This window comes from Adiantum capillus-veneris, chromosome 4 (genome assembly GCF_014529385.1).
Source record: "Adiantum capillus-veneris isolate H3 chromosome 4, ASM1452938v2, whole genome shotgun sequence".
Taxonomy (NCBI): domain Eukaryota; kingdom Viridiplantae; phylum Streptophyta; class Polypodiopsida; order Polypodiales; family Pteridaceae; genus Adiantum; species Adiantum capillus-veneris.
Genome location: NC_140934.1, coordinates 174,200,299 through 174,272,387, shown reverse-complemented (window position 1 = coordinate 174,272,387; position 72,089 = coordinate 174,200,299). Strand labels below are relative to the sequence as shown.

General features: G+C 44.2%; 1 protein-coding gene across 1 annotated transcript; it reads left to right on the top strand.

The window, feature by feature from the left end:
* The first annotated feature begins 31,745 nt into the window (after nucleotides 1-31,745).
* LOC147460377 (uncharacterized) lies at nucleotides 31,746-52,910 on the top strand. Its single transcript, XM_086511464.1, has 7 exons — nucleotides 31,746-32,075; nucleotides 32,320-32,485; nucleotides 32,612-32,705; nucleotides 51,613-51,671; nucleotides 51,750-51,824; nucleotides 52,564-52,623; nucleotides 52,747-52,910. Exons 2-7 carry the CDS (start codon nucleotides 32,467-32,469, stop codon nucleotides 52,908-52,910), a joined length of 471 nt encoding a protein of 156 aa, XP_086367590.1. The 5' UTR covers nucleotides 31,746-32,075; nucleotides 32,320-32,466.
* The last annotated feature ends 19,179 nt before the right edge of the window (nucleotides 52,911-72,089 follow it).

The window sequence follows — 72,089 nt, the reverse complement described above, 5'->3', positions numbered from 1 at the left end:
CTATACAAGGGTGAAAAATGGCACCCATTCCTTATTTATATAACCGTGGTGGAAAAAGTCTTCACCCAAAATCCGGGTGCCCATACGCCAAAACCAGTTGCCCATACAACCGGGCGGTTCCTCTAGGATAAACTTAAAAGTACTATCCATAAACATAAACAAGCACGGGGTAAAGACTCCACACGTGCAGAGGTAACCGACTCCTCCATGATGGTATCTCCATCGTTACTCATTACCTGGAGTAAAAATATTTCCAAGGAATCAGAGGTGTCTTGAGACAAGTTGTCTTAAGGATGGTCAAACATTTCCTTCCTATTTCAACCAGTAATAACCCAATCATTTCTTTCCTAATTACAATCATTGATCGTGGGTTTCGTGGAAGTTACCTTCCTTTTTCAGCCAGTGTTTTCCTTCCTAACCCTTCGTATGCAGTACTTAACTTAAAATGAAATCTAAAAGCTTATTAATGGCATAATTGAAAACCACCTGGGACTGGTCGTCCATCTGTTGTGGGGCAGGTGCCCGTAAACTCTCCTCTGTTGGCCTATGGCTAGGCCCTGTTTCATGGTCGTTAGTTGCTTTGTTGCGTTTGTTACTAGCATCTTCATCTTCCGTCAAAGGGTTTCCCCTGGTTCTCTTGGGGGCCATTTCGGCAGCCTTATAAAAAGACTTAATCCATTAGAGTATTTATTGTAAAACTTTTATTTTTCCTTGTTACCCAAAAATAAGGGTTTTAGACCTTGGTTAATTCTTTGGTATTTAGATAATTTTATTTCTTAATTTTTCTTATCCATTATATACAAAAATTGGTTACTTTTGACCAAAGTACGTCCCTAAACTATTTATCTAAGGTTAGGATAATTATAATAGATTCCCCAAAGTATATTCCTTCTCTGGTATTGATATCAAAGGGTTTCTATTTACTTTACTATATTCCCTTTTTTATTTTTCCCAAAAATTGTAGTAATTTTACTGGGATATATAGTTAAACTAATTTTCTAGTGGTAGCATAATTACCACAGGTTCCTTAAGGTCTAATAAACCTTTGATAAAGATGTCAATTGAATTTAAGTCTATTTACTAATTTCCCCTATTTAAATTCCTCAAAAAATAGAGTATTTTAGCTAGAGTAATTAGCTAGATTAATTTTCTGGATTTCTCCTAGTTATCACGGGTTTCTGAACACCTGATTTACCCCTGATAATTATATTTACTAATTTCCCCTATTAAAATTTCTCAAAAAACAGGGTATTTTAGCTAAGATAATTAGCTAAATTATCTTTCTGAACTTCTCCTAATTATCATGGATTATTGAACACCTGGTTAACCACTGATAATTATATGGAAGCATTTGAATTCCATTTACTAATTTCCCCTATTGAAATTTCTCAAAAAACAGGGTATTTTACCTAAGATAATTAGCTAAATTAACTTTCTGAACTTCTCCCAATTATCACTGGTCACTGAACACCTAATTAACCACTGATAATTATATAGAAGCATTTGAATTCCATTTACTAATTTCCCATATTAAAATTGTTCAAAAAACAGAGTAATTTAGCTAAAGTAATTAGCTAAATTGACTTTCTGAATTTCTCCTAATTATCACAAGTACTTAAACAATCAATTAATCATTGATAATTATATGGAAGTATTTGAATTCCATTTACTAATTTCCCCTATTAACATTTCTCAAAAAACAGGGTATTTTAGCTAAAATAATTAGCTAAATTAACTTTCGGAACTTATCCTAATTATCACGGGTTATTGAACACCTAATTAACCACTGATAATTATATGAAAGCATTCTAATTCCATTTACTTATTTCCCCTATTAAAATTTCTCAAAAAACAGGGTATTTTAGCTAAGATAATTAGCTAAATTAAGTTTCCGACCTTATCCTAATTATCACCGGTTATTGAACACCTGATTAACCACTGATAATTATATGAAAGCATTATAATTCCATTTACTAATTTCCCCTATTAAAATTTCTCAAAAAATAGGGTATTTTAGCTAAGATAATTAGCTAAATTAACTTTCTAAACTTATCCTAATTATCACAAGTTATTGAACACCTGATTAATGACTGATAATTATATGAAAGCATTCTAATTCCATTTACTAATTTCCCCTATTAAAATTTCTCAAAAAACAGGGTATTTTAGCTAAGATAATTAGCTAAATTAACTTTCTGAACTTTCCTAATTATCATGGGTCATTGAACATCTAATTAACCACTGATAATTATATGGAAGCATTTGAATTCTATTTACTAATTTCCCCTATGAAAATTGTTCAAAAAACAGAGTAATTTGGTCTAATTAATTAGGAAAACTTCTCATAAAATTATAGGATAATTTTTCTATATTAATAACTGTCTAATGTATCTCTGATAAATAATTCAACTTAATCTAATCCTAATTAATATTTTTACCATTAATTCATGGCTAAATTGGCTAATTCCAACCCTAATATGAGAGAATAAATAATTAGCTTAGTATTACTAAGCTTAATTATAATAATCAGCAGAGGTTTATTAATTTAAAGAGGTTTAAGAAGCTTATATAGGCCTAATCTTTGATTAATTAATCATTTATCTTAATCTAACCTTACTAATTGAGAGGGATTAGGTTAATTACCTGTTAGGCTAATCAATTAGAGATTTAACTCTAATGATTTCTGCGTAGTGTTTCTCCCTAGATGAGAGAGAAATTCTCAAGGCTCCGAGTCTAACAAAATATGAAGAGAATGGTCCTATTTATAGCTTTTCCTGGGCATCTGGCAGCTGTTGGCAGCTTTCCCCTAGTCCAAGCAACTCCCCAGGCTGAAATTTGTGCATTTTTTTGCCATCACTGCCCCTGGCAAGTTTCCACAGCTTCCACACTCACCCCATACCTTCCAGAATTTGCCTGTTTGATTTTTACAAATTTTCCATGATGAAATTTGGAACTTCCTATTTAACTCTAGAACCTTAGTGTAAAGAAGTCTTTGCTAATGATTAAAATGAACCCATCCAATTTTTGTTATTAATTAAATTTCTATGGTAATTTTCCAGGTCCCGTAACTGTTCCCGTTTTTATCGGAATCAGATTCTGAAAATTTCTAGACATAGTAAAGCTCTGCTTATAATTCCAAAAATACCAAAATTAATAGTGTTTGGAGTCCTGTAATAATATTTTCCATTAAGTTTTTCAAGCTTAGTACAGTTTTGAAGGTTTCGTAAAGTGGAAACCTTACAGTTTTCTTAGTGCGTCTCAGTAGGCTTCCTTTGGTAGTGATTGTCTTAGAAGGTCCAGTAGGTGATTGAAAACCACCTATTTGTTTTCATGCACCTACTTGTCAAGCTTTGTCCTTGGTTGACATCTTGTTCTTTAGCCTAGTTCTCACTTTGCTAGCGATTGCGAGCAGTGTGTCTGCCCGACAACAGGGGACCAAGAGCCCACATGTGAAGTTGGAGCTTAGGGGTCCATGCTATAAGAGACACGCCATGAGCCCTTTGTGGAGTAGATGGACCAAGTATGCATTGAAAATGAAGCTTATTGGGGATCTGATGATCCAATGGTTGCTATGGATGAAGGTATGTAGGTGCTTGTTGACAGAGCTATGACCAAGATACGAGTGATGCAAGGGTTTTACCCTCCACAAGTGGATTTTCCTTTGGGTGAGCAATTGTCTACTACTATGGTTGGGCATGCGGAGGGAGCTATGGAGGAGTATGTGTATCAACCTCAATTCCCTTTAGAGTGAGATTTCTTGTATGGAGATCATCGCTTTACATGGTTGGGAGGGGGGTCATGTAGTTTTGTGTGAAAATTTTCTTGATGACGCTTGTATGGAAGTGGGCAATATGAAAATGGTTGCTTGGAGTAGTGAAGGTAGGCCATGGGTGATCTATGAGCATGATGGGTTATGTGCTAGGGTGCACCATCATGGTAAGCGATTATAGGTGGATGGAAGATATCATAGCTGGGTATTTGACCCAGGTGGAAGCTATGCTATGGTACAGGGGGTGGGGCAACCCACTTAAGGTTTGGCAGTAGGAACAGGAATAATACATTGTATATATGTTTTTGGTTTTCTCACGAGTTTGTCAATGTGTGCAGTTGGTAGAATAATAAAGCAATTTTGTGGTTGAACATAAATGTTCAACAAGGGGGTTGGGCAATGATGGTGCAGCTAAAGTGTGTTGATTATAGTAGCATGCACAAGCAAGTATGTACGGGCTAGTAGGTGTAGAATGAATGTCTAAAACAAGTACAAAGATCTAGGGGGGGGGGGAGTAGATGTGTAGATCTTGAGATGTGGAGCGTGTTCGTCTTTACGGATAAACAATCGAAGTCTAGCTTGCCAAGACACAGGGCTTTGAAGTTTTGCCGGGGTTAATTTTAAGCCAGTTTGGTCACATTGGGAAATGTGCCATCTGAGGTTTTTTGAATTCCAATAGGGTTCTAGAGTGTAGTACCCATCATAGGGGGTCAGCAAGAACTGACAATACATCAATCGGAGTCGTGGAGGAAAAGATATGCAGGTTAGAAGCTGGTGCCAGTTTCCATCGTGTGACATCAAATGAGTTTTCATTGTTTTTTGTGGCCTGAGTTTGTGAGCTCGGATTGTCAAGGTTTGAAGTTAACCTGGTGGAGTTTTAGTCGCGTTTTACAGCCCGAGCATTGGATCACTGAGTTGGAAGTTGTTGCCAACTTAGAAGGGCAGTATGGGGAGAATTTTGGAAGCAAAGTTAGTGAGGTTGTTTTAGCAATTGGGGGCCAAGGTGTTGGAAGCATGCCACATGGCAAGGGGCCAAGAGCCCACATGCAAAGGTGGAGTCCAGGGGTCCATGGTATAAGAGCCAACCCATGAGCCCTTGTGGAGTAGAGACTCCCTGTCGTGATCCATGGTTGCAAGAGCAGGCGGCTCTGCAGGGCCACATGGTGACAAATTTTGACGAGGGAGCTAGCAACGACGACGGTCAATCATGTAGTTGATGGACAATGGTGTTGTGAAGTCAGGTGATGTGGCAGTAGGGGTGGTGTCCCACGGCCTTGGGCCCATATTTTTGAAGGCAAAGTGGCCCTCCCACCTCAAGTGGCACTAGTGCTTTGGGGGGAGGCTTCCCGTGGTGCACAAAGACAATGAGAGAGAGAGGAAGTCGACCCAAGGCCTAGAAGAGGTAGATTCACATGCAAATATTTCCAAATCAAGGAGGCACTTGTTCGACTCTCATCCACTTGCTAAAAATAGCCGATGGAGCTCTATAAAATCACATTTTGCACCAATTTTTGGGTTCTTTTTTTGCAGACTAGGGGACTTCTTTGCACAAGGTGAATCTGCAAGAGCCAAATTGAGACCGAGCGGTTGTATTTTTTGTGAGAACTCGCCGTTTTGGTGGGTCTTTGGTTGTAAGGAGGTGTAAAGAAAGATTGTACCGATTCCCCCTTTCTTTGTGTTGGTTTTCCCCTACCCCTCTCTCTCTTTCTCTTGCTCTGAGTGTGTGTTGTTGGTGTCGATGGACGTGTGTGCATGCGAACCATTGTGTGGCATGAAGAGTGTGAAATTGAGGTGTTGTGTGTTTTGGGAGTGGTGAAACAAGTTGTCGGGGTGAAATTGTGTTGTGTGATAGTCTTGTCGAGCATGTGTGTGTAGCTTTGCATTCAAACAGTGATCTATTTGTGCAAATTGGTTGTCTTGAAGGTGTTTTCTGAGAGGATAGGGGTGATGTAAATACTCTGGGCTATAGAGAGGAAATCTGTTTGTGTGCTGGGTGTGTTCCCCGTTCCCCCTCTCCAACATGATTGAGAGAGTCGTAGGCAAGGAAGCTATAGCAATAACAAACTTTAAAGCTCTACTATGTTACTCCATGTCTCATTGTTCTTTGACCTAAGCAACCAAAAATTATTCCAGTAAAGTGGTGCCAAGATGAGAGAAGACGGTAAGCACACGGCTCAAAAGAGACGATCATTTCAAGGCATCTAGAGTCGGCATCTTTCATGCCTTGTAGAGCTGATCAAACATGAAGTCAACACCTCATGTCACGGTACTTTAACATTGAGTCTCTCTCTCTCTCTCTCTCTCTCTCTCTCTCTCTCTCTCTCTCTCTCTCTCTCTCTCTCTCTCTCTCTCTCTCTCTCTCTCTCACACACACACACACACACACACACACACACACACACACAGCACCCACTTGAGCTGAGGGTGACTTAGGGGGGCGGAGAGAGGCGGATAGAGAGAGAGAGAGAGAGAGAGAGAGAGAGAGAGGAAAATTTCAAGCTCAAAACGGATGATAGTTTCAAGGATTCTAGAGTTGGTATCTCTCTCACCTTCTTTAGCTCAAACATGAGGTCAACCTCATGTCACGGGACTACAGCATTGAGCCTCTCTCTCTCTCTCTCTCTCTAAAAGTCACCCTTAGCTTAGTTAGAGAGAGAGAGAGAGAGGTTGAAGATGGCATTGATGAAAGTTGTTGGTGGGTTGTGAAGGTGAGGGGAGGAAGTGGGGGAGAATGAAGTTGAAGGAGTACGAGCGGAAGTGCGACGCGAGAGAGAGTGCGAGAAGAAGAGCACGACGATATGGTGAACTCGCTCTACTGTAATGTGTAGAGCATAGTGAGTTCTTATAAGGTTTTTACAAAAGAATATGTGTACATACCTGGCGGCCCGCCCACTTACCTGGGCGACCACATTGGGCTTTATACCCCAACAACCTCCCACTTAAATTCCAATGTGGTACTTTAAGTGTGAGAGAAGCTACTATACAAGCTAATATACAAGAGATGTAGAGAAGTGATGTACTACCCTACACCTAACTGCTTGCGAAAATGCGCAAAGCTCTCTGAGGGAAGTCCTTTTGTAAGTAGATCAGCAGGATTTTCTGTGGTGTGAACTTTGACAAGCTGAAGTTGCTTATCCTCGAGCATTTCCTTGATGAAATGATACTTCACATCCACATGCTTTGTCTTTGAGTGATAAACTAGATTGCGAGCCAATTGTATAGCACTTTGACTATCACAATATAACACAGGCATCTCTTCTTTGATTCCCAAATCTGTTACTAGTCGATTAAGCCAAATTGATTCTTTGCATGCCTCTGATGCTGCAACATATTCATCCTCTGTAGTAGACTGAGTAACACAATCTTGTAATCTAGAACGCCATGATACTGCTCCACCAGCCAATGTAAAGACATACCTTGACGTAGACCTTCGGTTGTCTAAGTCACCTGCATAATCTGAGTCTGTAAAACCCTTTACACTTAGCTCCTGACTCCCATAGCATATACGCATGCTCTTTGTAGCTTTCAGGTATCTCAATATTCCTTTCACTGCCTCCCAATGTTTCTTGCCTGGGTTTGACATGTATCGACTTACTACTCCCACTGCAAATGCAATGTATGGGCCAGTAGCAATCATTGCATACATCAAACTACCCACTGCAGACGCATATGGAATCTTATCCATTTCAGCCTGTTCTTCCTCAGACACAGGACAATCTTGTTTGCTAAGTTTCACATATGGTGGCAATGGAACACTCAATGCCTTTCCCTTCTCCATATTGAAACGTTGCAAAACCTTGTCAATATACTCTGTTTGAGATAACCAAATCAACTTCTTTGATCTGTCTCTCTCAATGCGTATACCAAGTATACGACTTGCCTCACCCATGTCTTTCATGTCAAACGATTTTGCCATCTTTGACTTCATAGCTGAAATTTCTTCCAAGTGCTTGCCAGCAATCAACATGTCATCCACATACAAAATAAGGATCAGCCAACTGCCATCCTTAGCCTTCTTTGTATATAGACAGTGATCGAACTCACTACGTTTGTAGCCTTGAGAAAGCATAAACTTGTGGAATTTATGGTACCATGCCCTCGGTGATTGTTTTAAGCCATAAAGACTCTTTAACAACTGGCATACCCAATCTTCCTTGCCTTTCTCAACAAACCCTTCTGGCTGCTACATGTAAATTTCCACATCTAAATCACCATGCAAGAACGCTGTCTTGACATCCATTTGGTGCAACACCAAATCTAATATGGCAACCAATGCAAGAAAGCATCTCAATGTAGTCATCTTGACCACCGGAGAGAAGACTTCATCAAATTCAATGCCTTGTTTCTTGCTTAAAGCCCTTGGCAACAAGCCTTGCTTTGTACTTTGGCTGACTATCACGAGCGGTGATCTTATACCTGTAAACCCATTTACAAGGTAGAGCCTTTTTGCCCTGTGGTAATTTAACTAGCTTCCATGTCTTGTTTTTATGCAGAGCTGTCATCTCTGACTGCATGGCCAATTGCCAATTCTCGGAGTCCTTCATTTGCACTGCTTCCTTGTAACATGAAGGCTCATTGCAATCAGTCAACATGACATAGTTTATAGATGGAACAAACCTATCAGGAGGTTGCGTCATACGTCCAGATGTACGCACAATAGGTGGCTCAGGCTCAGCCACAACCTGTGGTTCCACTCTATCCTGTCCTTGCTCCTCTTGAGCCCTGACATTTTGTCTTGCACGTGCAGGTCCATCTTCTTGGAAGACAACTCTTCTAATCTCCTCAACCCTCTCTGGTTTAGAATGATATTTGGATTCATTAAAGTGAACATCATTACTGCGGACAACCTTTCTGGATTCGGGATCCCAAAGTCTGTACCCCATCTCACCAGAATTACCATAGCCTAGAAAGATGCACTTTCTACTCTTTGGCTCAAGTTTGTTCCTAAATTCCTTTGGAACGTGAGTATATGCCTCACAGCCAAAGACTCTAAGATGCTTGTATGAGGGCATTTGTCCTAACCATACCATCTCTGGCACTGAATCCTTCTGCAAAACCTTGCTAGGAGATCTATTTACAAGATGAACAGTTGTTGATACAGCTTCAGCCCAAAACCCATTTGGCAGCTGTGCATTAGACAACATACTTCTGACCTTCTCTTGTATGGTCCTATTCATCCTCTCAGCAACACCATTTTGAGGAGGATTGTAAGGAGCAGTAAGTTCACGTTTTATACCTTTTGACTACAAAAGTCCTGAAAGGCCTTTGAAACATACTCTCCACCATTGTCAATGCGTAAGCATTTAAGCTTCTTGCCACTCTGATTCTCCACAAGTGTCACAAACGTTTTGAAAACACTAAACGCTTCATCCTTGTGCTTGAGAAAGTAAACCCATACTTTCCTCGAGTAATCATCTATAAAAGTCATAAAGTAAGAAGCTCCCCCTAGAGATAGGTTAGGCATAGGTCCACACAAATCACTATGAACAAGTGCCAATTGTGTATCTCTTCTACTGCTTCTATGCTTATGTGGCTACTGTGTTTGCTTACCATACAGAAAATGTTCACAGAATTCAAAATCATTAAATGAAAAGCCAGGCAAATAACCAGAACGAGACAAGATTTCCATTCCCTTCTTGGACATATGTCCTAACCGGCTATGCCACAAAGAAACGTTCGGCTGCTCGGTTACATTGATTACATTTTTAGAGACATTTGATACATAAATCATGTAAAGTCCTCCAGACTTTACTCCATGTGCTACTGTCATAGAACCCTTGGATATCTTCCACATGTTCTGTCCAAAAGTGGTGACGTAGCCAGCATCATCAAGTAAATCTGCGCTGATCAAGCTCTTTGTAATTGCGGGAACATGTCTCACATTCTTCAGCGTGAAACTTAGATGGACACGAGTCTATGATCGAGGTACCCATTAACGAATTAGGGCAGTATTTTGAAGGCGACGAGTCTAATGCGACACCCATCACTACCAAGGGATTAACTATAAAGGGAATTCTTGATGGTGGTACGGGAGTTAGCATCGTTACAAAAGATTGTTGGGAATCCATGGGAAAACCCCGCCTCAGTGTTACTAACATTGTGGTAAAGATGGCAAATGGTACCATAGCCAAACCTATGGGGATGCTCAAGGATCTTAAGATCAAAGTTCTAGGACACAAGGTACGACATACGTTCATTGTAATGGATTTCTCTAAACACCTTATGTCATATGAAATGATTTTAGGACGACCATTCATGAGGGAAGCACAAATGGTTCATGATTGGTCTAAAATTCATGTCTATTTGCAATTCCAAGACTCTGTCCTTAGAGTGGATTTGGTGACTGGTAAGGTACACCCCTTAGGGATTAAAACCATTATTGATCATCGCTCTGACACCACAGGTCACTCGGCCCCACTACAATATTGTTACACTTGTAAGAAGGATACAGACATTGGCCAAGATTCTCCTTACATGGATGTGTTACCGGGTATGACGGAATCAGACAACGTAGACTGGTGGGTACACCTAGCTGCAACCATAGATACCTGGGGAAATAGAGGGACCACTTGGGTCACACCAGAGGGGAAAGAGGTACCACAAATTGCACCTCTGAACATGATAAGTGCCATACATGCATCTTCTAAGGGCAAGGCAATTGTGGACCAATCTGATAGTGACATCGATAGCTCAATAGAAGACTTTAACCAACACGACTCAGACACTGACTTCCACAGTGAAACGGATTCTGAATCTCATGAATTAAAGAGTGGAGCAAGTTCAGAGTCAAAACATTTGGAAGGACCGAGCACATCAACCCATGATAGCTCCTCCGAGAGTGAAGAGGACACCAACGAGGGCTCCTTTAGTGAGCCAGATCTAAATGCAAATCAAAAGCAGGTCTCAAATAAGAAAAAGAAAAACTTTAAGAGGCGTCGATATCGAGCCAATGTACGTGCTAGGATAAAAGAGAAGAGATCCTTAGCAGAATGGCTCAGTTATATAGGAGCATGTGATGCTCATCGAAAATTGGTAGACGATTGGGGTGAATATCTCCAAAATGTTATGTGGTGTAGACCACGACCCCATGACATAGCCCAATTAGAGATCATAGACAAGCCAAAGTTGAGCCGCACTGCAAGGAGGCGTCAAAACCAAGAGTTAGCTCGACAACACAAGAAAGCAGAAATGGAAGCACAAACCAAAGCACAACCAGAATCCACAGACTTGCATCCTGCACCAGAATATTTCAAATCTTACACCACAGGGGAACCAAAGTTTGTGTACACAAAAGCCCAAAGAATACCTATCGATGGGAATAATGGAATCTATGATGGTCCGGCAATAGTTAAAGAAATAGAATTAGCTGACCCCGGTGAAGAATCAAAACCTGTTTTTATTGCCCAAGACCTCACAGAAGTTGAAGAGGCGGTCCTCAAAGAGCTTCTAAAGGAATTCAAGGACGTATTCGCTTGGACATACCATGATATGAAAGGTGTTCCACCTTCTGTGGTCCAACATACAATCCCTATGATTAGCACTGCGAAGCCCGTACAACAAAGACCCTACCCGATGAATCTTAAGTACGCAAAGATCATTCAAGAAGAACTAGAAAAGCTTATCAAATGTGGGTTCATATATCCTATTGAACACTCTGAATGGGTGTCTCCAATAGTTATCGTGCCAAAAAAGAATGGGAAACTCAGGGTGTGCGTGGACCTCAAAAAAGTTAATGCAGCTACTAGAAGAGACCATTACCCCCTACCATATTCCGAACATGTACTCGAGAGAGTTGCAGGCAAGGAAGCTTATAGCTTTCTAGATGGGTACTCAGGCTACAACCAAATCACGATAGCGCTAGAGGACCAAGCTAAAACTGCCTTCATCACAGAATTTGGCGTGTTTGCATTTCGTGTGATGGCTTTTGGCTTAACAAATGCCCCTGCTACATTCCAACGATTAATAAACACTGCTTTTAAAGAATATTTGAGAGAGTTTTGTGAAGCTTTCTTAGACGACCTTTGTGTTTACTCTTCTTGGAAAGAACATCTATCATGTTTGCGGAAGGTGTTTGAAAAGTGTAGGTTATATCGTATCTCATTGAACCCGTTCAAATGCCAATTTTGGGTCAAGCATGGAGTTATTTTAGGGCATATAGTATCTAAGAATGGTATCTCAACCGATGAGAGCAAAATTAAAGTGATTCTAGAGTTACCACCACCAACCAATTACAAGGGAGTTCAAAGGTTCATGGGACACGTGGGTTATTATCGACGGTTTATTTTATTTTTCGCTGAGATAGCACGTCCTTTGTACAAGCTTCTCATTGAATTTAAATGGACTAAAGAGTGTGACCAGGCCTATGAACAATTGAAGAAAACACTAGCAAGTGCTCCGATTTTAAGGACACCTAACTGGGATGTCATTTTCCATGTGCATATTGATGCATCAAAACTTTGCTATTGGGTGTGTTCTCACTCAACCAGGAGAACATAAATTGGACTATCCCATTAGCTTTGCAAGCCGTCAATTGAACGATGCTGAAAGGAACTACACCACTACAGAGCGAGAAGGTTTAGCAATGGTTTATGCAGTAAAGAAATTTCGCTACTACCTTCTGGCAAACAAGTTTGTATTTTATGTGGATCATCAAGCGTTGCTGTATCTGGTGAGCAAGCCATGCTCCACAGGAAGAATCACACGATGGTTGTTAATTCTTCTGGAGTTTGATTTCACGATTGTAGTGAGACCCGGTAAAAGGCACGTCATGGCTGATCATTTGTCTCGCATACCCAATGGTGAAGCCCCTACAGGAGTTGATGATGAATTACCCGATACTTCCCTATTCATAGTTGAGACTATGCCTGAATGGAGTGAGAACATTGTTAACTTTTTAGTTAATGGTTTTCCACCCAAGGAACTTCGTAAGGATATCACTCGAAGGCTAGTAAAAGAATGTGAACCCTATCATTTGATTGCCGGAACTCTGTATAGACTAGGCAAGGACGATATTCTTAGGCGTTGTGCCCGCGAGGATGAATATTTGTATATCTTGCAAGAAGCACATATGGGCATAGCACGAGGACATTTTTCAGGAGACCTGACTGCTAGAAAGGTGCTGCAATCAGGCTATTGGTGGCCAACTTTATTTAAGGATGCATCACTTTTTACAAAAGGGTGTGATGAGTGCCAACGTTACAAGACCACACAGCGCAAAGACAGAATGCCCTTACATCCTATTAAAGTAACCCAACCATTTGAAAAATGGGGCTTAGACTTTGTAGGTCCAATTAGTCCCGCAGCTCGCAACACTCAATCTCGATATATTCTAGTTGCTACGGACTATGTAACAAAGTGGGCTGAAGCTAAGGCTTCAGAAAAAGCTGACGCGAGGACAACAGCTAAGTTTCTTTTTGAGAACATTATCACAAGATTTGGTTGCCCTTTTGAAATTGTTAGTAATAATGGTACCCATTTTATAAATGAGGTAATAAGAGAGCTTACCACGACCTTTATGATATCCCACCATAAGTCTACACCTTATTACCCGCAAGCTAATGGACAAGCCGAGAGCACCAACAAGACTCTAATCTCTATTTTAACCAAGACTGTAGAAGCTCATCGCACTGATTGGGATTTGAAGTTGACATCTGCTCTATGGGCTTATCGTACTGCTTATAAAGTGGCTATTAATTGTACGCCATTCAAAATGGTATACGGCCAAGAAGCGGTTATGCCTTGGGAATTTGTCATTCCTAGTCTTAGGGTAGCTTCGCAAGAAGGATGGAATGGTAACCCCTTAACCGAGCGTTTGTATATCTTAGAAAAACTAGACGAAGAGAGACAGTTGGCTGTGCAAAATGCTCTTGTGGAAAAGGATAGGAGAAAGAAGTGGTTTGATCGCCATGTGAAGGATAAGGACATCAAAGTTGGTGATAAAGTCCTTATGTATGGAGTACGTAAAGAGAAGAAAAAGTTGAAATATGCTGGTAAAGGACCATATAGAGTATGTGAAATTACCCCACAAGGTACCCTTCGTGTGGAAACTCTTGATGGAGTTGAAACCATTGGATTCCTCAATGGGAGTAAATTCAAAAGATATTATGATCCTTTAAGCCAAGAAGAACTACGGGCCATTCATCAAAAGAAGGCCGCCAAAGCACAAACCGAGTTAAACAAGATACAAGCTCAAGCGGAGGCTAAGGAGCGACAACAACGTATAAGACAAAAACGAGAGGCTAACCTTGGAGTCACAAATGCATTCCACGTGGAAATCGAAGAGGATGGGTTGGACTCTGACACACCTCTACGATACCCTATTGAGTTAAGTAGTGCCTATGGAAAAGTGCTATATAACGCCTTATTGGACACGGGTGCTAAATATAATCTGCTATCCTATGGGGTGTGGTGTCAGTTAGGGAAGCCACCTCTATCTGAGAGTATTATCCAAGTCAAGGGTGTCAACAAGAAAAAAACTACGGTTTTTGGAATCTGGCACACTTCTGTCAGTTATGACAATGGAATTGTAGCTCAAGACTTTTTGGTCATGCCTACTGGAACTATGGAGGGTAATATAAACCTAGGCCGCACGTGGATGATAGCCACCAAATGCACTATTGATTGGGGGACTAGGGGTGTTACAACGCAAAAACCAACTCTTAGCCCGACCACTCAAGCCATAGTCCCTGAGATATTGCCTAAGGAAATAAAACCCAAGACATTGCATGTCCAGGAGGTTGAACCATACGTCCCCATAGCCCAACTCTCTAGAGCTTCAACTGATGTAGTTGAAAGAAAGCTTGAGACACACAAGAACCATCCTAATATAACAGAGAAAACATACAAGTGGGTCCCTAAAGCTTCTGTAGTGAGCATGGTTGATGCAAAAAAACGGAAACCTCGTAAGAACCGTCCCACTCACTCCAAGAAATGTAAAGGAACGTTGCGTTGGATTCCTAAACGGCTATTGGAAGCCCAAGGATACTATGAAGGAAATGATCAAATCTGGGTGCCCAAACGTAAAGTGTACTCTTACCTGTCACCTAGCCCATGTAAACCCAATCATGTGGCTCCAAAACAAATTGAAAATCGCGGAAAGGAAAAAATCATGGAATGTTACACACCCGCTCTAGAGCTAGTTTGGGTACCAAAGAAAGAACGATTTCTTCCACCTAGCTCAGGAACAGGGAAATCAAATGAAGCTTCTTGCTCTTCATGTAGTTCCTATACGCAAATAGAAGCTTCAACACAACCTCCACCTACCACTGTACATATCTATACAAGCACGAAAGAGTTTGCACCTCCCGGGGTAAGTTCACCACCTACAACAATGTTGCAAATAAAATCATGGGAGAGTACCTTACCACCCTTACAACTAGATGAAACGCATAGGGCGGTCGAAAACTATTGGTTAAAGCCTTCACCCATAACACTTGGAACAATTGGTTTCAAAAGGTGACGACCTCATTCCAAAAGGTATGATCTACCCAAGGAAGGGGGGAGTGTTTGCTAACATCAATCATTCACTCGCTCCCCTCTCAACCTTCCTCCCTGACCTCTCAATTCCAATCTTAGGGAATGTATATATATAGCCTTATACTCACAAAAAACAAAAATAGTAAAGAGCAAGAGCGACTAGCAACGAGAGAGCACCCTATCAGATCTTACATATAAGTCCAAATTCACCATGTCAATTCAAGCAACACACAAAAACAACTCTTATGTTTTAAAGGCCTAACCAAATCTATCTGTATTGTCAGAAATGGCTACTTCACCAAAGGCATGCACTTCTATTTTTGATGAAAGGTACCCTTTGTCTTTTCCTCAAGTGTTCTACGTATGCTACCCTATACTTTCTTGCGAATGGGATTTGATAGAGAGCCTTGCATGTGAGAGAAATTTTGAGGAGTTAGAATGGATGATACGTCTATGGCTAACTAGTGATCCCTACCCAGTAGCGAATGTGTCTCTAGTGGCACATGCTTATTCTTTTGCACAAGATGAGTATCCACGCATCGCGAGGTTCTTGATTAGCATGCTTTCACAAGAGGATGATGAAGAGGAACTAATAGAGACCGAGGAAGACTATGGCCTCACGGACAACGATTTTATTTATCTAGATGATGAGGATAGAGGCCTAGCCTTAGGGTGGCCACCCGGTTTATATAATATCCTCTTTCCTTAATTCTAAAAGGGGTGACAGATAGGTAGGTTAGGGGTCTAGATTGTGTTTTGAGTTTGTTTTTTAGGAATTTTAATTTTTCACACTGACATGCCTCCTAGAGGTATAGTGCATGTTTTTGGATGTGTTAGGTAGGACTTATATGGATCTCCATCCACATGGCTGAGGACATCTGCTTCAAGGAAATGAGCCACTCCATACCTCCAGGTGTACTACTTTCCATGATTCATGTTGGTGGATATGTGTAATTGCTAATAATGATTTTTCATGCTTTGTTTGAGTGCAATAGTTATGATTGTTATCTGCCATTATAGATGTATAAATTTGTCTTTGCTTAAGTTGATTGAACTCCAGTTTAATCTTATGGATGAGCCTGGAGATTAGGAGACCGTGACTTTAGGTTAACTCATTTACTTGACCACTAGGCCTAGCTAATAAAATTATCTGAGTATTTGAGACCTTAGGAATGTTTTAGGCAGAGAAAGCTTGCTCACTTAAACAACAAAAAACACTAGTGCGAATACCAAGGAAATGGAAGCAAAATATATATATATATAAGTGCCACAAATGAAAAATCTTACGCTGGAAGAGAAATCCTGGCTTGAATTGGTACTTCACTCACATGTATTGTCTATGGTACTAGAGCCCTAGAGGTTCCCAGTGTGGGCGCTTTTCCTTGAGAAGCAAAAAACCCCGGACATACAAAATAAGCACACACGTCACATGATTGTGACCCAAAGTAAAAAAGTATTAAAAAAAATTTAAAAAAATAAAATTAAAAGACTTCCATTGAGCTTACAGTTAACATTTCAAGCTTTTGTTTGCAGTTGTGAGAGCGAGTTGGCTAATCAAAGCTGAAAATCATAATTAGGGAATCTTGCATTTAGATAATCTTCTTAGCTTAGCTAGTACTAGAGTAGTTGTTTTAACCTTAGTCATAGCTAACTAAGTCTTAGCCGGTGGTCGGAAGTCAATGGCCGGTGAATGGTGGTCGGAAGTCAATGGCTGATGGCTGGTGGTCGGAAGTCAATGGCCGATGGCCGGTGGTCGGAAGTCAATGGCCGGTGGCTGGTGGTCGGAAGTCAATGGTCGATTGGATGGTGGTCGGTAGTCAATGGCCGATGGCCGGTGGTCAGAAGTCAATGGCCGGTGGCTGGTGGTCGGAAGTCAATGTCCGGTGGCCGGTGGCCGAATTCAATGGCCGGTGGCCGAATTCAAAAGCGGGCTTGTCTTCTCAAGGGCGGCCACACATGGGCGGATTGGAGGGTCCGATTTGGACTTATTCGCACAAGGGCGACTACACATGGCTGTCTCTCATAAGAGAGGGCAGCCCTTTTGGCCTATAAGAGGAGGCCATTTCTACACACATTTCATAGTGTGAAGTTGATGCAACAAGGTGAGTGTGAGGTGGTGAGAGTGAAGCAAGGCGGGAGCTCCATTAAGGGTATAATTCCTTTGTAAACTAATTCTTGTTTTGAAGTACTAAAGCCATTGAGTGGCTGCTTTCCCGTGGACGTAGCCCACATTGGGTGAACCAAGTATATCGTGTGTACTCTCTCTCTCTCTCTCTACTCTATAATCTCGTGTATATAAATCTGTCTCTCTCCATTAAGTAATCTACTCAGTTATCTATTTAGCTACGTCTTATTTCCTAACAACTGGTATCAGAGCAAGGTTTGCTCGTAGCTAAATTATCTCAAGGAAAGGATTCCTTGAATTGAGTGGGAGTTATGGCGGAGGAAGGGAAGCTCAAGATTGAGAAGTTCAACGGCAAAAACTACCAACATTGGAAGATGCAGATTGAAGACTATCTCTACCAGAAGGACCTCTATTTGCCACTAGGCGGTCTTCCGAAGAAGCCCGCAACAATGGCATATGAAGCATGGATTGTCCTTGATCGAAAGGCACTGGGAACAATCCGGTTAAGCTTGGCGTCAACGGTGGCCTTCAATGTTTCGGAGATGAAGACCACGGAGGACTTGATGAAGTCACTTGACGACTTCTACGAGAAACCATTGGCATCCAATAAGGTATTTCTTATGAAGCGCTTGTTCAATCTAAAGATGGCAGAGAATGGTTCAGTTGCAGAACACCTAAATGACTTTAACACAAACATAAGTCAACTTCGATCAATGAAAATCAATTTCGATGACGAAGTGCGAGCTCTCCTTATACTATCATCTCTACCGGATAGTTGGGACAGCCTTGTGATGGCTGTAAGTAATTTTATCTCTGGCACAAATACTCTTAAGTTTGATGATGTTGTGGGTGTTCTCCTCAGCGAGGAAATGCGAAGGAGAAGCACAGGAGAATCATCAAGTGCTGCACTATTAGTGGAAACAAGAGGAAGGCTTAAGGAGAGGTTCAAAAACCAAAAGGGTCGTGATCGCTCAAGGCGGAGCAAGTCACGCACAAAGTCAGTTCTTGAATGTTGGAACTGCCGTAAGAAGGGCCACGTCAAGAAGGATTGCTGGTCCAAGAAGAAGAAGGAGACAGAGTCTCAAGACAACAAGCCAACATCGGAGGCCAATGTGACAGGTAAAGAAGAGCAAGATGCTCTAATTCTCTCATTAGACAATGTGTCTAATTCCTGGATAGTAGATTCCGGGGCTTCATTCCATGCGACACCACACAAGCAACATTTCCAAGACTACACCAAAGGTAATTTTGGGTATGTATACTTGGGAGATGATGAAGCTTGTGAGATTGTCGGCAAAGGTACAGTTTCTGTCAAAACTGTTAACGGAAATGAATGGAAGCTTAAAGATGTTAGGCATGTTCCTTCTCTTCGCAAAAATTTGATCTCTACAGGACAATTGGACGATGAAGGTCACAACATTGCATTCGGAAACAAACGGTGGAAGATCTCAAAGGGATCTTTGGTGGTTGCCAAGGGTGAAAAAGTCGGTACACTTTACTTGTGTACTGTTAGCACGCAACCTTCAGCTTGTGCAGCAACTACAGAAGTTGACAATGCGGTGTGGCACTACCGACTTGGGCATATGAGTGCCAAAGGAATGCGAATCCTTCAAACAAAGAAGCTTCTACCAGGTTTGAAAGAAGTGGACTTAGAGTTCTGTGAAGATTGTGTTTATGGTAAACAAAAGAGGGTAAAATTTCAAAAATCAGGAAATGAAAGAAAAAATAAAAAACTTGAGTTGGTTCATTCTGATGTTTGGGGTCCTGCAAGTACACCATCACTTGGTGGCTCATTATACTTTGTAACATTCATAGACGATGCGACTAGAAAAACATGGGTTTATGTCATGAAGAATAAATCCGATGTATTTTCCATATTTCAAAGGTGGAAAGCCTTTGTGGAGAATGAAACAGGTACCAAGGTTAAATGCCTCAGATCCGACAATGGAGGCGAATATTGCAGCCAAGCTTTTGAAAGCTTTTGTGCTAGCAATGGCATTCGGAGGCAAAGGACAACCCCAAGGACACCTCAACAAAATGGGATTTCGGAAAGGATGAACAGGACAATCATGGCACGAGCACGAAGCATGCGGCTACATGCAGGCCTACCGCTTGAGCTTTGGGTGGAAGCTGTAAGTACGTCTGTGTACTTAATCAATCGGTCACCCTCAACGGCATTGGATGGGGGAGTTCCAGAAGAGGCATGGACAGGTAAACCGGTGAATTATGCATTTCTCAAAGTGTTTGGGTGTGAGGCTTTCATGCACATAGATAGAAGCCTAAGATCAAAGTTAGATGCAAAGTCCAAAAAGTGTTTCTTCATTGGCTATGGAGAAGGAGACTTTGGGTATCGCCTATGGAATCCTAAAGATGGTAAAATCTTAAGGAGTAGGGATGTACTTTTTAACGAACAAAATATGTACAAAGATTACTTGGAAAGAAAACAAACAAAAGAAACAGGTGATGAGTACATGGAGCTTGAGGACGGTGAAGACTCAAGGACTGCAAACGGTGACAATGTGCAACAACGTCAACCAAATGAGGAGCCTCAACCTATTCCCCGAAGATCTACGAGAGCAAGTAGACCTCCAGAAAGGTTTGTTCCTTCCTTCAACCATCTCTTGATCTCAGATTCTGGAGAGCCGGAATCATATAAAGAAGCTATGCAACATGAATCCAAAGAAGAATGGACGAAGAGCATGCAAGTGGAGATGGACTCACTACATCGCAACCAAACATGGGAGTTGGTTGAGTTGCCTAAAGGTAAGCGGGCACTTCAAAACAAATGGGTGTATAAGCTAAAGGAAGAAGAAGGTGGGAAGAAAAGGTACAAGTCTAGGCCTGTGGTAAAAGGTTTTTCTCAAAAGAAAGGTATTGACTTCAATGAAATATTTTCTCCTGTTGTAAAAATGAACTCAATTAGGCTTGTCTTAAGCCTTGTGGCTGCTCATGATCTAAATCTCGAGCAAATGGATGTAAATACGGCATTCCCTCACGGTGACTTAGAGGAGGAAATCTACATGCTTCAACCAAAGGGGTATGAAGTAAAAGATAAGGAGAAAATGGTTTGCAGATTAAAGAAGAGCTTGTATGGTTTAAAGCAAGCATCAAGACAATGGTACTTGAAGTTTGATCGATGGATGTTGGATCATGGATTCACAAGATGCAACTCGGATCACTGCGTCTACACGGAGAATTTGGGAGATGGGAAATTCATCATCCTAATGTTGTATGTTGATGGCATGTTGATTGCAAGTGCTAACATGCAGGACATCAAAGACCTAAAAGAGGATCTGTCCAAATCTTTTTCAATGAAAGATTTAGGTGCTGCAAAGAGGATACTTGGTATGAAAATATCAAGGGACAGGACGAAGAAGACAATAAAGCTATCTCAAGAAGATTACATCAAGAAGGTACTAGAAAGGTTTGCAATGCAAAATGCAAAACCAGTTTCTACACCTTTGGCTGGTCATTTTAAACTAACGAAGGATATGTGTCCAAAGACACAAGAGGAGATAGCCTATATGTCCAAAGTTCCATATGCTGCAGCGGTAGGTTCTCTAATGTATGCTATGGTCTGTACAAGGCCAGACATTGCACATGCAGTGGGAGTTGTGAGTAGGTTCATGGACAACCCAGGTAAAGAGCATTGGCAAGCTGTGAAGTGGATACTTAGGTATCTAAAAGGGACAACAACAAATGCTTTGTATTTTGGAGGAACTGATATTTTTCTAGAAGGGTATGCTGATGCCGATATGGTAGGTGACAAAGATACTCGAAGGAGCACTACTGGCTATGTGTTCACGGTTAGAGGCACAGCAGTAAGCTGGGCTTCAAAGCTGCAGAAAGTGGTTTCACTTTCTACCACGGAAGGAGAGTATGTAGCAATGACGGAGGCAAGCAAAGAAATTCTGTGGCTTCACAGATTCTTAGAAGAGCTTGGATTCAAACAAGAAAATTGTGTCTTGTATAGTGATAGCCAAAGCGCTATCCATCTTGCGAAGAACTCAGCCTTTCATTCAAGGACAAAGCACATTGAGGTGAGATATCACTTCATACGCACTCTTTTGGAAGAGGGACAACTAAAGCTAGGAAAGGTGCATACAAGTGAAAATCCTACAGACATGTTTACAAAGGTGGTCAACAAGGAGAAGTTGAGCTTTTGCTCATCTTCAATCGGCATTCAAGGATAAGAAGCCAGAATGGAAAGCAGTCACAGGTTTGGTTTGGAGATCAGTCTCCAAGTGGGAGATTGTTAAGTATGGAGCCTGATTTACCCTTGTAATTTTCTCTGGTAAAAACGCACATTTGTAAGGCCCCCATTATGAGGAGAAGCCATCGTGCGTGAAGGAAAATCACTCACCAGAAACCAAAATTTTCACAGACAAGAATCAGGGGCCCCCGAGACTTCTTTTTCGTCGAAATATTATGGCCGGACGACGGCCGGAAAGTGGTCGGAAAACAACCGGTCGGTTGGCCGGTGGCCGGTAGTCAATGGCCGATGGCCGGTGGCCGGAAGTCAATGGCCGGTGGCTGGTGGTCGGAAGTCAATGGCCGGTGGCCGGTGGCCGAATTCAAAAGCGGACTTGTCTTCTCAAGGGCGGCCACACATGGGCGGATTGGAGGGTCCGATTTGGACTTATTCGCACAAGGGCGGCTACACATGGCTGTCTCTCATAAGAGAGGGCAGCCCTTTTGGCCTATAAAAGGAGGCCATTTCTACACACATTTCATAGTGTGAAGTTGATGCAACAAGGTGAGTGTGAGGTGGTGAGAGTGAAGAAAGGCGGGAGCTCCATTAAGGGTATAATCCCTTTGTAAACTACTTCTTGTTTTGAAGTACTAAAGCCATTGAGTGGCTGCTTTCCCGTGGACATAGCCCACATTGGGTGAACCACGTATATCGTGTGTAATCTCTTTCTCTCTCTCTCTCTCTCTCTCTCTCTCTCTCTCTCTCTCTCTCTCTCTCTCTCTCTCTCTCTCTCTACTCTATAATCTCGTGTATATAAATCTGTCTCTCTCCATTAAGTAATCTACTCAATTATCTATTTAGCTACGTCTTATTTCCTAACAAATTTGCTGCGTTTGCAGAAATCTGATGTGGTTGCTTCCTTGCTGCCTCTTGAAGCACCTGTCAAACATGTTTGTGAAGGCTGTATTTTGGGTAAGATGCAGCATTCTAAGTTTCCAAAGGATGGTTCAGTTCGGGCCGCATGCATGTTGCAGCTTGTGCATAGTGATGTTTGTCGGCCCATGCAAACTCCGTCCTTGGGCAATTACCTGTACTTCGTGACTTTCATTGATGATTACTCCAGGCATGCATGGGTATTTCCGCTTAAAGCGAAGTCCGAAGTTTTTATGTGCTTCAAACAATTTCTGGCTATGGCTGAAAATGTCTCGAAATGCACTATGGGCACCCTTCGTTCCGATCGAGGGGGGGAGTATATGTCTCATGAATTTAATGCATTTCTGGCTAGTCATGGGATAAAACACCAATGTACAGTGCCTTATACACCTCAGCAAAATGGTGTTGCTGAGAGGAAAAACAGGTCACTGACAGAAATGGCACGATGTATGGTCAAAAGTCAACGTTTGTCGCATTCTTTTTGGCTTGAGGCCATCATGTGTGCCACCTATGTACTTAACAGGTGTCGTACAAAAGCTTTGCAGTCTATTACTCCATATGAAGCATGGCATGATAGAAAGCCTTCTATTGAGCACATGCGTGTTTTTGGCTGTTTGGCATATGCTTTGGTGCCACAAGCGCAGCGCAAAAAATTGGATGATAAGGCTGTCAAATGTATTTTTGTTGGTTATAGTGTTGAAAGCAAAGGTTATAGGTTGTATCATCCATAAACAAAACGTATTCTGGTTTCTCGTGATGTAGTGTTTGTGGAAGATTGTGTTCAGCCCTTGCTATCATGTACTAGAGACAGTAATGTAAGCTCACAAGACATTTATGACACTTTGTTGCCTCTTTTCAGTGGTGGAAATACGAATGTAAGTTCCAATGATGCAAATGTACAGCCTATGGGGGTTTCTGAAAATGTTTTAGATCAGCTTATTACTGATGCAGATGTACATGATGTACTTGATGAGGAAAGGGCTGAAAATGAGCAGGCTAGAGGTATGCCAAAATGGCTGGTGCACACTTTGCGTGACAGTAAATTGGATGCACCTTTGTCTAGTCGTACTCGTTCAGGCTCTCGCCATGCATCTTATGCATCAGATTGTTATGCTTTGGCCGTGTCTAGTTTACATGATGTTGAGGAGCCTCTGTCTTTTGATGAAGCACAAAATTCAGAAAATTGGATGGCTGCCATGCAATCAAAATATGATGCACTTATAGAAAATGACACATGGACTTTATGTGATTTGCCTCTTGGCAAAAAGGCCATTGGTACGAAGTGGGTTTACAAGTTCAAACGCAAGCCGGATGGTGAGATCGATCGCCATAAGGCTCGACTTGTTGCAAAGGGTTATGCACAGCAAAAAGGCATAGATTATGAAGAGATTTTTGCTCCCACTTGTCGTATGACTATTGTGCGTTTTCTATGTGCATTGGCAGCTCATTTTGGTTGGGATGTACATCAATCAGACATTGTTACTGCTTTCTTGAATGGTGACATATTTGAGGAAGTTTATGTAACGCAACCTCGTGGTTTTGTCATAAAAGGACAAGAGGACAAAGTGTGCAGATGTAAGAAGGCTTTGTATGGGTTGAAGCAATCTCCTCGTGCTTGGTATGAGAAAGCTGATACTCATTTGGTTAAACGAGGCTTTCGTAACAGTCCAACAGAAAGCACATTGTATGTAAAGCGTGAGAGTGATGTACTTCTCATTGTGGTTCTTTATGTCGATCATTTGCTGATCACTGGACCAAATGAGAGACATATTGCTGAATTTAAGGCTGATTTGAATGCTACTTTCAAGATGAAAGATTTGGGACTATTGCATCATTACTTGGGTATACAGTTTAAGCAGTGTGATGGTGGTATTGCCTTGTGTCAGAAAAGTTACATAGAGACATTGCTATGTAAGTTTGGACTTGAAGATTACAAACCTATTGCCACTCCCATGGAAACAGGTTTGAAGTTGAGTCTACATGATGCTGGCGATCCTGCTGATGTCACTCTTTACCAAACTTCTATTGGCTGCCTCATTTATGTATGCCACACGAGGACGGATATCCAGTTTGCAGTCTCACAGGTCAGAAAATTTATGCATAGCCCAGGGTCTAAGCATTGGCAGGCTGTCAAGAGGATTTTCCGCTACCTTAGTGGCACTTTACATCTTGGATTGTTTTATCCCAAGGGGGGATCATTGCCGCCAGACTTACATGCTTTTTCGGACTCAGATTGGGTTGGTTGTTTTGACACGCGAGTGTCCACAAGTGGTTTTTGTTTCATGCTTGGCAGTTCATGTATATCATGGTTGAGCAAGAAGCAACCTACTGTGGCCACTTCGAGTTGTGAGGCTGAGTACAGGGCAGTCTTCACAGCTACGGTTGAGTGTGTATGGCTCAGACGCCTTATGGCTGATTTGGGTGTTGGACAGGACACTGCCAACACTATCTACACTGACAGTCAGAGTGCATTGGCAGTTGCGAGGAACCCAGTTTTTCATACTGGCACAAAGCACATTGAGGTGCATTACCACTATGTCAAGGAGAGGCTCTCAACAGGAGAGATCAACTTGGCATATGTGCCAACACAGGACAACCTTGCAGATCTTTTCATAAAGGCATTGTCTCGTAAGAAGCTTGAAGCTTTCCGCAAAGCTTTGGGCTTACTCCCCTTGGTGGATTGATCATGTCCTCAGGGCATGGCACTTCCCTTTACTCATGTGCCAGTTCTCGTTCACCACATCACTCCAAGGGGGATTTGTTACCATATACATGTGGTAGTGATGTGTGTGAACACACTAGGATCGTCGGGGCATTTTTTCCCTCTTTAGGAGGTTTTTTCCCCCGTGCATTGTATATACGCCCATCACTCTAGGGCTATCAATATTTCCATTGCACACCAAGTTATACACTCTCTATTGTGTGCCTTGAGCCTCCTTTGTCTTCTCCAAGCTGTGTGCGTTTCTCTGCAACCCTAATTCCAACAATTGCCAATAGTTCCAAGTTAATATGGAAGAGCGCCTCAAGGTAGGTGGTCTTTTACATCCTTTAGAGATTCCACAAGTTAAGTGGGAGAATATCTCTATGGATTTTGTAGTAGGACTACCTACTACAAATCGTGGCCATGATGCCATTTGCGTAATTGTAGACCGTCTCACAAAGATGGCTCGATTCATTCCCACTAAGACTACGGTTAAGACACTGGAATTAGCACGGCTATTTGTAGAGAATATATATAAACTCTACGGTCTTCCAGCAAGTATCATTAGTGAGAGAGATCGAAAGTTCAATAATCACTTATGGAGAGCTGTGTTCCAAAAGTTGGAAACTAAACTTAATCTAAGTACAGCTGATCATCCAGAAACGGATGGTCAAACAGAAAGAGTTAATCAAGTGCTAGAGGATATGCTACGAGCGTACGTTAGCAAGAAGCAAACCAATTAGGAAGACTACTTACCTATATTGGAATTTTCTTATAATAGGTCAAAGCATGCGACTAGAGGGTTTAGTCCATTTATGGTTTTGTATGGATTTCAACCTAGATCACCCGTTACAGTGGGGTTGGCTAAGGAGAAGATACATCAAGCGAAGGATTTTCTCCAAGACCATTTTGACATGCTTCGAGTTGCTCGACAAAATGTTAAGCAAGCTCAAGATCGATATAAGAAGTACGCAGATGAGCATCGTCGTCTTGCTACTTTCGAAGAAGGAAACAAGGTTTTCCTCAAAGTTCTGGAGCATTCAGAAAGTCTGAAGACGGAAAAAATTGCTAAACTTTCACCATGCTATTGTGGATCGTTTACCATTCTCAAACGTATAGGTCAAGTGGCCTATAAGTTAGCTCTTTCAAAGCACTCACGAGTTCATCCTGTTTTTCATGTTAGCTGTTTACGAAAACAGCTAGGACAAAATGATAATAACATTGACATAGGTGTGTTGGTTGACCTTATCGCATGGCAAAGCATTCCTCATGAGCCCGAAAAGATTTTGGATTGTCATGAGCTTCGCACCAGACATCATGTCAGACGACAGGTGTTGATAAAATGGCTACATAGACCCAAAGAAGGTTCTACATGGGAGAACGTCTCCGCACTTAAGAAACATTTTCCTACGTTCTTTTTCGAGGACGAAAATGATTCTCCAAGGGGGAGGTAATGTAAGGACATGGGTCCTATGGGCAAGGCCACCAACACAACTGGACAATGTGTATGCTAGGGGGAGGCTATAAGATAGCACGGCTGGGTGGAGACTAACACACGCATTACCACCGTCCTTTCATCAGTATTCATTCTACTCTCTTTATTATTGTCAGCCATACTAACTTAATTTATATCTATGCTGCTTTGTGCTTTGTCAACTCAACATTAGTTTGGTACCAAAAAGGACACTTTACTGTCCTTTTTTACCGAATTTAAATAAAATGGTACGTGAAATCTAGAGCACACCTCAAGAAATGCTTTTGCAAACTTATAAAATGTTATTCAAAGTACCCATAGAAATTATAATCCCTCACTTTTGATCATAACTTCAATAGTAACTACACTCATGAAAAGAACCTACGCAAAACAACATTCAATGTTTCATTAAAACTCGTACTCTAGCCTAAGAAAAAAATGAGCAAGGCAAGGTGCATGCAATAATCTGTGGTAACTACTTATATATGTGTTTGATATTTTTGCAATTGTCATGTGAGAAAAAAATCTTTTGTGACTAGAATTAAATACAGAAAGTCCTGTGGGTCAAATATGCAACGTTCACAAATTCAATTAACGATCACAAAAAACATATAGTTCATCTAAATTTACAATGTCTTATGATGCATATATGCTAGATCTATGACTCCATTACATAAGGTGATAATTTTTAATGGTTATGCAAGCTACATTTGGTGATTTATGGCATATCCAAAAAACCGCGCATGTTGTAATTATGATTTTTTATTTATAAAAAATAAGCCTTAAAATAATGGACTTTTGGATTTTTCCATTCATCTCACTTGTTTGTATACAAATACCTCATATGGACACAATTCGAGGATTTATATACACACTTTCATTAGTTTTTCATAGCAATGTTGTTTTTGCAAGAAATTAAGCACTATAATTTTTTTAAAATGAGCTTAAATTACAAGATGCCTATGAGTTTGAACCCTTGAAAAATGCTTAGTTGATGGGTATTGACCTATAGATACATTATACATCTTAGGTTTTGTCCCATAACCTCATTATGTTAATGAAAGAGGGCTTGAAAGACTAAAATTTTCCTTTTTGTCAGCATTTTTAAGATTTTGGTCTTTTGATTATAACAAAAATCCAGTCCCATAACTAGGTTATGAAGCTCAATTTCTTGCTATAATAAGTTTTTTCCTATCCATACACCTTGAAATCTATGCAAAATCTTATTTTGATGAGAAGTTATGTTCAATTTATGAAAATTTTGTTAAAACTGCACTATATTTCTATGATTTTTTCATCTTAAGACTTATCATTATAATCTTAATTTGCTATTAATTTTGGTGAAAGTAAAATTTGGCTATGTTCTTCACCTCATAGGTGACCTAAGATATGAACGTGCCCTATTAATTTTTTTTCTAGATTCACCAAATAATTAGGACAAGTTGCTAGAAAAACAGGACACTTTAGTGTCTCAGGACATTTGAGTGTCCGATTATAGAACTAGTGTCAAAACTCTAGTTGTTACTCTTCTTTACTTTTGAAAATTAGCTCTCAAGCAGCCACACCCATGATTTAGAGACTGATGATTGATAAGAGTAGTAGAGAAGGTCTAACATTGCTCGGTTGACTATGGTTCCTGTTGAGCTTATTAGTAGCTCAATAATGGTTAAGCCAAAGGCAAGCCCCAAAAGACTCCCTTATTAAGTCTATATTTCCCAACGGTGTACCTTGAACTAAGTTCTTTTCAACCGGGATAATAAATCCATGTCCCACTTACCCTCTTGCAATGAGCATGTCCAACCTTTCATGGACAGCTTAATGACCTCTCTTCTTAAGCAAGAAAACAGAAACCAATAGCTCTGATACCAATGTAATGGAATATGACTATAACATTGATTGTAGCGGAATTAAAGTAACAACAGTGAACAATTCCTTAAGAGAATTCTTAAAGAGCATAAGGAGAGCACTTGATTAAAGGTAGAAAAATGAACATTATACTTAATTAGCTTGGAATAAACAATACTTGTAAAAAGAGAGAGAATTAGAGAAATTGACAACGATTGAGGACTAGATTTACTCGGAGCCAGTCCCCCCTCCAAAGAGATTTTGTATTATAAAATTCTCTTATAAAGAGAGACTTGGTACAATACATGCTTTGTGTTCCTTGAGACCTTGTTGATGTAATGAAGATGGTAAAATTCATGCACCCAAATTATGCCCGTAACTACCTTGCAAAAACATTAACTTGTACCCAACCTCAATCCCAAGACCTCAAACACCTTCTAAGATGGAGAGAGCTAGCATGGAGTGAGGGAAGGGAAGAGGAAGAAGAAGTAGCATACGAGAAATAAGTAGTTTCCTCTCATATCATTACTCATATAGCATAGCATAGCATAGTAATGAAGATGGAGAAGATGGCAAGCATTGCTTTGAAGCATGACTCTTGGTTGGATTTGCATTCCATAGCCAAGAGGTATTGGTGTAATCTCTCTACTTCTCAAGCTTGGAGAAGGAGATGGAGTTCTTGCTCAACACAATCAGAGAATGTGTGTGAGTGGTAGAATGAGCCAAAATGAGAGCCCTAGCCTTGCCTTGGTCGACCCCTCTCTCTCTCTTGACTCTAGCTTTATCCCTATTGGCCCTTGCCAAGCTTGGCTAATCATAGGCCATGGTCATTTCAAGCATTAGGGGTAGCATCTTTTCTCCCTTTGGGAGAGAAAGCTTAATTAATTAGTCACATGCATCTAAATTCTCATTGGACCTCCCTAAAGCCATCCAAGAGGATTCAGGCACACCATGAGGGCAACTTGGGTAGGTTCTTAACATGTGAACTTATTGCCTATTGAGTCTTGGGCTTGCTTGTGTGTGTGTGTGTGTGTGTGTGTGTGTGTGTGTGTGTGTGTTATCTTATGCTCCTAGCTTTAGGGCTCGCCTCCTCCTTTGTAGGATACAAGTTTGACTTGAACACCTCAAGCACCTTGGTTGTCAAGCATGACAAGCAGCTCAAGCACCTTGGTAATCAAGCATGACAAGCACCTCAAGCACCTTAGTCCCCTCAAGATTGTTCTATTTCTCTCTCTTTTCAAGTATTGTCAATGCCAAATTAGCTAGGTGTAAATTGCTATGTTGCTTTCTCAAATTAAGTACACTCTCTATGCTCATTTGGAACTTGTTCTTAATGAAATACTCACTATGTTATCAATTTCCCCCCGTTTTTATGCTTATAAGAGCTATTGTGAAATTTTATATTATAAATCTATTTTATATATAACGTTTGGCATGGTTCTTTGAAAACACAATATGGCTATTTTGCTGTGCACTAAAACTCTCTTTTTTGTTAGTTTAAGATTAGTTAGTGTCCATATACCTTGATGGAATTCCCCTTATTTATAAGCCCCAAATAACCATTACACCATAAGAGAGAAAAAAAGTAAGAAGTACTCATCAGGTAATCTTCAATGGCAGTGAGACTTATATCTCATCCCCTCTCTACTTATAAGTTTAGAGGAAAAACTATTGGGAGCCTACCCCCTAACTTATCCACTTAAAGCCCCCTCCCTTGCACTTATGTGGTATGGTGAGTTTTCCATGGTTGATTCCTCGAGGTCCAAACCCACCCAGGCAGGGTGGTGCAGTAGCTTTAGACATGCCAAACATCGTATGGGCGAGGTGAGCCGATATGAAAGTAATGGGTGGCAAGGTACTAGGACCTATGCATGAGTGGGTGGGAAGAGTAGCACATTGGCTAGTTATTACAGGCATGAGGCATGTAGTTTGTGTTGGCATGCATAGTTGAGTGAGCCTTGAGGTGACAACATGTAGCCGTATTCAGTGAGTGGTTAGATGTGCAACCAGCCTTGTCTAGTAGCACCTGATGGTCAAATTAGAGTGGTCGGTGGGGTTTAATTTCCAATTGAGTTCCGACCCATATTCTCAATTTTCCAATTGGCTAAAGTCACGAAACCAATTAAATATATCTTGTTTTATCACCCAGGAGGTGTCTCCCACCAAGCAAAGCACGTACATACACAAGGGCACACACTTAATGTTTGACAGAAACTTAACTTTCTCATAAAATTATAAGTGCACGAAATTAGGTAATTGAAATAGAGCTTTCAACTTTTCAAAGCAATCAAGCAAAATGCAACAATATAATTTGAAATTGAACTAAATTTGAGTTCAGAGAACCTAACTAATAATAATTCAAGAACACCAATCACAAAACAATCGTTAATTCCCTTTTTCTAATCAATTTGTATGGATAGTGTCAATAGATAACACACATCCCATTAGTAATGGATTTCAAAAGAGAGAGATTAATGGCGCGATTAGCACCATGCTTATTATGCAAATGCAAAAGAAGTTGAATTAACAATTTTCATGGGCCAAGGGGAGATGCCAATGTAATCTAGCATAGAACATGCATAGAACCTAATAAATTAGGAAATACTAATCTAGCATAAGCTATGATACCAACTGATGAAGTGTATAATGGAAGGACCAATGATCCATTCATAGCTTAATCATCATTAAAATCAATGTAAACTAATACTTCATTAATGACCAACACACAAAGAGTATATGGTTACAAAATAAGATGCATAAAGTTGTACAACATAAGCTATTTTGTAGAGTTAGGAAAGCGGTTGAGTTGTTACACATGAAAGCACTGTAGGTGGCTCCTTCTAAACCATGCACATCATGGTCGACTAGATTTTCAAAGTCACATTCCACATAGGATTCCACATGGAATGTATTACATGGCTATGTCCACATAAGCTTCTACATATGCAGAGGGTGTTAACACACACAGACATAGGGTGTAACGAAGCTCACAGCCAACACGTGTGACATTTCCCCACAAGTATAAGTGAATCCCCCAAAGTTGTACTAATCTCTTCTTATTCTTGTTCTTCTTTTATCTTCAAAGAGAAGTGTATTTTGGAATAATAATCCTATTCCAATATTCTTACCATCCAAAGGATCAGGGTTTTTTTTGTTTGTGGCAAACAGAACTTAGCAAATCCACAATGACGTTTTCCTACAAAGTACCCACCAGCATTCTTCCCACATTCGAATGCTTACTTTGCAAGAAATGATGATAAAAGTAATCAAGCTCCCCAAACAATGTACAATACAACAATATGCAAACGAGCAATGATTGATGTTGCTTTGCTATAGAGTTTAGATGGGCAAAATGATTCACATCATCTTTGCAAGAGGCAGTAGGCAAAGGCTCCCCATGTGCCGCTCCTTGTGAATCGCATAACCAGTGAAAAATTGAGTCTTCTTTAGCATGAATTTGTATCTCTCAGATGTATTACGCTAAAGGCTTAACACGCAGTTATAATTTTTTTTTGAATGGCCAACTTTCTTGTTCGTCGTGGACTCAACGGATTCGCCAAGGTAAACCCACCCGAGCGCTCTGTTGCATGCTAAAGAAGCAATTATCGAAACGAGAGAGAGAGAGAGAGAGAGAGAGAGAGAGATTTTTGAGACACACACACACACACACATTTTTTAGAGAGAGAGGGAGAGAGGGACACACATGCGCGCGCGCGCACACACACACACACACACACACACACACACACACACACACACACACACACACACACAATGACATGAGATTTAAGACACGTGAGTGCAGGAAAAATGACAGGTTGTGGACTGGGAAGGCATCATGAAACCATTACATTTGGGAACATTGTTGCATAATTAGCAAGGATGGTCGTTGGCTTGCTGTTTCTTTTGGCATACCTACCTTGAATGTGCAAGCTAAAGCTCAGAGTTTGCCATGAATGTACAATTGACTAGTAGGTTTTTCTCCTTGTGCCAAAACATTTGAGCATTAAGTTTATTTCAAAATTGATTTGCAAAAGACTGACAGAGAAACATATCTTTCATTTGTTGATTTATTTTGATTTTTGCGCGCCTTGTAGGGTTATCATTCATGGACTCTACTGGTGCTAGCACCTCCGGAAGTACTGAAGGAAACACACCTGTTCTGAGTGAATCAAAAAGGCCAAGAAGTTGGTATTACAAACTCGACTCACTCACTATATTTATGTGTTAATTTAGTCTGGTTTTGCTGTACAATGTACAAATACTGGCTCATACTCATTGCCTTTTTTTATCTGGAACTTTTTTAAAATTTAATGTACATCCTGCACAAAGTGCTGATGAGCGCGAGTTCCTGAGTGGTAGGACATGGGAAGGATACTTTTCTGAAAGTTTCATTACTCAGGTGGATCGAGTGAGGATTAAGTGTCATCAAGCTCAAGGAAGAGCAGTCTTAAGTTTTTATGGGCTTCAATGCTGGGTATCATCGTTTGCAAGCTCCTGTAACCACATACATGTGGTAGTGATGTGTGTGAACACACTTAGGACCGCCGGGGCATTTTTCCCCTCACTAGGAGGTTTTTTCCCTTGTGCATTGTATATATGCCCATCACTTTAGGGCTAACTTATCTTTCCATTGCACACTAAGTAATACACTCTTTGTTGTGTGCCTTGATCTTTCTTCGTCTTCTCCAAGCTTTATGTGTTTCTCTGCAACCCTATTTCCAACAATTGGTATCAGAGCAGGTTGCATCCTCCTGGGCTTAGTCGTCAGTGTGGCAAGCACATGTCTCCTGGGCTTAGTCGTCAGTGTCGCCAGCACATGTCTGCTCGCTTTCTCAGATTTCAGTGAGCTTTGGTGAGTGTCAGCATGTCAACAAATACTTCGGGTAAGCTCGTAGAGCTTGGTCTGCTTAGATTTTTCAATTGAAATGATTTCAGTCTCTGTTTCCACTATAGACAGTACTACATAGGCTATTTCGTCATTTTGTGCAAAATTTCTGTCAGTGCCGTTTTGTGCATAACAGGTCTCTTACAGTTTTCTACGGTTTGTGCTCTATAGCACGTGTTGTTCCTACTTCATTTCTCCTCTTTTTGGGCAGTTTTCACATTAGGTACAGGCATTCACCATGGCTGACAACAACGCATATGTATTCAAGATGTTCGTTGCTGAGGACAGATACGATGGGGATAATTTTCCTATGTGGGCTTACATGATGCAACATGTCCTTGTGTCAAATGGCGTTTGGAACATTGTGTAGGGCATTGATGTAAGTCTTGGTTTTGTGGATACAGGCGATGTTGAGGATGCTGTAGGTTTTGCTGGCAGGATTGCTATTGTTAGAACTGTTTTGCCTACGGTTGAAGCTCGTCGGGATGTAAGAGATACACAGACTCATGCATTGATTGCGTTGTCTATAAAGCGCACTATTACTCCTCACATTCGTTTAACAAAATCTGCAAAATAGGCTTCGAATATTCTGACAGGTCTTCATGCAAGTCGCAATAAGGCTAAAATTGCATTGCTGCGTAAAGAGATGGAGTCGAAGTGTCACGTGACACATCCAACCCTATGTGTCCGTGGACAAGCTACAGCATGACCAGGGTTCAGTTCAGTCAAGTCAGTCTAGATTTAGCAGTGATCTGGCACTTTTGTGAGTCTATTCGTAGACCGTGCATGCCCAGTCACTTAGTGTAGATGCATATCCTCTGGTTGCACACAGCATGATCATCAATATTCCCATCAGAATCCATCAGATTCCATCAAGGGAATTTTCCGGTGCATTTAGCCTATTTTACCTATTTTTGGCATTTTTCACTTGTTAATTTAAGTGACTTTCCAACAAAAGTAGGTAGGGCAATTTTGCTAAGTTTGTATATAAGCAAACTAGAGTTAGCACTATTTGGCAGAAGAGGCAACAGGAGCCAAGCTCAACAGGCAACTTCTCAACAAGACCAAGCCTTGGTGGATTCCCTGCAAGCAACAGATTCCCCCTCATCCTAGCGTTTTTGGAAAGCAAGCCTCAGCCTTGGCGTTTTTGCATCAGCAGTCGTCGCCATATCTCCCAGCCACTAGCGCTTGCATTAGCATCATCATCCATCGCCGGAAAGCAGACAAGCTAGCGTTTTTGACATCAGCTTCCCTAGCGTTTTTGAATCTCTTCACATGCAAAATTTCAGCGATTTTCAGCATTAGAAGACCATCAAGATCAGCCTTAAGAAGTAGCAAATTCAGCCCCGGAAAGACCTCAGTTTTCAGCCTTAAGAAACCTCAGTTTTCAGCCCTAAACCTGCAGATTTTCAGCGTCAAAGACCCACAGAAAACCGCCCCCAAATCAGCGTTTTTGGACTAGTTGCAAATTTCAGCCCATAGCGTTTTTGGACAGCAATAGAAAGATTGCAGATTTCAGCCCTTAGGTCGGTCTCGTCCTCACCGTCATCATCACCGACATAGCCTAGACTTGCATCAGTCTCATGCATACCATTTGTACAAGATTGTGCAATCATAAGTAGACCACTCTCGCCAACGAGAGTGGGGCCTTCGGAGGAGGGTTTTACATCTCTGGTGTCGTATCTCTCTTCTCTCTCTATCTCTCAGTCTCATACACTTGCACACACAGTGTCCATTCACTTTGTTTGTGATCATAGCATTCTCTCATTAAGAACGGAAGGCTCTCCCTTCCATAAGAACAAAAGGAACCTTGAGCACAGTTCGGAGCACTCATCTTTAGCAAAGCGCAAACATTCATTCCGCTGCACCTAACATTGGTATCAGAGCTTTGGCAGTGCTCTATATAACTCAAGGAAAGAACCACGAGATTTTTTTTTTTGCTTGTTGCGGTCGCATGAACTCAAGTTCGCTTGGGCGTGTCGATTCCTAATCGTGTTTTTGAAGAGTGACAGGAATCCCCGGAAAGAAGGGCTTGTCCAGCCTCCCCTTGTGTCTCTTTTCACTCATTGAGAGCGGACCGTGCACTTAGTGGCCGGCCAATCGACGTGAGGTGGGAAAAAGCAACCTTGGTGTGAGCTCAAGGCCGCCAAGGGGTGCGCCCGCGGAAAGGAGCAGAACTCGGGTGAAGAGAAGATCCTTCTCAAACACGGTTTGCAAGCGAAAGAAAACCTCAAGAACCTCAAGAACCTCAGGAACCCAAGAACCCAAGTTCCTCGTAAACTTACGAACCCACAAGAACCCACAAGAACCCACAACTTCAGAATGGTCATCACTCGAAGCAAAATGGATACTTCGCTTGGGGGTGATGAGCATGAGAGAGGCGAAGAAGAATTTTCCCCACCAGGAGGTTTTTTCGACACTCCCCCTTCCCCATCTACGTCAAGGATTGCACTAACTCCTATGGAGGAGTTGGACCAGATGTTTATGAAAAGGAAGTTAGAACGCGAAGCAAGATATGCAGAAAGAATGGCAGATGTTGCTAAATTGGCTTTATCTGACATAAAAATAATTCTAAATGAATTATTGGATTTTTAAGTGAGAGGGTTTTCTCGCTTGGAACACCAAGGAAAAATAATTCGGATGGGTGACCGGGAGCATCGGGAAGAAGTATCCGACTATCCGGGAACGGACATCTCTGATGCGTCATAGGATGGGTGACATAGAGCATCGTGAAGGGGATTGTACCGTAAGTTCGGTAAGAAACGACTAGGTGATGGGTACTCCTGATGCGTCACAAGGTGGGTGACGGGTGCATCGGAAAGGGGATATCCATAGTCGAGAGGAAATCCGAACTGGAAAAGAGGAATACGCGTAAAGACGCAAGCACAAGAATAAAGATGGATTCTGAGAAGCTTTTCTTAAAAGGCGAAAAATTTTAACGAGTTTTCCGGGACGAGCAAACGCTTTCCCGCGAGGAATCTATGTCTGCATTGCATTTGTGCATGTGGTTGCATCCAGGGACGCCTGGGAAGTGATAAAAAAACGGCCGCGATCTCTACACGAGCAGCTATTCGTGCCGTGGTCAAGGAGCTATAAAAGCACCACATGCCCTCACTGAAGAGAAGTTACCAACACCAGAAGACGCGAAGACTCTACCGCCAGAAGGCGCGAGAGATCGCGCGAGACTACGAAGCACGGAAGTCGCTTTTCCCGCGCAAGAGCGATAGGTATCTATTGTGGATTCGCCATACGAATTGTTGTCGCGTGTTTGCGCGTGTGTTTGCAGGTACTTCATCGCGAAGGAGAAGCGAGAAGGCTTCGGCCTATGCTTGGGAATTCCGGGAACGGAATTCGGAAATTTGTCTGTGGAGTCTCGACTCCGAGTACAGACGGAAAAAGGATTGAGAGCTCGTCTCTCGGATTTCCCTTATGGGAAGGAATGACCATCGAGTCAGAGAATTAGAACGGAGGGGTTTTCTCCGGTTCTTGTGCTTGTAAAAAGATTCTCCCTAATAAAGGATTCTCTTTAAGGGGGGGGACCAGCCCATCTTTTGGTTCCCAGTACTGTGTCGATCTTCTCTCTCTCTCTCTCTCTATTTATTTCTCTCTATATCCTCTGGCTTCAGTATTAAGTGATAAATTCTATTTATCCGAGTATATTTTATATTGTTATGCGCTCCCGTTTGTGACAGCAGAAATGAAAGGCAGACACGCAGAAAGAGAAGCAGCAAGAAAGGAAACCAGAGCAAGACAAGAATAGAGCGATCGACAAAACAAAGAGTTCTGGCAACTCTTTTCTCAAGTTCAGGCACAGATACAAGAGATTTGGGGAACGGAGACTCTCTCAGTCTCTTCTTCTCCCAAGCATGACACACATGATTTGCATGATTCTGAGAAGCATGATGAGTTGAATGGCAATGATTTGCATGATGATTTGAATGACAAGCATGATGACTTGGATGACAAAGATAAGCATGATGATTTGGATGCCAATGACAAGCATGATGATTTGAATGATATTGCTAAGCATGATGATTTGGATGCCAATGACAAGCATGATGATTTGCATAGTCAAGATGTGATTTCTCACGAGCATGATGATTTGCATGATCAAGATGTGATTTCTCACAAGCATGATGAGTAGCATGAAGATGATGTGATTGTTCACAAGGATGATGTGTTAGTGGATGCTTTTTCTAGCGAAGCTAACCTCGTTGCAGATTCGGTCAATCACGAAGAATCGATCTTGGCTTTCGAGTCGAGGTCCAAAGAACCCCCACGAGATGATTCGAGCATTCAGGAAGAATCGATCTTGGCTCTCGTGCCTAGGTCCAAAGAACCATCACAGGAAGTATTATGTGTTCGCATGATTGATAGGCACGCATTGTTCGCGTGTTTTATTCGTGATCGTTTCCTATATTTTAGTCAGCGTCTTTATGTGATCCCTTTTCCTAGGCATGACATGTTGAGTACGTTTCACTCATGAATGAGCACAAATGTATGCGGATTTTTCATGAAAAGCTGAAAAGTATGCATTCAAGGAAGTCACATTCCATGTCTCTTCCTTGGCACGACACAGTTGTAGAAAGAGCACACGAAAGTATGAGCACCAAGCGATAGGTTTTTATTTATACAAACTTAGCAAAATTGCCCTACCTACGTTCCAACAAAAGTCACTTAAAAATAATAAGTGAAAAATGTCAAAAACAGGGAAAATAGGCCTATGCATTGTAAAAATACTATTGATGGGATCTGACTGGAATCTGATGGTCATGCTGTGTGCAACCAGAGGATATGCATCTAATCTAAGTATCTAGACATGCACGGTCTGCGAACAGACTCACAAAAGTGCCAGATCACTTCCTATTCTAGATTGACTTGACTGAATTGAACCTTGATCATGCTGTAGCTTGTCCACGGACACATAGGGTTGGATGTGTCACGTGACATCCCCTCCTTTTCAAAGTGAGGTACTGGTACCAAACTGTATGGCATCGAGGGAGAGCACCAATAGCATTCGGAATCCTGGAAGGGACTCTTTGCCGGCCCACTCTGATGTGTGGGTCGTGCGGTACTTGAACTTCATAAAGGTCTGCAACGCTTGCTTCTTTGGGCCGCGCCGAAAGCGACAATCTTTTTAGGCTCCTTCAATGCTTCAACTTCGTCGCGAGTCATGCTTCTTTCTTCTTCAAGAATCTCCATGGCTGAAAATTCCTGAAACCATTTCCAACACAAAAACATGAACATACCTATTCCATGTAAAGTGATTGAAAAAAATCTTGTCGTCCTAATAGACTGTGCATGCAATGTAGATAAACAAAGAGACGGAGTGCCAAACCGTTCACCACACACACGCAAACAATGAGATCGAATCTTTCTCTTATGATCTAAAGCAATGAACTGTGGCAATTCACAACGGAAATGCCCATGCTTCGTGCTCATACTTTCATGTGCTCTTTCTACAAATGTGTCATGCCAAGGAAGAGACATGGAATGTGACTTCCTTACACACATACTTCATGAACAATCCGCATACATTCGTGCTTATTCATGAGTGAAACATGCCCAACGTACAATATGTCATGCCTAGGAAAATGGATCACATAAAGCGTTGACTAAAATACAGGGAATGATCACGAATGAAACACTGGAACAATGCGTGTCTATGAATCATGCGTACACATAATACTTCCTGTAAGGGTTCTTTGGACCGAGGCTCGAGAGCCAAGATCGCTTCTTCTTGAGGGGTTCTTTGGACCTCGACTCGAGAGCCAAGATCGATCCTTCGTGATTGATCGAATCTGCAACGAGGTTAGCTTCGCTAGCAAAAGCATCCACTAACACATCATCCTTGTGAACAATCACATCATCTTCATGAAAATCCTCATGCTTGTGAGAAATCACATCTTGATCATCATGGAAATCATCATGCTTGTCATTGTCAACCAAATCCTCATACAAATCATTGGCATTCAAATCATCATGCAATTCATCATGCTTCTCATAATCATGCAAATCCTGTGTGTCATGCTTTGGAGAAGAAGAGACTGAGAGAGTCTCCTTCTCCTGAATCCGTTCAATCTTCGCTTGCACATTAGCAATGAGAGAGGGAGAATGAACAACTTCCTCTCCATGAATGACAATGGGAGAGTCACTTTTGGTATTCAAAGTGAAGGTATTTTCCACCCAATCAATGAGAGGGTTACACTCACGAAACCATCGAATACCCAAAATCATATCACATCCTGAGAGAGGAGAGACAAAAAATCTTCTACGGAAAGCAGCTTGTTGAATTCTAAACAACACACCAAGACACTCTTTCGTGATGAGAGAGTCCATACCGGGAGCGAGCAAAGCCAGAGACCTCGAGAGGAGACTTCTGACTAATCTCTAGCCGGGCTTTCTCAACAAGAGAGGGACTGATCACATCATGCATACTACCTGGGTCAAACAATATGACAAAACGTTGCCCCGTCATATGACCATAACATTTAATGAGAGACTCATCAATAGGAGGGTTAGGAGAAACTTGGGGCACACTCGTGTTATCATTAATTGCATTGACGGATGAAGTGGGTTCTGTGGGTTCTTTAGATTCATTCGCTGCTCTTTTTCGCGGGCGCACCCCTTGACGGCCTTGCGCTCACACCAAGGTTGCTTTTTCCCACTTCACGTCGATTGGCCGGCCGTTAAGTGCACGGTCCGTCTCAATGAGTGAAAAGAGGCACAAGGGGAGGCTGGACAAGCCCTTCTTTCTTGGGTTTCGTGTCACTCTTCAAAAACACGATTAGGAATCAACACGCCCAAGAGAACTTGGGTTACGTGCGACCGCAACAAGCGAAATTTTTTTGTGTGGTTTTTGTGGTTCTTTCCTTAAATGATATAGAACACTTCCAAAGCTCTGATACCAATGTAAGGTGCAGCAGAATGAATGTATGAACTTTGCTCAAGATGAGTGCTCCGAACTGTGCTCAAGGTTCCTTTTACTTGAGGAAGGGAGAGCCTTTCGTTCCTTTAGTGAGAGAGTGCAATGGACACAAACAAAGTGAATGGACACTGTGAATGGACGTGCATGAGACTGAGAGATAGAGAAGAGAATACGACACCAGAGACGTTGTAAAACCCTCCTCCGAAGGCCCCACTCTCTATGGCGAGAGCGGTCTACTTATGATTGCACAAATCTCTACAATGCTTGGACTTGCTGACGATGTCGACGACGATGAGGACGACGACAAGACGGGCTGAAATCTGAAACTGCTAATGGCTGAAATCTGCAAATCTTTATCTGCTGAATGCTGACTCTATGTCGGTGACGATGTCGACGGCGACAATGCGACGACGACGCACTGAAAACGCAGATGCTGAAATCTGTGTTCTCCGGGCTGAAATTGTAAACCTTGCGGAAACTGACCGTGCGGCGAGGAACTGCTGCGGGAAGGTGAATACTGCGAGGTTTGGGACTTGATCTACGGTGTTTAAGGGCTGAAAACTGAAAACGCTGGTGGTTCTTGATGTTCTGTCGCAATGATCTGCAAAAACGCTGAGGTTGGTGTGCAAATAAAAAACGCTAGGGCTGAATTTTGTGCTTCTGCAAAAACGCTAGGCTTCTGTTGTGTCTTGCTGTCGCCGGCTTGGTCTGCAATGCAAAACGCTAGGGCTGATCTGCAATGGAGAAAAACGCTGGCTGTCCTTGGCTGAAAACGTCAAGTCTCTTGCCCGAGGGGGGTCTTGCTGAGAAGTTGCCTGTTGAGCAAGGTGCTCCTGCTGCCTCTTTGCCAGAAGGTGCTAGCACTAGGTTTTTATTTATACAAACTTAGCAAAATTGCCCTACCTACTTTCCAACTAAAGTCACTTAAAAATAATAAGTGAAAAATGTCAAAAAATAGGGAAAATAGGCCTATGCACTGTAAAAATGATAATGATAGTGTCTGACTGGAATCTGATGGTCATGCTGTGTGCAACTAGAGGATATGCATCTAATCTAAGTGCCTGGACATGCACGGTCTGCGAACAGACTCACAAAAGTGCCAGATCACTTCCTATTCTAGACTACTTCCTATTCTAGACTGACTTGACTGAACTGAACCCTGATCATGCTGTAGCTTGTCCACGGACACATAGGGTTGGATGTGTCATGTGACACAGGCACATCACCTTAAAAAGGTTTCACATGAAATGCATTGTGAATCCTCCAAGTATCAGGCAGTTTCAGTCGGAAGGAGACATCATTTATCTTTTTAGAGATCTGGAAAGGTCCGTAGTATCGCATACTAAGATATGGAAAAAGCCTCTCCTTTCCCTTTTTCTTTCTCAGGCGTGCCTTCTCAAAACGTAAGAGCACCCAATCATCCTCCTTCAATTTCAAGTCGCGAGGATGGCATTCCGCTGCCTTTTTCTGTCGTTCTTGAGATTTCTGCAAAGTCTCGCGGACCTTGGCAAAAGCCGTATCTAAGTCTCACGTATATTCATCCGCTTCAAAAATCTTATCTTTCGTGCTTAGGAAGGGTAGAACCTTCACAACACCTTCAACTATCTCAAACGGCGCCTTCCCCGTTGAAGAGTGTATCGTGTTATTGTAGGCAAATTCCACCAAAGGTAGATACTTTTCCCATTGAATCTTCTGATCCGAGATATAAGACTTCAATAAATCTAAAACCACTGAATTGGCAATTTCAGATTGCCCGTCAGTTTGCGGGTGGAACGATGACGAGAACTGCAACCGTGTGCCAATGTTCTCCCAAATTTCCTTCCAAAACAAACTCGTAAATTTGGGGTCTCTGTCGGAGACAATCGTCTCAGACATGCCATGTAATCTGAAAATCTGGGCCACAAACAGTCTCGCTAAGTGATCCGGCTTGACTGTTTTCTTCACTGGAATGAAATGAGCTTGTTTGCTAAATCTGTCAATAACAGTCCAGATACCATCGTGACCACTCTGTGTTCTCGGGAGATCAAAAATGAAATCCATTGCAATACTTTCCCAAGGGCGGGTGGGTATGGGTAAAGGCTGTAACAATCCCTGTGCTTTATGCCTGTCAAATTTGACCTTCTAGCATACTAAGCAATTGCGCACAAACTCTTCCACATCCTTCTTGAGTCTCGGCTAAAAGAAGTATCTCTCTATCCCTTTCATGGTGGTAGCAATGCTGTGGCGACATGTAAAAGGTGGATAGTGGCATTTAGTCATAACCTTTTCCCTCAATGGCTGTGTAACGCACAACATGGTTTTTCTCATCAAGTAGCCATCCCGAATGTAATATCCCGCTACTGTCTCCCCATCCCGTATTCGTGTGAAATTGTCTGCAAAATCTGTATCTGTGGCATACTGGTGGACCATATCCTCGAAGCTTCTATGATGTATCGTGGAAATAGCCAGAACCAACGGCTTCCGAGACAAAGCATCTGCCACCACATTCTGCTGTCGCTGCACATGGACAATCTGGAAGTGAAACTGTGACAAGATGTTCGCCCACCGCATTCTGCTTTTCCGAAAGCTGCTTCTGTGACAAGAAGTAGCGCAAACTCTGATGGTCTGTAAAGACGGTAAAATCTGCTCCGAGTAGGTAATGCCGCACTGAGTAAGAGCATGGATAACCGCCAAAAGCTCTTTCTCATAAATCTGTGCTGTCATCTTCGGCCTTGAGAACAATCGGCTCTCATAAGCAATGACATGGCCTTCTTGCATTAAGACCGCACCCAGGCTACGACCACAAGCATCACAATATACTTCAAATGACTTCTGCAAGTCCAGCAAAGTCAAATTTGGTCCTGTAGTCAATTTTTCTTTCAATGTCTGAAAGGCAGTCACCTCTGTGGGTCCCCACGAGAAAGGGCTCCTTTTTGTGTCAAGATATGCAAATGGGAAGCAACCTCTGCAAACTTTCGAATAGACCGCCTGTAGTACGAACACAGTCCCAAGAAGCTTCTAACTTCATGGAGATTCTTCAAATCAGGCCAATCACGTATAGTCTCTATCTTGGCCGGATCCATTTGCACTCCTGCTGCTGAGACAATGTGTCCCAAAAAGTGTATTTTTGGTAGGAAAAATTCACTTTTCTTTGCATTAATCACTAACTTGTGATCTTGTAATGCCTGAAAGACCTGAAGCAGATGATATCTGTGTTCTGCCTCATTCTCGGAGAAAACAATGACATCGTCAAAGAACGTGCCAACAAATAGCCTGTACTCTTGAAAAATCCTATCCATCATCCGGTTAAATATCGCAGGAGCATTGGTTAAGCCAAAAGGCATCACCAAAAACTCAAATAACCCAAAAGTCGTCCGAAAGCTGTTTTGTAGACGTCTCCCGGCGTGATTGTGATCTGATGATATCCACTCTTCAAATCAATCCTGCTAAAGCACAAGGATCCCTGTAATCTGTCGAGTATATCATCGATCCTAGGAATCGGAAATCTGTTCTTGATGGTGATTTTGTTGAGAGCTCTATAATCGATGCACATTCTCCAAGATCCGTCTTTCTTCAAAACTAACAACACTGAAGAGCAATATGGTGAAGTACTAGGTTGGACAAGACCCTGTTCCAAGAGGTCTTTCACTTGGTTCATAATCTCTTCATTCTGTGCTCGGCTCACACGGTAAGGTGGCCGGTTCGGTGGTGTGCTTCCAGGTATCAGATCAATGGCGTCACGAGTCACCGCGGCATCGACACCACCTTGAAAGGTGTGGAGCGTTACTTCTTTTGGCCGAGGCTCAAGAAGGATGTGGACGACTTTGTTCGTAGTTGTTTAGTATGCTAGAAGGTCAAGTTTGACAGGCATAAGGCACAGGTCCCACCCGTCCCTGGGAAAGTATTGCAATGGATTTCATTTTTTATCTCCCGAAAATTCAGAGTGGGGATGATGGCCTTTGGATGGTCATCAACAGATTCAGTAAGCAAGCTCACTGCTTTGCAGTGACAAAGACAGTTAAGCCCGATCCTTTGGCAAAACTGTTTGAATATATGGCACGTCTGAGTCCATTGTTTCGGACAAAGATCTGTGGTCTACTAGTTGTTTTGGACGGCAATCTGGGAGAACATTGGCACATGGTTACAGTTCTCAACCTCGTCCATCCGCAGACAGATCGGCAATTTGAAATAGCCAATTCAATGGTTTTAAATTTGTTGAAGTCTTCTTCTTCTTCGGATTAGAAGACTAAATGGGAAAAGTATTTGCCCTTGGTGGAGTTTGCCTACAACGACACACGGGGAAGACGCCATTTGAAGTGTTCGAGGGTGCTAAGAAGCTTCTTCAATTTCTAAGCACCTAGACAAGATTTGTTTGAAGCAGTTTTTCTAAAAGTCTAGAAGGCATGGAAGGCCACCTAGCAATTCAGAGGAGGAGAGCTCGTCCTCTTTTGACAATGACCAGATCAACACGAAAACCAAGGAGTTCAAGGAAGGAAGTCAGGCCGTCAGGTTTCTTACATTTTTTTTCAGGCTACTAGGACACCCATCGAGCCCTTGAGTTTGTACAATAGTCGCCTTCTCTAGAGAGCAGTTCTTAGAACATTCTAGGTAGCAACAGACAAAATCTTACTTGAAAAGAACGGTGCAGGCATGGTGATCTACTCTGTTGTTACGCAGAGAAACACATGCGACATGGTTAAAATTCTTTTTTTTCACGTCAACTTGGATATTAGATGAATATGCCAGTGTCAACTTGGAGATTTTGGGATACTTTTTTTTCACGTCAACTTGGATATTAGATGAATATGCAAGAGATGCCATCACGCCTTGGCATCACTTGAAAATGACTGAGAAAGATACATTGGATGACTACTGCCAGAGATTTTGGGATACTTGTTTGCCAGTGTCTTCGTTTCGGAAGATTACTTTGAAAGACCAGATTCAGCGGTTTTGTTGTGGTTTGCTAACGAGATTTAAGACTATGCTTTAAACCAGAAGTTTGACTCCATTCAGAGACTTATGGAACATGACTAAGTAACAATTTGGAATTGTAAGGTGCAACGGAAGTGAATGTTGAACTTTGCTCAAGATGAGTGCTCCGAACTGTGCTCAAGGGTTCTTTTTACTTACGGAAGGGAGAGCCTTCCGTTCCTTTAGTGAGAGAGTGCAATGGACACAAACAAAGTGGTGAACACTGTGAATGAAGGTGCTGAGACTGAGAGATAGAGAGAGAAGAATACGACACGAGACAAGTTGTCAAACCCCTCCTCCAAGGGCCCCTCTCTCGATGGCGAGAGAGGTCTACGCTATTGATTGCACAATTTGATACAAGGTATTGATGCTGTGAGTACTAAATGATGCTATGTCGATGTCGACGGTGAGGACGACGATGATGACGCTAAGGCTGAAAACTGAATGCTGCGAATCTGCAACTGTTGCACCAAGGCAAGGCTGATATGCGGTGGACGCCAAGGGCGGTAATTGCATGCAAAAGCTGGGCTGAACTGAGGCTAAATTTGGAAATGAGTGGCTGTAGTGATGGCTGAAATCTGTTGCTTGAAATGCTGGCTTACTGTTGTCTTCAAAACGCTGGTTGCTCCTAAAATGCTGGACATGCTGGTTCCAAAAATGCTGGTCATGCTGGTCCAAAAACACTGGTCATGCTGTTCAAAAACGCTGGTCATGGGGTTGAATTCACTGCGGTAGCAGGGCTGAAAACGCTGTTACAATGGCTGTAAAAAGGCTGTCAAAAATGTAGAAAATAGGTTTAATGCACTGGAAAATGCTCCTGATGGATTCTAATGGTAATGCTGATGATCATGCTGTGTGCAACCAGAGGATATGCATCTACTCTAAGTGCTTGGACATGCACGGTTTGCGAACAGACTCACAAAAGTACCAGATCACTTCCTATTCTAGACTGATTTGACTGAACTGAATCCTGGTCATGCTGTCGCTTGTCCACGGACACATAGGGTTGGATGTGTCACATGACATCCCCTCCTTTTCGAAGTGAGGTACTGGTACCGAACTGTATGGCGTCGAGGGAGATCGCCAACAGCGTCTGGAATCTTGTGAAGGACTCTTCGCCGGCCCACTCTCATGCATGGGTCGTGCGATACTTGAACTTCATAAAGGTCTGCAACGCTTGCTTCTTTGGGCCGCGCCGAAAGCGACAAAGTCTTTTGTGGCTCCTTCGATGCTTCAACTTCGTCTATAGTCATGCGTCTACCTTCTTCAAGAATCTCCAAGGATGAAAATTCCTAAAACCACTTCCAACACAAAAACATGAACATACCCATTCCATGCAAAGTTACTAGAAAAAGACTATTCTTTTGAAAAAAACTATGCATGCAATGTAGATGAACAAAGTGACGGAGTGCCAAACCGTTCATCAAACACACGCAAACAATGGGGTCGAATCGTGACTTTCTGATTTAATTCAATCAACTGTGGCAAAACACAATGGAAATGCCGATGCTTGATGCTCAATCTTTCTTGTGCTCTTTCTGATACCGTGTCATGTCAAGGAAGAGACATAGAATGTAAATTCCTTGGGTACAAACATTTCATCTTTTCATGAGAGTTCAGCAGACATCCATGCTCATTCATGAGGGAATCGTGCTCAACGTACAATATGTCATGCCTATGAAAAGGGATCACATAAGGATGGTGACTAAAATATAGGAAAGCATCACGAATGAAACACTCGAACAATGCGTGCTGACTAATCATTCGTACACATAATACTTCTTGTGAGGGTTCTTTGGACCTCGACTCGAGAGCCAAGATCGGTTCTTTATGAGGGGGTTCTTTTGACCCAAGCTCGAGAGCCAAGATCGGTTCTTCGTGATTGATTGTCTCTGCAATGAGGTTAGCTTCACTAGAGAAAGTATCAACTAACACATCATCTTTGTGAAGAATCACATCATCTTCATGCAAATCATCATGCTTGTCATTATCATGCAATTCATTATGCTTGTCATTATCATTCGAATCATCATGCTTATCATTGTCATTCAAATCATCATGCTTATCATAATCATGCAAATCATGTGTGTCATGCTTGGGAGAAGAAGAGACGGAGTCTCCTTCTCCCTATTCTGTTCAACCTGCGCCTGCACAATAGAAAAGAGTCGCAAGAACTCTTTCATGTGTTGGTCGCTCTTTTCTTTTCTTGTTTTGTTCTTGCGATCAAATTCTGCTTGTCTTGCTTTGTTCTCGTGATCGAATTTGGCTTGTCTTTCTTTGGCTTCCAAGCGTGCTTGCTTGTGCTCACGCTCTATGGCTTCCATTCTTTCTTCATATTCACGATCTATGGTTGCCCTTCTTTCTTCGGCCGCCAAGCATGCTTGCTCATGCTCACGCTCAATAGCTGCCTTTCTTTCTTTGCGTTCTAACTTCCTTGCTTCGCGTTCTAACTTCCTGTCCATAAACAATTGCTTCAACTCCTCCATAGGAGTTAGTGCAATCCTTGGCGTAGATCGGGAAGGGGGAGGGTCGGAAAAACCTCCTGGTGGGGAAAACTCTTCTTCGCCCCTGGCATGCTCACCACCTCACGAGGAACTTGGGTTCTTGTGGTTCTTGGTGTTCTTGAGTTCTTGAGGGTCTTGAGGTTCTTCTTTCGCTTGCAATCTGTGTTAGAGAAGGATCTTCTTTGCACCCGAGTTCTTCTCTTTTCCACAGGCGCACCCCTTAGCGGCCTTGCGCTCTCACCAAGGTTGCTTTCTCCCACCTCACGTCGATTGGTTGGCCGCTAAGTGCACGGTCCGCTCTCAATGAGTGAAAAGAGACAAAGGGGAGGCTGGACAAGCTCTTCTTTCTTGGGTTTCCTGTCACTCTTCAAAAACATGATTAGGAATCGACACGCCCAAGTGGACTTGGGTGACGTGTGACCGCAACAAGCAAAAAAAAAAAAACATGGGGTTCTTTCCTTGAGTAATACAGAACACTGCAAAGCTCTGATACCAATGTAAGGTGCAGTGGAAGTGAATATTGAACTTTGCTCAAGATGAGTGCTCCGAACTGTGCTCAGGGGTTCTTTTTACTTACGGAAGGGAGAGCCTTCCGTTCCTTTAGTGAGAGAGTGCAATGGACACAAACGAAGTGGTGAACCGTACAGCCTGCCAAAGTAATTTACGGAAATCCGTACAGCCTGCCACGTCATTAGCCAATGCAAAACGCGAAAATCCGTACAGCCTGCCACGTCATCATGCCAGCGCAATTTTTGGAAATCTGCCATGTCATCAGTTTTTCCTGTGTGTGGATCCTGCTTTATTTTAAGTCTTTATGTCACTTGGGGCCCCATCGGACAGGGTCCCCGTAAGTTGGTAGGAGTTCTTCTTCTTTTACTTGTTCTTCTTAGGGTTTAGGCCCCTCAGCCAGCATTTGCAAGTTGGCTCCATTCTCTAGGGTTTTGACACGTCAGCAGTTTGTGACAGAAGAGAATGAATCAAGGGAACTAGATGATAGCTCATCACAGGATTCTGGAGAATTAGAGGGTTCCGACGAACTAAGGAAACTAGATGCAAGTTCATCAAAGGATTCCAGAGAAAGAGGAATCACATGATAGTGCGTCTTAGGGTTCCGATGATTGACTTTGATGTGCCAATGGACAGGGAAGCGAAAGATGCTACCTGTAGGTCCCACGGTACAAGGAAAGAAAGGACAAAGGGAATCGGTTGGTAGATCAGAACATTTCCCAGACCCAGGATAAGAATTTTGAAGCCGACCACTACACGAAAGACTTGGACACTGCTATTGCCAAGGTCCGGGAGGCTTTACAGAAATCTCAAGAACTACATAAAAAGGCAGCAGATTGACATCGTCGCGATTTGAAATTAGGCACGCCTAAGAAAACGAAAAGGAAAGGAGCGGCTTTTTCCAAAGCTCAGCATGAGGTATTATGGCCCTTTCCAGATTAAAGAAAGGATAAATGACCTTTCGACTCCAGCTGCCCAATACTTGGAAGATTCACAATGCATTCCATGTGAGTCTCTTGAAGCCTTTTAAAGGTGATGTGCTAGTTGATGGGGAGCCTGATGAGCAACCCGAAGTGGAGGAAATCGAGGAGATACTCGTTCCAGAACAGATTCTGGCAGACAAGGAAAGAAAGATAAAAGGTAAAGTGATTAGATTGTTCTTGGTTAAATTCAAGAACTATTTTGCATTGGATGCGAAGTGGATGGAGGAGGAGGACCTAGCAGATACTCCTCAGATTTTGAAACTTTACCTTGAAGCATTCGGTTTAGCATAGTCTACTCCGATAGAACCCCGAATTCAGCAAGGGTGAATCTAGTGCAGCAGGTTTGCACAAGAGGGGAGTCACTTCTCTCCTTTGTCAACGGACTACCTCGATTTTGAATAAGGTCATTGATGTCCCCATATGGTTTCAGGGATACTAATGGGTTGACAGTATTCTGCTGAATGACTTCATGACACGGAATTCCCGAAAATGAATATGATTGATTTGTACTCTCTCATTTGAATTGTTTAAGTGCAGGAATTGAAAGACGAAATGACTGCAGCATTTCGGTCTCATAAATCTCTATAGAGATGATCGCAATAAGGATTGATTAATCGCGGATCAGCGAGTTCGGAATGGATCTAGATGCGATTACTAAATACGTTGCTGATGGTCATGGTCTGAGATTTGGAATGAATTTTTCTGTGATTTGTAATGTGATGTCGAGTGATCTCCTGTGAGGTGACTGTCGTTTTGTACAAGTGCTAGATGTGTCGTGTCCAGTGTGTCGGTACCAACATTCAGTGTCTAGCGAGGCAGGTTATGGCCTCTGTCTGCATTTGCAGGCGTAATCGAGGGCGATTACAATTCTTTCAATAGGGGGTATGTCACAAATTGATGACGTGGCAGTGCCCGGACACACACACGTGATGGCGTGGCTGACAGTACGCATCTCTGCAAAGTGCGCTAACTGGCTGACATGGCAGTTGTACGGAATCCTGTAATTTACGTTGGCTTGCTGACGTGGCAGTGCACACGGATTTCCCAATTTTATGCTGACATGCTGACGTGGCAATTGTACAAAATTCTTCTTTTAGCGCTGGCTGCTTTTACTGGCAGATTTTGAGCCAGTTAATTTTGGGACAGCTTGCTTTTGAGTTTGAAAGCTTTTGGGGCTCTGCTTTTAGCATCCCTTGTAACCTTTATAATGAACCCAAGGGGGGCTCACTCTGCAGAGCATCTGGATGCAGAGTCTGAGAGAGAGCATCCGTGGGAGTTGTACTTTGCTCAAAGATTAATATAAAAATTCTCTCTCTCTCTCTCTCTCTCTCTCTCTCTCTCTATTAAAGTTCAATGATTATGAAGTTTTTGTTCATGTGTTGCTATTGATTTCTCGCTTGGAGTGTCCAAGCCGGTTACAGCCTGTTTCGATCTCTAGCTGATGTGAGGATGTGCGTATCTGACCAATAGCACATCGTATCCCGTGGGATAGATGAGTATCCATGTATCCTGGTCTGATCACAATATCATCCTCTATAAGCTGGAGAAGATGCTCTCTATAGAAAGCCATCTTCGCACCCAACTTATGTGTAGGCTGTATCCATGTCCTCTTCGTATCCAACTGAATCAAGTCTTGTCTAATGAGCCTGGTAATCTCTACCCTAGTGAGGGAGATGGAGGGTGCATCCAGAGAGTACTGAAATGGGGGTAGCTGATGTGTGTGTGTACTAAAGCCATGTAACTGAAACCAAGATGCCATCTCTGCATAGCAACATGATCTATCTCTTTGCAATGCCAGCTGTCGCGAAGACTCTAGTGCTAATCGAGCATATCTGTCTTTAGGGAGAGAATGCAAAGGCTTAATTCTGGTAGGCTCAAGAGATGGCAAAAACTACACCAAAATCTATCTCTTTGCAATGCCAGCTGTCGCGAAGACTCTAGTGCTAATCGAGCATATCTGTCTTTAGGGAGAGAATGCAAAGGCTTAATTCTGGTAGGCTCAAGAGAAGGCAAAAACTACACCAAGACTTGCCAAATTGCCAATTGTCTTTTGAGCAGATAGAGTGCAGAGGCTTTTATTTTGGTAGGCTCAAGAGAACACAGAGAGTACACCAAGAGGTTGCCAAGTTGCCAATGGCCCAATTGTCTTTTGAGCAACCTTTGCTACACCTTGTATGCATGCGTGAAGAGAGGAGTGATTAGACTGCACAATGAAGTGCTTGTTTCATTCTTTAATGCTGTTAGGTCATTTTCTCTCTGTGTTTTGGCACACGCTTTCAGACAGCAGGTGTCTTGGTAATTATTTTGAAGGTCTGTAATTTAAATAAGTTTAATGCAGGCTCCGCTTTCACTCAGCAAGAATTGCCTGCCTGCAAGCCCTTGCTAACACCGGGATGGGTAAGCTGAATTGTTCTGTAGTAGGAAGAGGCTTAAGCATGACACTTGTTTTACAGATTCTAAATTGGTGGTTTGCAGGTCATCACAATCTATATGGTGGTGGGTGTAATTTTTATACCTATTGGAGTTGCTGCTCTTCTTGCTTCAAGAAGTGTAAGTACTGTCCCACTTTATCCCCAGAGGGCCACCTGTTATTCATCTTCTAAAAGAAAAATTGAAGCTAATGTTCCATCCTCCAAAGGGCCAATGAAATAATTAAATAAAAATATACCAAGTAACTTGAAGCTCAAGTGCAAGAGAATTTTCAGCAGAAGTCTTTTTAATATCCCCTTTCCCAACATTCACCGGTGGAAACAGATGTATAGATCAATATCTGAGCTTCCATATCTCAAAACTAGAGTTGGATTGACCAAACTACTGTAATCTTAGGGTTGAGACAAAAACCTCCCCCTGAAGGTGAATCTTACCATGGGAGTCTCTCCACAGCTCCATACACACACCCAGGGCTGTCAAAGGCCAAATCTGAAAACATAGCCGTCCTTTCTGATAATGATGGCAGTCTAAAATGCAGGTCCTCGAGGCCTCCAAACGGAGCCAATCTGCTAAGTGCATTGGAAAATGCAGTCAGCGGGGCCTCCCCCTTCTGGCTAAAACCTGCAGGTATGTAGACTTCTTAGGGCTGAACTGGTCCTTCGGCCAACCATAGTCACAAGAAACGCCGTTTCTTCCTTGAAGAAACGGACCAGCTGTTGCCCACGTTTTGTTTCTAGAGAAACGACATTTTTGACCCTTTTTTTTGGGAGTGAAGAATGTGCATGTCACTTTTTATTCTCAATCAATTATCTCTTAGCCTCAGTATTTTTTTTATGCACTTGCATTTCTCTGTATGCAGACTCTGTGCTCTATGCGGAAAGCTTTCCCCCTCTCCCCAAGGTTTGCCTGGTACTTGAGAGTAAGTCTTTTGGCTTCTTTTCACACTTATTGTGGCTTTTAGGCATTTTGGGTGGCTCTGTGGGTGGGTGTATGTATGTGTAACTACTATAACAGTTTGTACACTATGTTAATATTTTAAAAGAAACGCCGTTTCTTGACCGCTTTGACCTTGACTGGAACTTCGAAACTCCGGTTTTTCCGTTGTTTCTGCCGTTTCCGTTTCTTATTGTGACTATGCCAAGTGGCAAGGCCTTCTCATGTATGGATCCTCTCTTGCTGGTTAAAGACTCAGATACCAACAGATGAAATTGCAAATGCTAAAAAAATTTACTGGTCTAGAAGAAAACACATACTGAGGGATACCTCGAACCGAGCTCTCTACAGCCCACTGCAAGCGAGCCTTCCTTCTCTTGCGTTGTTTGTAGCGTTTTCGTCATATCTCATCTTTGTATTCTCACATAAGGGTGCCCACTTTTGGGTTTAATGGCCAAAATTATTCTAAGAAGCTAATCTCTCTAAAGCTTGGGAATTAAGAAAGGTTCTTGCGATTTGTTGCGAAGATTGAACACATCAAGCAGACGTTTAATCCAACAAGGACAGAGTAAGTGCCGTAAATTTAGAATTTTTTTTGATTGGTTAAATCAATTCTGCAAAAATTTCACGTCAGAAGTTCGTGAAGATATTGCGAGGCGTTCGAGTCATATTCTTGATTAAATCAATTCCATAAAAATTTCATGTCAGAAGGTCGTGAAGATATTGCGAGGCGTTCCGAGTCATATTCTTCACTTCGAGTTACACATGGTGTTACTCTTCACTATGTTCTAACCGTATTTACATTTTTCCTTTGCATTTATTTTGGCGGAAAACCCTCTTCTTAGCAAATTACCGATTTCAATCCTCCACCTTTGGGGCCGGATGCGGCTATGTGGGATGTGCAAGCTGACGAGAACGACGTTTTAGAGGTCACGGCTTAGTTGACATGCAAGATTTCAACGCACTTTACAACGAACTGAGCAAATTGAGTTTAATTTCGCATCGATTAATACCAAGGTAATTGCGCTCACGGAGCTAGTTAATATATTTATGTTGCAAATTGCTACTAATCAATTGAAGCTTCCACTTGTAACTGGCCAAGGGACTGATGGGGTTGTGGTAGTCACGGATAGTCAAAAGAACTCATCATGGATGAAGGATTTGAAGTTGCTGGTCTACAGAGGTGACGATCTGTTCGGAATAAAGATGCATTTAATTCATTTCTACGTAAGTAAACAGACGTTCACCATCTCCATTTGACACCAGATGTTGCACGTCCTAGAGAGACCAGTCTAGCTTTGCAAGGCAAGGCGTACAAGTGGTGGATGGTGATTCCACCTACACGAAAACCCAAGATGTGGATGTAGTTTAAGCATATTTTTCGTTTCAAAGCTTATTGTGTCACGGGACGGGCACCACGTGCCAACGGAAAAGAACAGACTGAATAACTTTAAGCACTTTAAGTAACAACTGAACTGAAAGAGATGCACGACACACCAGGCGTGAGTGGCGGAGCTCCACCCCAGAGAGCACTGGCCCCAAACCTTGGCATCCCTTACGGTATTTCTTTATATTGCTTGAACTTAGTACAATGCAGTACTCCACCCTCTGCACATTTGTACTGAAGCGTGCCAGAGAATGAGCCCTCTGCACATATTTAAAGGCCCTTGGCCTTGAAAAGAAGTTACATGAAAAGCAGTCAAATTCAAAAGCAACTGGTCCCAAAAACACATGCTGAAAATCAGCCAGCATAATGTAAGGAAATCCGTATAGGTGCCACGTCAGCATGCAACGCAAAACGCGGAAATCTGTACAGCCTGTCAATGCAAAATCCGGGAATGACCGTACTGCCGGCCTTTGATGATAGATTGAATGCTATTTTCTTGTTGATGACCTTACCCGATAACTGGGAATCTTTGGTTGTTTCACTTAGCAACAACTGTGCCTTAACCTTTGATGGTGTTAGGGGTTCTATCCTGAATGAAGAAATCAGGAGGAGGTCTAGTGGTGAAAGCAGTGGCTCATCTTATTAAGTTAGAGGCAGCTCCGAAAAGAGGGGTAGTGCAGCAAGAAAAGGCAAAAGCAAAAGTAGAAGCAAGGGTAAACAACAAGATGTTTTTTTTTTTCCGAGAAAAAGATCCTTCTATTAGTTAATGAAAGCTGCCCATAGGGCTACATCCACCTCTGCAAGAGAGGGCTACAACAAACATGATGGGGAGACTCTCCCAATGAAAAAACAGCATATATACAATGGGGCTAAATCAAGAGATGGGAGGAGGGAAAAGCCACACAGGTGGAAAATAGTGCCATCTAAGCACCCCCTGGACCATGGAGTAAAACGGCCCAGGGCGCCAAAGACGAAGGAAAGCCTTGCGGCGCTCCCGCATGCGGTCGGAGCTGCCCTGTAGTCCCTCAAGCTGTCCTCTGAGAGTGTGGATCAGCTCTAGCCAAAAGTCACGAACAGTCTCCGCTGGTGGTACAAGGCGAGCCTCAAAGATGCGGAAACAACGGGCCCGCCAGATGAACCAGAGAGCTAGGCCGCTGATGAGCTCCCAACACTCCGCTCTCTCATTGCTCCACTCCTGTGGAGTAAGGTCTGTAGCAGGCTGGAGTGTAGGTCGACCCCCCTGTATCACTATCATCCTGCTGGTGGAAGATAGCTCAAACTGAAGTGCCGGGCCCGTGAGGGTGGACCAAGCCGCCGCCCCCCAAGTGTACTGTCGAGCCGTGGAGAGGGCAGGCATCAGCCGAAGAACTCGTAGCCACACCTGCTGGGCAGAGGGGCAGTCCCAAAGACAGTGTCGCTGACTCTCCACCAACTGGTCACAGGCTGTACATGCGGCCGAGAGACCACTATGTACAAGCCAGCTCCCTACTGCTGTGGCTCTGTGTGCAACCAACCACTGGAACAAGGTGACGCGCCTCGGCTGTCTGGAGTCCCACAGCCTCTGCCAAAAAGCTGCCAAGAACTCAACTGTGAGACCCTCCTCCTGCCAATGACGTGCTGCAGCGGGGCGGGCCTCTCTCTGTGCTGCAAGTATATGACGTCCAAGCCGAACAGTGTACTGAAAGAAAGGGACTCCTGGGCGGTTTGCAGAAGAGAATGGGTCCCTCCATAGCCACTCACCAGGATCCCACTGTACTCGTGCCAGTGGACAGCACTCCCAAGCCCATAGCCTCCAGTGTCCTGTCTCAAGAGCTGCTGGGTCAGGGTCTATGACGCAAGTCCTCCCACAAATGCCCACAACTCGGATCCTCTGGAAACAACACTCTGCTACCTGCGGGGCCTCTACTGCAACTCTCTGTAATCGTCCCCCACCCTGAAGCTCGAAGAACAAGGCTGGGACAGTCTCTGAGCAAGCCCTGACTGAAATGAGAACCTCCAGTCGTGTGAAGGCTCCCATCCACCGGGGTGCTACTGGCTCGAGAGGCGTGAGCCAATCAGCTGGAACTGACTCTGAGATGTCTTGACACATGCTCTGAACCCCTCTCATGCCCTGTAGCTGGACAACCTGCACCTCCTCTGACAAACCTGTGAACTCTAGCCAGTCACCTAGAGAGCGCGCTGGACCTGCTGCCATGGGACCCCAAGAAACATGAGGCCTACTCCCAACCAAGTGGCCTCTCTGAGTGCTAACCATGAAGTTCCAGACGAGGGGCTGCCGTAGGCGCTCCTCCGTGACGTCGGCTGCCGCTGCTCTAGGCCACGCCGTAATAGCTCCCAAGAATGAAGCAAACTCACAGCGAATCGGTCCTCCAGTCTCCTGCTCAAACCAACTCGGCGCAACTCTGTAAAGATCCATCTGGTCGAAGGTTGCCAAGGGCCTCCTGACTGAGGCACCCTGGCACGAAGCCTCTGCAACAAGAACTCCTTCCAGGGCTCCTCGCCTGGAAGAAGTCCTCTGACGACGAACTTCCCAAGAAGGGCTCTGCTCTGCTGTGCTGGATCAATGATCCCAAGCCCTCCCTGAGAACAAGGAAGTGTGATGACCGACCAAGCCACCTTGGCTCGGGCAATCTGAGTGTCGCGACCAGACCAAAGGAAGTTCCTGATCAACCTCTCTACCTGGCTGATGCAAGAACTCGAGAAGATCCAACAAGAAGTGATGTACCACATAGTCGCCAACAACACCTGGTTGGCAACTACTACTCTACCAGCCAGCGAAAGTCGTGCTGAGCTCCAATGTAACAGCTTTCTCCTGATGGACAGGAGAAGAGGAGCAATCTGCTGCTCGGGGGACAAATCCAAACCAACCTGACAACCCAAGTACCGAACTGCAGTCCCTGGAGGAATCCACTTGAAACCCTCTCCTGGCATCCAATCTGGCACAGGAGCACTACCAACTGAGAAAGCCACTGTCTTTCTCCAGTTGATCAGTGCGCCCGATGCACAGCAGAAGGTCTCCAAGGCCTGCCCACATCTGTGTAAATTGGCCTCCTGGCCCTCAAGTACAAGGCTGAGTCGTCGGCAAACCAACCTGCTCATCTCCCCGTATAGGGAGTGCTAAGCCCCTCAAACCAACCTGCTGTGACACCAAAAATCTGCTCATCGCCTCCGCATAGAACAGAAAGAGAAAGGGGGCAAGAGGACAACCCTGTCTGACCGATCGTGTGAGCATGAAGCGCTCACCTCTACCTCCTGCCAAAAGCACCTGACTGTGGGCCTGCCTGTACAAAGCTGACACCCCTCTGATCCAAGCCTTTGAAAAGCCCATCCTACGTAGCGTGCCCTCTAGAAAGTCCCAGTAAACTCTGTCGTATGCCTTCTCAAAATCGAGAAGAAGAATCACAAGGTCCTCCCCACGGAGCCGTGCAAGGGCAGAAGCCTCCCAAAAAGTGAAGATGTTGTCAAGGATACTGCGTTCCTTGACAAAACCTATCTGAGTCCCATGTATAAGGCACTCCAAAAGTGGCTGAATCCTCAAACTCAGAGCCTTGGCAAGAATTTTGTAGGCTGAGTTGAGAATGGTGATGGGACGCCACTGTCGAATCTCATCCAAGGAGCCACCCTCCTTTGGAATGAGGTAAATCAGGCCCTCACTCATGCTATCCGGCATCACTCCTGTGTGTAGAATGTACTGAAAGGCACTACAAAGATCTGGGCCAAGCAGGTCCCAGTACTCCAAGAAGAAGGTGAAAGTCAGCCCATCCTCACCTGGACAGCTACCACGAGGGAGGGCCCTAAGGGCCGTGTGCAGCTCCTCAAGCTGAAGAGGTAACTCCAATCTCTGCCGCATCTCCTCAGTCACAAGACAAGGCATCTGTGCCCAGACCTGCTCCCTGCATGCATCCTGTCTCTCTGACTCGGGCTCAGCCGACAGTAGCTCACGGCAAAAGTCAGTAGCAACTGCACGCATATCCTCTGGCTCATAAACAACTGACCCATCGGGTCTCCTCAACTGATTGACCTTGGCATGCGAGTGCCGAGGTCCCACTGTCTCAAAAAAAACACCTGTCACTCTGTCACCCACCTGAGTCCACTGAGATGCCTGTCGGTGGAAGGCAAACTCATGGCGCCTCTCCTCTGTGCAAGCAAGCTCTTGTCGAGCCTGCTGTAGCTGCTCCTCCAACCATGGACTGTCTGGATGCTGCTCCTGCATCCTCTGTAGTGAAGCAATGCCTCGTCTGAGACGCTGCTCCTCCTCTCTCGCTGCAGCCCGTCGAGCCAAGGACTCCTGGAGAAAGAAGTGGCTAAGCTGAGCTAGGCCTGAGGCCACTCTGTCTGCAGGTGGAGCCTGGCTGTCCATGCCCTCTGTCCATAGAGCCTCGACCCTCTCTCTGAGTGCTGAGTCCAACAAGACCCGCTCTGGGATGCGAAGCATCGTGCTCCCACTCCTCTGCCTGTCTGCCACTGTGAGGATCACTGGTGCATGGTCCGAGAAGGATGTCCCTGCCAGGATGCCCACTGATCCCCCCAAGTCACTGAAGTGGTCACTAGTGTAGAAGCGATCTATGCGCGATAGATTCACTCCTCCCACTCTACGGTCCGATCTAGAGAAGGCAAGACTCTCTGGAGGCCTCACAAAGCCAGAATGCTGCCATGTATCCGAGACCCTTAACGTCATACAAAACCTCTCCCAAGCTGCTAACTCGACTCCATGCAAAGTAGCATGGCTGCCTCCAATCCTGTCAGAAGGGTCCTCCAACATGTTGAAGTCCCCTCCTACACACCACTGGTCAACCTGTGGCAAAGACTCAACAATCTGTGACCAAAACTCTGCACGAGCACTCGCCACATTGGGCGCATAGATGTTCAGGAAACCCACAAGGCTACCCTGAACCTGCATAGTAATCCACTGAGCCCTGCCTGGTACAATAATCCCTCTGCCCACAATGGCCTGCTGTAATGAGTCCGCAATAGTCATACATACCCCACCCTTGATGTCTCCAGGTCCAAAAGCAGCTGACCAAAAGGTATCATAGCGTCCACGCAAAATCTGACCACATCGCCGAATGCGGCTCTCAGACAAATGGTGCTCCTGAAGCATAAGGAGATCAATCTCTCCTCCCACAAGGCAACGCTGAAGCTCCTGACGCAATCGGCCCCGCTGTCGCTGAAACTGGGGCCCACCTAGTCCCTGCACGTTCCACGAGACGATCCTCATGGGGAGCGAGAGAGAACAGATGCTGCCGCAGCAGCAAGTCGAGCTATCTTCGAAGCAGGCTTGGATGGGGAGTAATCCGCATCCGAGCGTCCTCTAGATAGGCGAGACTGCAGTGAGTGCCTGGTCCCAGTGTTACCAGGGAACGGACATTTCGGGCCTTGGAACGCCGGAACGGCGTTCCGGCCGGCCGGGATTTTCTGGAACGCGTCGGAACGGAACGGCGTTCCGGCTGGAAACTGTCACCGGAACGGGACGACCGGAACGGGCTGGAACGGGACGGAACGGACCGGAACGGCCGGAACGGCCCCAACGGCCATAAACGGCAGTTTTTGAAATTGAAAAAAATGACTGTTAGGCAGCCAACGGCCATTTTCAGCAGTCAAAAAAGTATATAATGCCCCCCTCCTCCCCCATTCTTCACACACTCATCAAGCCTCAAGGCCCATTCTCCCTTGCTTGAGCCTTGCTCTCAACTCTCAAGCCAAGCTCATTCTCCCTAGCTTGCTCTCAACTCTCAAGCCATAGTGTGGCGCCGCGGCATGCCTCAAGGCTCAAGCTCTCAACCTCTCTCTCTCTTGGGCTAACTTCTAAGTTCTAACCCTCAACTTTCAAGGCTCAAGGCTCAAGCTCTCACGGAATCAAGCGGCAAGCCTCTCTCTCTCAATCCCTCTCTCTCTCTCTCTCAAAGTTCAAGATCAAGCTCTCTCTTTCACGGATAATCCATCATCCATGGCCTCTTCTTCTCGTTCAACCCCCTCCGTTCATGCGGGCAACACTCAAAAGGCGAAGGAATGGTCGTGGTGGGATGAAGTGACCTCGGAGGGCACCTTGTCGGCGGCGGGAGGTTCTCGTGCATGGGGATGCAAGCTATGCTCTTACACGCGGAAAGGGGGACATGACAAAGTGAGGGCACACTTTCTTCGAGTGCTGGGACATGAGGTGAAATTTTGTGCCAACGTAACCATCGAGAAGAGGAAGGAGCTCGAGGAAAAGGATCGGCAATTCAACCATAAAGCCAAGCCGGCACGCAAAGGTATTGATCCAAAGACCCTCATTTTCCCTTCTTCCTCTCTACCCGGTGTAGGTGTTGGTGCATCTTCAAAAGGTCCAATTCGTCGCCAAAAGACCCTTACCACCTCTTGGGACCCAAAGAAGAAAGAAGAGGTGGATGCGGCCGTGGCCCGATTCTTCTATCACGACCATATCCCATTTGTCGCAGCGAGGTATGTACATTGTTTTATGATTCATCAATCTTCTCTCTCATTTCTTCCGTTATCGTCGTTTCCACTTTTTTGATACTAACCTCTTCTATGTTTGATCGAAATAGGTCGGAGTATTGGAAAGTCATGGTGCAACAGATAGGAGAGTATGGCACCGGCTATGTGCCGCCATCTTCAGAGGCTCTCCGAACCACCTTGCTCGATCGAGAGAAGGCTATCGTGGAGCAAGCAACCCTCAACATTCAGCGTCTTTGGGCAAAACATGGCGTTTCCCTCATTGCTGACGGGTGGAGCGATACAAGGAAGAGATCTATCCATGGTCTCGTCGCATACTCCAGTGGAGAGATGTACTTTGTGCACTCTCATGAGGCCACTGAGAGTGGCAAGTCCGCCGATGTCCTCTCTGCAGAGTGGACAGTGGCCATAGAAACCATCGGTGAGCAACACGTGGTGGCCTTTGTCACAGATGGGGAGGCATCAAACAGGGCAGCAGCAGCTATCATAGAGGGCCACTATCCGCATGTGACAGTGTGCTTTTGCATGGCACACTGCTTGAACAACCTTCTGAAAGACATCGGCAAGCTAGACTGGATTGCTCCAGTCATTGCTGATGCAGTGAAGATGGTTACTTTCATCAACAATCACAACTTGGTTCGGAGTGAGTACCTCAAGAGGTCGGGCGGCAAAGTGCTTCTAAAGTATTCAGATACCCGCTTTGCATTCAACTTTCTTCTTGTACGCAGGCTGTCTGAATGTCAAAATGCGGTCCGACAGGTCTTCATCAGTGATGAGTTCACCACCTCCCCCTATGCAAAGACAGTTGCAGGGATTTTGTGCAAGGATAAGGCAAAGGATCTTGAGTTCTGGAAGGAGCTCAAGAGTCTAGATGCACAGGTAAAACCGGTGGTTCATTTGCTTCGAGTTCTGGATGGCATGGATCCTTGCATTGGCAAGATTTATGAGGCAATGGACCGCATGATTGAGCAGCTTGCACAGCTTGAGCCGAACGCAGAGCGATATGAGGAGATCCATGCGCTTTGCAGCTCGAGGTGGAATTCATATGCCTCTCCTTTACACGGGGCAGCGTACATGGTGGATCCAGAGTTCCAAGGTGCAGGGCAAGAGACAGATAGGGAAGTCATGAACCAATTTACAGAGATCTTAAACAAGATGGTTCTAGACAGAGATGGGCGACGCATTGTCAGAGATCAGCTGAGACAGTACAGAGAGATGCGAGGGTCATTTGGTAGTCCAGATGCTCAGATTGATCGCAGGAAAATAGGTTCAGTGCTTTGGTGGGAGGACTATGGCTATGATGGCCCTGAGCTTCAGAGATTGGCGATCCGTATTCTCAGCCAGTCAGTTAGTACCTCATGCTTGGAGCAATTGTGGAGTACCTTTAGCCACATTGCTTCCAAGAAGAGGAATCGGTTTGGAGTGGAGAAGGCTAATGATCTTGTCTTCGTCAGCGCAAATTTGAAAATGCTTTGCAAGAGTACAGACAAACAGACAGATCCTTTTACATAGTGGGAGATGGAGCAAGAGGCTTCTCAGGCGGGTGGAGATGCACATCCACCAACACCAGGTACTTCATCTGTGGCTGAGATCGAGCCGGACCTAGACCTCGATGATGAGGAATGGGAGGATGTGCATGATTTACAGCCGGCTACTACGGATTGGGAGGCCTCTCAGGCTAGTGGCTCTTGAGTCTTGAGTCTTTGCCATTTATCCACCTTTTTGTATGGTTGCTTGAGCCTTGCCCTCTTTGCCATTTGTAGCTACTAGCATCTTTATGGTATTTGTCACCTTCAGTCTTTTGGTATTATGGTCACTGAAGTCTGGTTTGAACTTTGCCCCCCTTTGGTTTTTTTGTAGCACCTTGGCCGTTGGCGGCCCTTGAGGCTTGTTACTATGTTAGCCATAATTAATTCCAAAGTGTTATCTCTGACTACTACTCTTGCAATTATTTGAGAGCATTGTGTATGTACTATGGGCATTGTGTTTGCTCATTGTTGTTCATCTGGCTATGTACTCTGGGCGCCTCACATCCCAATCAAGTCATAATAAGGTTAAATGGTCTTCGAATCGTGTTTTTTGTGGGTATTAGAGTCAAAGGACTCTAATACTACTTGTATTCAAACACATAACGCTAAAAAAAATAATATTTGGGTGTTTTTTTAGCCTGCCGTTCCGCGCCGTTCCCGTTCCGGGCCCATTCCCGTTCCCCCGTTCCGCAGGGAGGCCCGTCGCCGTTCCCGTTCCGCGTTTCGGGTAACTCTGCGTGGTCCAAGCCCAAGTAGAGCGAGCCGTGCGTAAAGCAACCTCCTCTGTCCAGGAGTCCTCATGAATGAATACATAGCTAGGCAGACACTGCGTATCAGCAAAAAAGTACACCACAATGTGTCTACATCCTGCAGAATCTGGGGTTGTCACCGCAAACTTGGCCAGTGGCCACAAAGTCTGCAGCAAATCTGTAATGCCAAGTTCTCCCATGTGGTGAGAGAACTCGAGAACCTGTGTATGCAACCATCCCACCACTGAGTCGAGGGACCACTCTGTCTCAGTCCTGCCACATAGGGGGAAGGAGAAACCAACTGCTGAGTCCAAGGCCTCTGTCCCCCTAGCGGCGAGGAACAAAGCGTGGACTCTGAAGCAGGCTGCCTCGTGGTCTGCTGCGGAATCGCCAAGAAAACGAGTAAACCCGTAATCGAAGAAATCCCAGCGGCGTCGGAGGTCAAAGCTCGTCAAACCACGAGGGATAGCTACAAGAGGAGAAGTCTGAATCTGCAGTGGGGGCCGCATGAAGGGCTGACCCTCTCTCGCTAGGCGACTCGTGGCGAAGGCGCTGCCAAGAGATCTCCTGGCCGCCGGCAAGGGTCTAGTCCCCTGAGCCAACTGTGGTACTGAAGCAGGAGGAGGGGGAGAAGGGGCTGGGGGGGGGGGCGGGGGAGAGGAGAAGCGGGGTGGGGCGGCAGAGACATGGGGGGGGCGAGGTGGGGAGTGAGCGGTAGCAGAGGGCGGGGGAGGGCATGAGGAGGAGGAGGGGAGATCGGAAGGCGGAGCGGCTGGCGAGGGTGAAGCGGAGGTGGTGGCTGGCGTAGGGGGCTCCTCCTGCTCAAGAGGACCAAAGCGGTTCCCCGTGGGAACCCACTGCTGCTGAGTAGGCACCTGGGGGCCACTCTGAGTGCCAGGCTGTCGTTGTGGCCCCTGGCGTCGACGGCCACGGGCCTGCTGCCACCCCTCCTCCGCTGGAGCCCCAGGCTCGGAGGGTAGCGCTGAATCTGTGCTCTGTGTCGCTGGCTGTGGCTGCGGCCCAGCCTTGGCAGGCGGAGGCTGAGGCTGGGGTGCAGGTCGAGGTCTCCTCCGTGGACAGGCCTTCGCTAGGTGGCCCATCTGTCTGCAAATGAAGCACTGGTTCGGGAGACCCGAGTACTCCACACTCTGTCTAAACCAACCCCCACTCACCCGAGGCAGAAGGATGACCTTCGGGAGCGTGTGGGTATCTCTGACCAAAACTCGAACTGAGGGGATGCCAGCCGCCTTGGCAGCTATTGATGCTGCCGTACGAGGTGTCTCCAGGACAGTTCCGATGGCGGAGCCAATCCTGGAGAGAAATGGAAGGTACTCCCTCCGTAAACCCGGAAAGCAGACTGAGATGGGGATGTCCGCCTCCTCTACTAGCACATCCGAAGACGGGTCAAAACCATGTCGCCGCTGTCGAAAGTGGGCGCATGATGCTCGGATGGCCAATGGACTCATAGCTATGACCTTGGAGGCCATCTCGGAAGTCTCGAACTCAATCTGGTAGTACCCCCGTCCGAGAATCTGGACATCCAAGATCTTGCCCACCTCTGCGAGGAGGCGGGTCTGGAGAAGGTCTCGCAGCTCTCCTCTGCTGGGACGAGTGCCGAGAACCTTGCAGATGACAGAAGTCGCCTGCAAGCGTTCTACCTCTGTGGCAAGGCTCGCTTGCTCTGCCGGCGTAAGAGCAAGTCGAATGGTGGGCTCAGCGGGGTCGGGCGAGGGGGCTTCATTGGAGTCCCTCTGCGGTGGAGCATGAGCCGTCATCTGTGTCTGCCAGTGCAGCGGACAGCAGCAGGGGTAGCGCGAGGGGAAGGGGGCAGTGCGAGGTGGACAAGCGGGAGAGCAGCGCGAGGGAGTGAGGGAGGGCGATGGCGCAAGGGGGGAGAGGTGCGAGCAGCAGCGAGCCCTTTCTTTGTTCTCCAATGTTGCTTGTGCTGATGTATATGTACATACAACTTTCCAAACAACAAGATGTTACTGGCATAAAGGGCATAAAAAGCCCGATTGCAGATACTACAAGAAAGAGCAAAAACGAAGGAAAACGAAGGATGATAACTCTTCCTGAAAAGAAGTTGCAAAAGCAGATGTTGTATCTAGTGTGGTCATTGAAGAGCTTCCTGACACTGAAGAAGTACTTGTTGCAACCTCATGCATTAATGGAGATGTTATGGCAACACTAGGTGATATGTACATCATCAAAAGGGAAGATTGATGCTTTACTTTCAGCTCATGATGGGCTGTCCCAATCTTGGATAGTGGACAGCGGGGCCTCTTTTCATGTTAGTCCCTCTTTGGAGTCATTTTCTTCCTACACTGCAGGTTGCTTAGGCAAGGTTTACTTGGGCAACAACTATACATGTGAAATAGAGGGTGTGGGCACCATTTACTTGGCTCTCGAAAATGGCCAAGAGCTGGTTTTATAGGACGTGAGATATGTCCTTGGCATTAAGAAAAGTTTGCTATCAGTGAGGCAGCTGGATGCGAAAGGTTATTTCTACTTTTGGTGGTGGGTCTTGGAAAGTACACAAGGGTTGTATGCTGATTGTAAAAGGCAACATGTAAGGTGCAGCGAAATGAATGTTGAACTTTGCTCAAGATGAGTGCTCTGAACTGTGCTCAAGATTTCTTTTACTTATGGAAGGGAGAGCCTTCCGTTCTTAATGAGAGAGTGCAATAGACACAAACAAAGTGAATGGACACTAAATGGAAGTGTATGAGATTGAGAGATAGAGAGAGAAGAGAATACGACACCAGAGACGTTTGTAAACCCTCCTCCAAAGGCCCCACTCTCTATGGCGAGAGTGGTCTACTATTGATTGCACAAATCTCTACAATGCTTGGACTTGCCGACGATGTCGACGACAATGAGGACGACGACGAGACGTGCTGAATCTGGAAATACTAAGGGGTGAAATCTGCAAATCTTTATCTGCTGAATTCTGACTCTATGTCGGTGACGATGTCGATGACGAGGGTACGACGACGATGTGCTGAAAAGGCAGATGCTGAAATCTGCGTTTTCCGGGCTGAAACTATAAACTTCGCCGGATCTAACCGTGTGGCGAGGATCTGCTGTGGGAAGGTGAGATCTGCGAGGTTTGGGGGTTGTTTTGCTGTGTCTAAGGGCTGAAAACTGAAAACGCTGATGACTCTTGGTGTTCTGTCGCGGTCAAACTGCAAAACGCTATGCTGATGCAAAAACACTAGGACTGAAATTGCCTTCTGCTGCTGCCGGTTGTCCCGCAAGTGCAAAATGCTAGGCTTCTTGGTTGGTCTTGCTGCTGCCAGGGCTGATCTGCTGTGCAACAAACGCCGGGTTGCCTGTGGATGAAAACGCTAGCTCTACTGCTATGGGGGGTCTTGCTGAGAAGTTGCCGGTTGAGCAAGGTGCTCATGCTGCCTCTTCTGCCAGAAAGTGCGAGTGCTAGGTTTTTATTTATACAAAAGTTATGTCTCGCTCACAGGAGAGGGGATCTAGCCCAGATGTCGTCGGGATGGGCGTCCAGTGTCCGGGCGAACGTAGTGTGAACCCGGCCAGTGTGGCCGGCCATTATTATAAAAGGGAGGCCAAGGCCTCATTTGCAGTTATCGACCCCCACTGGCAGAGTGCCAGTGGTTAGCCCGCGAGGCTAGGAGTGCGCGAGGTCACCTCGAGGAGGTGAGGCCGGGTGGTATGGGACGCCCGGTCTTACAGGTGCACGCCTACGTCCTCGGACGCTGGCTTCAGCAAGGGGGAGCTGCCGGATGGTGGCTATGGTCGGGAGGTTCGTCCGACGCGTATCTGTAGGCGGTCTGTGTAGCTGGGAGATCCTATCTCGTCGTTCGTTTCATGGTATCAGAGCCGGCTTGGTTGCACGAAGGACCGTGTGCACGCCTACGGATTGGTTCGGGTCGGAAAACCTCAATAATGTGTAATTTTCAGTGATTAATTTCTTTTTCTTCTCACAAGCATGTGTAAGGGCGAAAAATTGATGTTGTTTTTGCTCATTCTTGATAAAATTCAGGGATTTAATAGGTACGATTGTTGAATTTTTCTGTTTTTTGATAAAATCAGAGGTTTTTTTCTCACTAGTCTTGTTGATTTTCGACGAAAATCAAAGAATTAGACTACTTTGCAGGAAATTTCAGCATGCAGTACCTATTTTCTCTAATCTTTCTCTGACCTCTTCCTCTGTGCGAGAGAGAGAGAGAGAGAGAGAGAGAGAGAGAGAGAGAGAGAGAGAGAGAGAGAGAGAGAGAGAGAGAGAGAGAGAGAGAGAGAGAGAGACTGCTCTCCATCTACTGCATGTGGGGAGACCTTTTCCTGTATGCTCAGAGAGGGGGGCTGCTGGCGTGAAAAAGATGTGTAGCGCTGGCTCCAATTTGGCGCTCCTTTCCTTTGCTGGCCACGAGCGAACACACGCTCCAACACCCAATTTCTCTCTCTCCACGTGTTCGGCAGCGCTGGCAGCTCGTTGGATTTTTTTCTACGCTCTGAGCCTTGCGCTATGATAACACGCTGCTTTGGTTTCGTTAAGTGGGGTTTTTTTTTTAATACTATTAAGTGGGCCTTTTAATTGAAAGTGGCCAGGACACTTTGTTTTTTTTAATAAGTATGAAACCTAAGTTTTATTAAAAACTCACTTACAGAGACTTGCAGAAACTCACTGAGAACTCAATTTTGGCTCTCCTGCTCCTCTCTCAAGCCTCCTCTCTCTCACCTGCTCGCGCTCCCGCCATCACCTGCTCGCCTTCAGACGCTCACGCTGACGCGTGGAGCTCTTCGCAACTTCAACTTTTCGCGACCGAAAAGTGCAGAAAAGGCTCGGTTTCTCGTGAATTTTCCAGTTTTTCACGCACTTCGCCATGGATTCCTCCAGCTCGGATGTGCAGCGTGACGACGCGCCAGGTAACATCCAAATCCCATTCACGCATGCTCTCTACACATGGATTACAACTACTTTCCAGAGCTTCGACCAGCATGTTACTGCTCTGGAAAACGCGAACGTTCAGGCAAACATTCGCTTGGCCTCTCTCGAAGGGGTCGTGCAGGGGCTCAGTTCCCGCCTCTCTACTCTCGAAAATATGGCTCAATCGACGATTGCGCGTATTTCCGAGGGCGAAACCCATCTCCAGCATTTACGGACGCAGATTGTTGCTTTTGGGCGTTCGCAGGGTGGTCCGATTGCTACAATTCCGTACAAAACTACAAATTTCTCAGGTGAAGAGAAGGAGTGTACGGAATTGGCTGTAAATAACTGGCTGCACCAGTGGACCACATACTTTGATCTCCATAGGGAGCATGATGAACGGAGGATTCAGATGATTCCTCTCTATCTGCGCAGCAAGGCGCTTACCTGGTGGCGTGACATGACAGAGAAGCCTACGACGTGGGCTGACTTTTGCGTGAAATTCAAGAGGGATTTCGCCAAAATGGACCCTTTGAAAGCTTACGCCAAACTGCAGAGTCTTTCGATGAAAACTCTGTCTTTTGATAAGTATACGACAGCTTTCAAAGAGGCGCTCACCTTCTGCAAGGTGGATTCCACGCACGCCGTACACATGTACTTACTGGGGTTACATGAAGATTACCGTTGGGCCTTGATCAAGGACAAAGCCCCGACTGATGTCGAGGATGCAGTGGCAAAGGCCAGGACGTTCCATTTGATAAATGGAGCGAATTATTAGAAGAAAAGAATTGCAGACCATCAATCCGGTGAGGGTGCTTCGAGGAAGCGACCCCGATTCCAGCATAAGTCCAAATCACCGTCGAGATCTTCTCAGGAAAAGAAGAAAGCCAGAAATGCTTCAGTTGCTGATGCAGTGAAAAAGGGGGCTTGCTTCGGATGTGGCCAGACGGGTCACCAAATCAAGGATTGCCCTAAGAAGAAAAAGACGCAGAAACCGCAAGGCCGTCCTTCGGTTCAGATTCACGAGATCTCAGGTAACTCTGATGTTGTTCAAGTTGAAATCCATCATTTAGCGCACAGTTCATGCACTAATTGTACTTTTAGCATCAAAGTGTTTGGTAAGCACGATCTTCTCCGTTTCCCCGGGAAGATCAATGGTTACGACGTGACCGTACTCCTTGATAATGGAAGCTCACACAATTTTGTGGATGCAAAATTGGTGCAGAAACTGAACCTGCGGACGCTAGACAGTGACCATGAGTATCGCGTGAAGATGGCTCATGGCGTAGATACGGATGTATGGAATGGGATGGTTCCAGACTTGTCGCTCGAGCTAGCTGATTACAAAGAGAACCTGGATTTCCACATCATGCGCCTGGATAGCGCAGATCTTATTTTAGGAATTCCATGGTTTTATGATAAACAAGACTCATTGTATATAGACTATGTACATCACTCTCTTGTTTTTGTTAAACAGAACATGCCTCATGTATCTGTGTCGCTTTGTAATCAGAAGTCTGTAAATAATGGTTTTGCAATACCAGTTGTTACTGCTTTGGAAATATATAAAGAAATAAAGTCTTCTGATGTTGACTTTTATCAATGTGTACCATCTGCTTGGTTTGATTCATTAGTGCTTGATACTTCTGTCACCGAATTTCGTAAAAATGTTTCATGTTCTTCTGTTGAACTTGGGGATTCTGACGAATCTAACTTTATCCGAGAAATCATGACTGATTTCAAGGATGTTTTTTCTGATGATCTACCTCCTGGCTTGCCGCTTTCGAGAGGAGTAGATCATGGCATTGAGTTGGTGGCTGGTAGTCAGCCCTTCTCAAAGCAACCCTATCGGTTTAGTAAAACCGAGGAGGACGAGATTCATCGACAGCTGAAGGATTATCTCGACAGGGGTTTTGTTCGGCCTAGCAAATCCCCGTGGGGAGTGCCAGTGCTACTTTCTCGAAAGAAGGATAACACTATGCGCTTCTGCGTGGATTACAAGGGGTTGAATAAACTCACTGTCAAGAACAAGTATCCGCTCCCGCATATGGACGATCTGATAGATTGGCTCCATAAAGCGTTGTATTTTACGAAGTTAGACCTGCGATCGGGCTATCATCAGATACGGATCAAGCTGGAAGATATTCCTAAGACAGGCTTCCATATGCGTTATGGTCACTACGAGTTTTTGGTCTTGCCTTTTGGTTTGACCAATGCTCCAGCTACGTTCCAGCAGATGATGAATGATCTGCTGAGACCATTTTTGGGCAACTTCGTTGTTGTATTTCTCGATGATATCTTGATCTACAGCTGAAGTTTGTCTGAGCACCTAGTGTATATACGCACTGTTCTCGAAGTACTGAGAACTGAGAAGCTTTACGCTAAAGCGCAGAAGTGTGAATTCTTTAAGAAAGAGCTTCTGTATTTGGGTCACATCATTACTCGCGATGGAATTTGCGTTGACCCTGAAAAATTGGATAAAGTGCGAAATTGGCCCATTCTGAAGAATGTATGCCAAGTAAAGTCCTTTTTAGGCTTTACTGGATTCTTTCGCAAGTTTATCAAGGATTACTCTAAAGTTGCTACTCCGCTTACGCAACTTTTGAAAGGAGGGGTGAAAGGGCCGAAGACTTCGGGTCCTCATCGTAAAGGTAATCCCCCTGTTGTCTGGAATGAGCGTCTTGACGAGAGCTTTCGGACACTAAAGCACTTGGTGACTACTGCGCCAATATTGCACATTGTGGATCCTAGCAAACTGTTTGTGGTTGAAACGGATGCTAGCGATTATGCTATTGGTGCGGCATTATACCAGGATGGACGTCCTGTTGCGTTTGAAAGTAAGAAGCTTTCTGACGTTGAGATACGTTATCCAACGTACGAGAAGGAGCTTTACGCTGTAGTCCACGCCCTAAGGAAATGGCGGCACTACTTGTATGGCTCTACGTTTGTTGCATGGACAGATCATCATTCCTTGCGCTATGTCTGTGATCAGGGTGATCTCAGAGGCCGGAAGGCTAGATGGGTTGAGCTTATGCAAGAGTTTGACTTTAAGATCCTGAGAGGCGGAAGTGAAAAAATAGACCCGGTGGCCTCTACACCAAGACTATGCACAATGGCCTCATCATGGGGAATACGCAATAGGGGCACCACCTAGCAAGATATGCGGCTAGGACGCATACATATACACAATGAAACATGCCATGGAAAACAATTTCAAGATCCACACCCAAATGTGGAATGGGGTGGTCAGAGAATAAGGTGAGAGGAGTCGTGAGTGAGTGAGAATGGGCTCGCTACTCGTGCATGTAGTAAGGAAGATAACGAGGTCAGGGATACATGCAAGTATGCTCACTTCTCATACAAAAGGTGGCGAATCCGCACACCTCAAGATGGAAGTAGCAAAATGATAGGAATATGAGAGGGAGAGAGAGTGTGTGTGTATGGTGGCGAATCCGCACACCTTAACATAAGCAGAAAAAAAAATGGCAAGGAACAAGCATATACCATACTCACAATGAGATGTATCCAAAGCGACACAAAGTATGGCACCAAGATGGAGTGTGTTGATTGCTTGCAACAGATGAATACAATAGATAGCGTATGGCAGGAAAATGAGAAGGGAACAAGATCGTAGGAGGCATAATGGAGAGATGGGAGTTGATGGCGAGGAATATCATGAGTGTGTCCACCCTTCTTCTTCTTGAAATTGTGCCTTCAACCCTTAATTACAAGTGGTGTGGAGGTGTGGTGCTCATCTTTTGTGCATGGTGATGGTGTTGTGATTATGTGATTAGGGTTCATGCTACAAGCATGTAGCACAAGAGTGTGTATGGATAGGTGTGTGTGTGTGTGTGTGTGTTTTCTTCCCCTTAGTGAGCTCTCATGGCCTCCTTATATAGGGAAGGAGGGGAGGATTTAGCAATATTTCTATTTGAGGTGAGTGTCCCACTTTGGTGACTAGGAAAATGAGGTGCATGTGACTGTGGCTCTCATCTTGTCTCCTCATTATTTAAAATACCAGAGTCAATAGAGAGAGAAGATGAGAGAATGTGGGTAGGATGTAGAGGATAGGAGATATTTACAATAGTTTAGCTTTGGCTAGACATAAGCTTATTAGGGAGAGAAAAGAGAGGTAAGAAATTTACAAGAGAGATTGTCAAAGGTGGATAGTTGTTGATGAGGATGGATCCTCCAAAAATGGTGATAGAATCACTCGACTTGCCAATACCTCATTAAAAGAGCCTTGTCTCTTGTATTCATGTTTGAAGACTTGTAGAACCATAGCCATTCTAGAGGGAAGAAAATTGGGGATGGCCAGTGTCACCATTACACGAGAAAACTGGGGTCCACTACAAAAATCATATCTCCGTGTTCATAACTCCAAAAATTTTGAAAAAATTTGAGCTAAAAGTTGAGATCGCGAGCTACATCTTT

Bases quoted from the DNA above. Each gene is read 5' to 3' on its own strand.
- LOC147460377 (XM_086511464.1), top strand. The intron at 32,706-51,612 runs GTATTACAAACT...AGTTTAATGCAG, and splicing joins TCAAAAAGGCCAAGAAGTTG to GCTCCGCTTTCACTCAGCAA. The intron at 51,825-52,563 runs GTAAGTACTGTC...CTCTGTATGCAG, and splicing joins CTCTTCTTGCTTCAAGAAGT to ACTCTGTGCTCTATGCGGAA.